This window comes from Lycium barbarum, chromosome 2 (genome assembly GCF_019175385.1).
Source record: "Lycium barbarum isolate Lr01 chromosome 2, ASM1917538v2, whole genome shotgun sequence".
Lineage (NCBI taxonomy): Eukaryota > Viridiplantae > Streptophyta > Magnoliopsida > Solanales > Solanaceae > Lycium > Lycium barbarum.
Genome location: NC_083338.1, coordinates 7,069,729 through 7,140,841, shown reverse-complemented (window position 1 = coordinate 7,140,841; position 71,113 = coordinate 7,069,729). Strand labels below are relative to the sequence as shown.

The 71,113-nt window shown below is 33.7% G+C and overlaps 7 protein-coding genes, 1 long non-coding RNA gene and 1 other non-coding gene across 11 annotated transcripts; 6 read left to right on the top strand and 3 right to left on the bottom strand.

Moving 5' to 3' along the window:
- Positions 1-1,404: 1,404 nt before the first annotated feature.
- LOC132626020 (cysteine protease ATG4-like) lies at positions 1,405-7,817 on the top strand. 2 transcript variants are annotated; one of them, XM_060340721.1, is made up of 8 exons: positions 1,405-2,454; positions 2,559-2,644; positions 3,092-3,226; positions 3,352-3,731; positions 5,786-5,924; positions 7,022-7,077; positions 7,163-7,233; positions 7,316-7,817. In XM_060340721.1, the coding sequence occupies exons 1-8, from the start codon at positions 1,980-1,982 to the stop codon at positions 7,534-7,536; spliced, it is 1,563 nt and encodes a 520-aa protein (XP_060196704.1). In that variant the 5' UTR covers positions 1,405-1,979; the 3' UTR covers positions 7,537-7,817. The 2 variants fall into 2 exon arrangements, with proteins under 2 accessions (XP_060196704.1, XP_060196705.1); XM_060340722.1 differs by having other exon boundaries at positions 1,406-2,454; positions 3,092-3,142.
- A 1,121-nt stretch (positions 7,818-8,938) lies between these two features.
- Positions 8,939-9,971, bottom strand: LOC132629276 (inactive protein RESTRICTED TEV MOVEMENT 1-like). 2 transcript variants are annotated; one of them, XM_060344980.1, is made up of 2 exons: positions 9,683-9,971; positions 8,939-9,382 (listed from the first exon to the last, which is right to left on the bottom strand). In XM_060344980.1, exons 1-2 carry the CDS (start codon positions 9,887-9,889, stop codon positions 9,017-9,019), a joined length of 573 nt encoding a protein of 190 aa, XP_060200963.1. In that variant the 5' UTR covers positions 9,890-9,971; the 3' UTR covers positions 8,939-9,016. The 2 variants fall into 2 exon arrangements, with proteins under 2 accessions (XP_060200963.1, XP_060200964.1); XM_060344981.1 differs by having other exon boundaries at positions 8,939-9,373.
- A 16,484-nt stretch (positions 9,972-26,455) lies between these two features.
- LOC132629275 (inactive protein RESTRICTED TEV MOVEMENT 1-like) lies at positions 26,456-28,572 on the bottom strand. Its single transcript, XM_060344979.1, has 2 exons — positions 28,295-28,572; positions 26,456-27,404 (listed from the first exon to the last, which is right to left on the bottom strand). Exons 1-2 carry the CDS (start codon positions 28,496-28,498, stop codon positions 27,057-27,059), a joined length of 552 nt encoding a protein of 183 aa, XP_060200962.1. The 5' UTR covers positions 28,499-28,572; the 3' UTR covers positions 26,456-27,056.
- Positions 28,573-35,685: 7,113 nt separating this feature from the next.
- Positions 35,686-36,639, top strand: LOC132628299 (uncharacterized). The gene is made up of 2 exons (XM_060344097.1): positions 35,686-36,219; positions 36,349-36,639. Exons 1-2 carry the CDS (start codon positions 35,686-35,688, stop codon positions 36,637-36,639), a joined length of 825 nt encoding a protein of 274 aa, XP_060200080.1.
- An 8,251-nt stretch (positions 36,640-44,890) lies between these two features.
- On the top strand, positions 44,891-46,071 carry LOC132628298 (inactive protein RESTRICTED TEV MOVEMENT 1-like). Its single transcript, XM_060344096.1, has 2 exons — positions 44,891-45,046; positions 45,790-46,071. Exons 1-2 carry the CDS (start codon positions 44,891-44,893, stop codon positions 46,069-46,071), a joined length of 438 nt encoding a protein of 145 aa, XP_060200079.1.
- A 1,934-nt stretch (positions 46,072-48,005) lies between these two features.
- On the bottom strand, positions 48,006-51,766 carry LOC132626019 (uncharacterized). Its single transcript, XR_009577060.1, has 4 exons — positions 51,605-51,766; positions 49,784-49,895; positions 49,474-49,691; positions 48,006-48,275 (listed from the first exon to the last, which is right to left on the bottom strand). It is a non-coding gene; the product is annotated as an uncharacterized LOC132626019 (long non-coding RNA).
- An 11,325-nt stretch (positions 51,767-63,091) lies between these two features.
- On the top strand, positions 63,092-64,471 carry LOC132629274 (uncharacterized). Its single transcript, XM_060344978.1, has 2 exons — positions 63,092-63,844; positions 63,928-64,471. The coding sequence occupies exons 1-2, from the start codon at positions 63,248-63,250 to the stop codon at positions 64,060-64,062; spliced, it is 732 nt and encodes a 243-aa protein (XP_060200961.1). The 5' UTR covers positions 63,092-63,247; the 3' UTR covers positions 64,063-64,471.
- Positions 64,472-65,622: 1,151 nt separating this feature from the next.
- On the top strand, positions 65,623-69,789 carry LOC132626018 (probable ribonuclease P/MRP protein subunit POP5). The gene is made up of 4 exons (XM_060340720.1): positions 65,623-65,776; positions 68,656-68,845; positions 68,950-69,087; positions 69,405-69,789. Exons 2-4 carry the CDS (start codon positions 68,668-68,670, stop codon positions 69,551-69,553), a joined length of 465 nt encoding a protein of 154 aa, XP_060196703.1. The 5' UTR covers positions 65,623-65,776; positions 68,656-68,667; the 3' UTR covers positions 69,554-69,789.
- A 754-nt stretch (positions 69,790-70,543) lies between these two features.
- On the top strand, positions 70,544-70,616 carry TRNAA-AGC (transfer RNA alanine (anticodon AGC)). Its single transcript has one exon. It is a non-coding gene; the product is annotated as a tRNA-Ala (tRNA).
- The last annotated feature ends 497 nt before the right edge of the window (positions 70,617-71,113 follow it).

Sequence of the window (71,113 nt, the reverse complement as noted above, 5' to 3'; positions counted from 1 at the left end):
CACACCTTCCTATCTAAGGTCATGTACTAGGTAAGTTAACGCTGTGTTGTGTCCTGTCTAACCTCCTTCTCCAATTTTCCTTCGACCTTTCTTATCTGCTTTTATACTTAATCTCTCACATCCCCTTACTACGCACCCACACAACTCCTTTTCACATGTCCAGACTATCACACGCTGCTTTCCTCATCTTGTCCGCCATGGTACCACTTCCCCGTATAACTTCCTCTTTACATATGTCCTAACATGTCCACACATCCATCTAAATATCATCACCTCTGATACATTTATCTTCTGTAACTCTCGTGTTGAGATCAGTAGATTTAAAAAATCACCAAATTTAAATATTTCTCTTTCCCAATTCACGATATTGTAAATAAAATATACTCCATGTTTTATATAAATCATTTATAGTAATCTTATACTTATAATAAAATCAAATATTATCAATTTGATATTTTAATGATAAGAATTCTTCGATTACTTAATGATTATTCATCTTGAGAATGATTTTTTGTTTTTTTGGCTCCTTAATAGTTCTTGTACCTCTCCTTCTTCCTTTCATCCCTTTTTAATTTTCTTTTGTATGTATATTGGTTAGTAGTATTATCAGGAAAAAAATATTATATTAATAGTTAGCTCATTTTCCTATTTTATTATTAGTAAGTCAATAAATATATTATTTTATATTTCTTATTTTTTCTACTTTTTGAATAAAATGATATTAAAAGTTTATCGAGAAAATAATAAAACAATTCTTTTATATTTGAGGGTGAGTTCAAAACAATTCTTCAAATATATTGTTGAGTAATTTTTATTTTTAAATTTGTCAAAGTTAGCATATTGGTTTTCATGTGATGTTTTAACAAATTATATCCGTTAGATTTGAGGCGAATTGTGATTAAAAATAATTGACTGGAAACATTAGAAAAGTTTCATGATATTTTAAAAATTGCAACATAAAGAACTAATCTAGACACAGAAATAAACTAAACTAGCTAAAGTTGCATTTCAGAAAAGTTGCATCAAATCATAAAAATAGATCTAAAATAGCTAAAACTGTAAAAACTACACCGCTAAATATGAGTTTTCACTAAAAAAGTTCACAGTTCTCGTCAAAACTAACCGATATTATTTGCTAATTATTCGATAGAGACAAAAATTACTCACTTTTGTCAAACTTAAAATCATAGCAAGGCTAAGGTCTGCGTACACTGTACCCTCCTCAGACCCCACTTGTGTGATTACACTGGATATGTTGTTGTTGTCAAACTTAAAGGATTAAACTACTCAAGAGTAATGTTTAACGGACTAATTTAAACATTCCCAAACTTAGGGTACCATTTTTTTGTTATTTTCTCTAAAGATTATCATACAATATAAAACTCTCTCTTTTCCTCACTTCTTTTCTTTCCTCATCTAAGACAATTTCGTAAACGCCACTTTCTCCTATGTTTTGACCTCACCACACGCCAAATTTCCCTTCAATTTGTCAATCATTAGCCCAAAATCCCATTAATTTACAATCTTTACCTCAATTCTCACAACCCCAGATCAAAAAAATCTGACAAAAATAGCCAAAAATTGCCACTTTTATCTAGTTGTACCTTGTAAAGCCCCCCATAATCACATAAAGTCACAATCTTTACTTCAATTCTCACAACCCCAGATCAAAATCTTGATAAAATTAGCCAAATTTTGCCACTTATACATAGTTGTACCATGTAAAAGTCCCCAAAATCTCATAAATTAACAATCTTTACTTCAATTCTCACAACCCCAGATCAAAATCTTGATTAAATTGAGCCAAAAATTGCTAGTTCTATATGGTTGTACCATATAAAAACCTCAAAATCCCATAAAGTTACAATCTTTACTTCAATTCTCACAACCCCAGATAATTTTTTTTGACAAAAAGAGCCAAAAAATTGCTCATTTTGTACCATGTGTCCTGATTTAAACTATCATCTTTGACATCTTTGATGCCTAAAAAAAATCAGTTTAGTATAAGCTCATCTGATTCAGATTCCCCAAGAAAAAATCTTGGTTTTTCTGTTTCTTCAGAGCTAGAACCAAGCAGTAGTAGTAGTTGTAATAAGGTTAATAATAAATCTTCTGTTTGGTCTGGTTTTTTTGTTTCACCTTTTTCAATATTTGATAGTGAGCCAAAAGGGTGTTTAAAAAAAGGTGAATCTTGTTGTTCAAAGAAGTATAATGGTATTGGTATTGGTTGGACTAATGCTGTAAAAAGAATGATGAATAGTGGTTCAATGAGGAGGATTTTTGGGATGGATAAAACTGGGATACCTAATGGTTCTAAAAGTGATATTTTGCTTTTAGGTGTTTGTTATAAAGTTGTTCAAGATGATGATCCAACTATAGAACCAACTCAAAGTGAAGGTTTTTCTGCTTTTGTTGATGATTTTTCGTCGAGGATTCTTGTTACATATCGTAAAGGTGCTTAAAGTTTTTCGTTAACTTGAGTGGTTTGTTGTGATTAGAATTTTGATTTGGTTTGTGAAAGATGTGAATTTGGTTATTTTGATTGAATGTGATTACAGGATTTGCTCCTATTGGAGATACTAAGTATACTAGTGATGTTAATTGGGGTTGCATGCTTAGAAGCAGTCAGATGCTTGTTGCTCAGGTTTGTCACAGTAGAAAAAACCCTTTTCTTTCTTGCTATAAGTTAGCTAAAGGGTGTGTTTGGTATGAAGGAAAATGTTTTCCTCGAAGATAAATGGATTTGTTACTTATCTTCTTGTGTTGGGTATAATCTGGACAGATACTAGGGGAAGTGTGAGGGGGTGGGGGATGGGGGGGGGGGTAGGGTTGGTGGAGATGAGGTGCGTGGTGGTGGGGGTGAAGATCAGGTGTATTGGAGGGTGGGGAGGACACAATCAATGTGGAATGCCACTTATAGAAGTCATTTTCCTCATTTTTAAGCAACTTGTTTTCCTCGATCCTTATACCGAACACACCCAAAATATTTGTGAATTTCTAATGCTTACTGTGTCTGCTATAGTGATGTTGATGATTCCTGTAATTTTTTTTTTTTTTTGACAATGGTAACGTATGATTCCCGTATTTATAGGCGCTACTTCTTCATCGGTTTGGAAGATCTTGGAGAAAATCAGTGGACAAGGTACTCGAAAGTCAAAACACTGCCGTACTTTCAGTTGTTAACATGCTCAATTTCCCATTTAGAACCAGGATAATGCACAATCAGGTTCTCATCTCATATCTCTTATCCAGAAAAAGAAAAACAAAAAAAAGCAAAAAAAGGATCAGGTTGTAATCTCATACATAGATTGTTTTAGCATGAAAACTTATCATGTTCTATCTCATTGACAGCCTCTTGAACAAAAGTATGTGGACATATTGCACCTTTTTGGTGATTCCGAGGAGTCAGCTTACTCTATCCATAACCTCCTACAAGCTGGCGAGACTTATGGTCTTTCACCTGGATCATGGGTGGGCCCGTATGCGATGTGTCGCACCTGGGAAACATTAGCACGTAGCAAAAGAGAAGAAACCGGAAATGCAGACACGTCTCCGGCCATGTCTATCTATGTTGTATCAGGGGATGAAGATGGAGAAAGAGGTGGAGCACCAGTGCTCTGCATTGAGGACATTGTCAAGCATTGTTCCGGCTTGTCAAAAGGCGAAGTTGACTGGACACCTGTTCTTTTCTTAGTTCCACTGGTTCTTGGACTTGACAAAATCAATTCAAGGTTTACTATTTTTTTTTTTTTGTCTACACTGAGAGTGTTATTATGATGCAAAACTCTTGGCTATTTATGTTATACTCCCTCTGTCCATTTTATGTGAAGTGACCACGGATAAAAATGAAAGGAAGACTTTTGAAACTTGTGGTCTAAAATAAGTCATAGATATTTGTGTGGCTAGAAATCGTCTCGTTAAGGGTAACATGGGAAGTTTAAAGTTAGATTGTTACTAAATATAGAAATGTGTCATTATTTTGAGGATTGACTAAAAAGGAAAGGACAGAGGGAGTATATCTTTCTGAATTATGGTCATAAATAAATCAAGAACTTGCAATTAAAACAAAATTGTGATTGAATTATTTGGTTGTGTCATAAAACATGTGGTGCTATCTTGGGGATCTATAGCAACTTTAATGCTATAATTACTATTTTGTTGCCTGTTTCTCTGTATTATGATGAAATTATATTAAGGTAAATTAGAATTGCTGATATTCTGACAATTAATTTCAATAACATTCTGTTCCTTATCTTGCATTGTGATTCAAACAATTCTACATGGACTTATGAATATGATTTAAATATGCTACTACACTGAATTGACTATAGTTGTTGAACAGTGAGATGTCAAATGTTGGACTCCACAATGATGTTCTTTTGTACGATGTAATGTGGAACTAGGCTACGTTACCATGCTTTTAGTTTTTTCTACTCGTAGAATAAAATTAGATCTGGTACCCCATAATGCTAGTAAAGATCTTTTAAGAATATTGGATATAATTTAGTATATAAAGTATTTCACTATTTTACCAAAATGATCTTCCTTACCATTTAGGATTTAGATCTCTCATGAGTTCTCTCACATGTTTGACAATTGACAAACTACTCCCTAGCATCGGACGGCTTTTTAGCATTTCTTGCTCAATACTTCTCTTGAGACTTGAATTTGGGGAATCATGCATCTTCTTTAAGAGGAGCCGTGATAGGTTACATTGATTAATAGCACCATGACAAGTAAGCACTAATTTAACGAACAAAAACGAAAACAATAACATTAAAAATAACTTAATGGAGATCATGCTTTGTAATCTCAGATACAAGACTAATAAATGTACCATAGACTCTTCTGAAGACTATCTAGTCAAATGGCTTGATCTAACCATTATTTTAATGCAACAATAACAGATAGAAGACGAGCACAATATAAACAAGAGTTTCTATATACGTTGATCACCAGTGTAATAATAATATAATAATAATACTAACTGTGCTGAATCCTCTTCACTGTATAGAGCAGAATGTATACGAGTGACTCATATAGTAGAGTCCAACTAATTTGAGATTGACTCCTAGAATGATTCATTGATGTTGGATTAGTTAGTCATGATTTAAATTTCCACTTATATCTGATCTTTCTTATATTTATCATATCTTAAGAATATTGCTGGCTAGTGGCTACTACTCTCATTTAATTGAATCTATATGAATAGCAATAGAACATTAGACCTATATGCTTATTACCTTTAACTAAGTGATGAAAATCCAAGCCAGATTAGTCAACATTTATCTCTTTCGATGCAACAACAAGATCTTATTTCCCAGGAATTAGCAGCGGAAGTATATATACTTGTGACCGCTAAAATTGACTTGGCGATCAAGGTGTTCACACTGGTTTTTCTGATACTAACCACGATCTTGCATGGTAATTCTCAATTTAGGTAAGTATAAGTTAGCAGCTAGTTTTATTTGTAGAATTTTTTTTACATCTGGTGGTTTGGGAAGTGTTAGTATATTTCCTTATTGAAAATGGAATAGAGAATTGTCTTGATATCTGTATGTCCACAAAATACATTATGTTGTTATATGGTGCTTCCGTTATATGACTCATCTGGCCATATCTAATAATTAAAATTGAGGATTGCATTGATGTTTGATGGATGATTTACTATTTCTACTGAAAAGCCAGAGCCTTTACTTGATAATTACACTGTTTTTGGTCATCAAAAAAAAAAAGACCAGTGCCTTATGTTTACTGAACTTTCCTCTACTTTCGTTTATGTCAGGTATCTTCCTTTACTGGCAGCTACATTTGGTTTTCCTCAAAGCCTCGGAATCCTCGGTGGCAGACCTGGGGCGTCGACCTACATAGTTGGCGTGCAAGATGATAAAGCCTTTTATCTTGATCCACATGAAGTTCAGCCAGTAATTATCTTTCTTTTTGGTTGCATATCGGAATTTCTGTTATTTTGTCGTTAGTTGAAAATCTAGGATAAAACGGTGAGCCTTAAAATAGAATTTTCTAGGTTTAGTTGTTAAATATGGAGATCAGCTTCTTTCGATGCTGGCTGATTTCAGCAGCCTATTAATTAGTCATCAAGAATGCCAACGATTTTGTGGCCTTAAAGCGTTTTCTCGAGTCCCGCTTAGAAACAATATCCTTCTCACAAAGGGAGTATTGTTCGCTGCGTTTCTAATTTTCCTACATACATAGTCAAATGTTCGAAAATTCATTTCTAATTAGCAATGCAATTAAGAAGTTCGATATTCTTGTTCCAATTATTACTTTGATTGGATGCGAGGCAACATGACGCCATTTGGTGATTATTGATCGGCTGACCAAGTCAGCTCACTTCCTGCTGACTTACTCTACTGGCAAGCCAGCCCAGATATATATTGATGATATAGTCTTCCCTCGTCAAACGGAACAAAAAAGTGGAATGAACTCCCAGTTATACACTCCCATCGTTCTACGAAGCCTTGTTGATTCTGAACGTTTGCGAAGGAACCGGACTTTTGACGGGTCAGCCCTTTTTATGGGCCGCTTTACCCTGAAAGGAAAATGACCTTTGCTCCTCTGGGGGCTAGAAGCTCCCGTGGTTCGTGTAGCTGTCAGCTTAAATGGTTGTTGTTTATTCTCACCCGTTAGCTGCTTTTAGTGAATAATATTTCTTGCTTGGAGCTCTTCTAATTCTTTTCAGGGTTTTGATCCATCAGTGAGCAGTCTTTTCAGATCTAATTTCCGACAACCACCAAAAAGGAAAATTAAAAAAATATTGTTCCCTTTATGATCTTTCCCATTAACTTTTGCTTTGCTGCGAGTGGGACGGGTAGGGAGTCACCGCTATAATAAATGAGTATTTTTTTTAATTGGTTGTTCAGTTTTCTTACTACTTTTACTTGTTAACTTTCTTTATGGTGCTTGTGATCTCATTTTTCCTGTGATTTTAACATTCGAAGTGTTACGGGTTTATCTATTGGGATGTAGAATCTACTGTTCTCATTATCTGTCTGATGTGCAGGTTGTTGATATTAAGACAGATAAGCTAGATGTTGATACCACATCTTATCACTGCAAGTAAGCGAATACTCATTCTAGTTTCTCATCTGGTTTTTCCATTTTCAATTTTAATCACGCTATGGCCTTTTGACTTTGATTGCAGTACCGTAAGGCATTTTCCGCTGGATTCAATAGACCCCTCCTTGGCAATCGGATTTTATTGTAAAGATAAAAGTACGTCTAATTGTTCTAGAGACTGTTTGCGCTTACGAGTAGCTTCTTGACCCCTAACTTCTGTATACATACTTACCTGTAGGTGATTTTGATGATTTCTGTATACGGGCATCTGAGTTAGTGGATCAATCAAACGGTGCTCCATTGTTTACCATAACTGAAACTCGTAGCTCCGCCACCGCAAATGAGTATAATGACAGGTTGACTAGTAATGCTGGGGTTCCGGAACTGGACTCCTTCGATGCTGTAGGCCCCGATGAGTCAGATGGTAATAGACCTGAAGATGAGTGGCAACTCCTCTGATGTGAGAACACTTTCAGGATCAAAAAGTTGTGTAAATGATTTCTTAGGTTGGTTTACTTGATCGCGTTGGTGGCCTTAAATGTGTTGCTCAACGTGTTTGGTGCACGATTTCGGATAAATTACTGCTGTAAGATAGTCATACTTGTGTAGGATTCATCTTTTGCCTTACAATTTGATGTTGTCTATAAATTATCCGAAAGTGGGATGGTGTATGGTCCTGCTGCTTAATTGATTCTTTTCTTCCGTTACAAATGCAGTAGATTGAATAGTTGTTCCCCTAACCTTCCACTTTGTGTTGCTTCTTTTTTTCCCTCTGGTCTTTTTGGGTGTTATTCTTATTTCTGTGTCTTGAATAGCCCCGATTCTGCCTGGCCGGTCGGGGAGAGATTCACATAGAGAGTACTGCTATCTGGGAATCTCTTTCTATGTTATCTAGCGGGACTTGGTGGGGTAGTAAATATTCCTCTATACTTAACCAAAGATTTCAGGTTTGAGCGCTGGGATATGGAGTTGTCTTTGGTCGGGAGCATTTTGCCTCTTAAAGTGGGACTTCCCGATGCAAATCCGGATTAGTCGGGTCCCAAAGCGGGTGGTGGGAAACAAAAAAAGGACTAAGGGGCTTGCTTAGTTTGGATTACAACACTTGATGTAGTTGAAAATTTAGTAGTTCATCAATTTACACGTAAGTTGGAGGTAGTAGACACATAAGCAAGTCATTCTATAAACAGGCTTTTGTTTTATATGTTTACCTTTTATTCTTGGTTTCTTAGTTTGAGAGATCTTTTAATTCCATTTTCCAGCATCATTAAAATTGAGCCAACATCATTTTTGCGGCTCGAATAGAATTTTGATTACGGGTGAGGAGATTCTAATTATGCCCTTACATAGAGCTTGTTTGAATGGACTTAAAAAAAGCAGCTTATAAGCTGAAAATAACTTATAAGCTGGAAACAACTTATAAGTTAAAAAAATAAAATTGGGGTAGTCTAACTTATTTTTTTTTTACTTATAAGCTGTTTTAGATAAGCTAAGCCAAACGGGTTCAATTAATTTTTTGGGCTTATTTTAAGCACAAAATGACTTTAAACTGGCTAGTCAAACACTCAAAAAAGCTGAAAACAGCTTATAGACAACTTATAAGCCAATCCAAACGGGCTCATAACCTTTCTCAAATTGCAAATACTAATTTGTTAAAAATTAATCAAGAATTGAAATATATGCAAGATCAGGTTTGAGATAGAATAGAAATTTGTGAGTAAGAGCATATTTCAGAGTTGATTCAATAATAACCATTTTTATTTTTTTGAGAAAATTGTATGAGTTTTTTTTTTTTTTTTTGTAAATTCACTATAAAGATTCTAAATTAACTCCTACATTTTTGGCTTTGCGCGAAAAGTCAATATTTTTCCTCGTGAATCTTCATTGATGTTTATAATATTTATATTAAAAGTACACATGTAACTTTGGGTATAAAATTAAACTAGTAGGTATTTTTACAATTTGTACACTCACCATCAATTACATCAATTGTATCAGAATCAATGTCTTTCTTTGGAGGTGTAATAATTGGCATTGGTTTGATGTAAACTCCAAAGCTTTCAAGTTGACCACCACGAGTTGTGCCATGAAATCCGTTGAGCCAACCATGATCCAGTACATTTATATTGAATTCTGTGTCTTCTGTTGCCATATAAGTAGATTTCATTTTTGGAAATGGTCCATATGATTTTTTGTTGGTCACAAATGTAATTGATTTCAAAATTATATCAGCTCCAATTCCGAGACTATGACGACCATTTACTCCAATCAGATATTCATAGGGATAATCCAGCTTGATCTGCAAGTTCTTCAAAAAAAAGTTGTTAGATAAGAATGTTCTGTTACTTTTGTGACTTACTAATACAACGGATAAAAATTGGGTGATTTTACCGACTCAAAAGATAGTTTTGTCACTATACTAATACAACATGTAAAGTTTAGTGACCATTTGGGGCCAGTATCAAAATCGAGACTTTTTTTCTCTAACTAATGACAGAGGTAATATTAAACCAAAAGTCTAACGGAAAACAAAATTTCTTTTGGAGCAAACAATATAAAAGAGTTTTGGTTTAAGAATACATAAAATAAACAGAATAATGAAACTTACAATTTCCAGATGTTCTATAAGATCACCATGTCTCCCTGATAGAGAAAATTTTCCATCCTTGACATATAAAAATTGGAGATTGCTAACTGCTGTTCTTCCATACGAAATAAAAATCATTGCAACATCACCAAGATCAACATCATCCCATGTTGTTCCTTTCAATTTAGTACTTGTCACAGTTTCAATTTTGAACCCCATATCTTGCATTTTAGTACAAGATTAATTTACTGAAGAGAGAAAAAAATTGTAGAGTAAAAAAACAAATAAAGACAAGACAATATATTTTTCCATCATCTTTAGGGTACTACTACGATTTTATATTCATGTGGTGGCACTCATTTATGCCTTTCTTGAATGTGAAATTGAGATTTGGAATTTACTTCAATGAAGTGAATTAGTTCTTTTCCTTTTTATGAAGTATGTTTAATGTTGTTTATTGAGGAAATATTCTTTTGTAATTTCGTTTTGTTTGATTTCAAATTCTTAGGTCCTAGAATAACGTGGATATTAAAATTTTACTTGATATTCTTTTCTTGTTGTTGAGATACTTAATAATTTTTACCTCATTGTGCGATTATTATTTTGTTTTTAGTTCAGAATAAACTTTAAAAAGCTTCGTTCAACATAATTATTTGCAGAAAAAGTTGGTATAGTGAAAGACCAGTTTTCGTCATCTTAGTTAAAAAGATTTAACGGGATTTTTTTTTTGTTTTCCACGCCGCATTCGATACCTATTTTGAGCTCCTAACTAATTCGAATTTTACACATATTAAAGGAGGAAGCGTAAGGGAAAAATAGCCCTTGGGCTAATAAAAAAAACCCGACTTTGATAGGGTAATCTTTGTTTTTAAGGACATGAAGGTTGCTCAGTTGTAAAACACCTCCATCCACGACCGGTAGGTCCACTGTTCCAGTCACACGGAAGGGAAAGCGCGAAAATACTAAAAATCCTCCAAAACAGGATGTTAAAAAAAATAAAAATAAAATCTTTATTTTTGAGGAATTTAAGCCCCACAAATCACAATATTGTTGCATGAGTTCTATAGCAGAATTTCTCCGGGATTTTACAAGCCAACAACATTAAATTTTAGCAATAAACTCGAATCTCCCACAAGAACACGACGTAAATATTTTGAGAGGAGAAGTAATCAGTGTTTGGCAAATCTGATTAGTTGTCTATGTTTAGGAGGCAAAAGACAAGTATTATAATACTACTTTTTAAAAGTCATATTTTAATTTAATTAATATTTAAACTTCTTTTTTCTTCTCTTTCGATCACGAAGCTACACTAATAGAGAAACTGTTTTTTTATCAGAATTTTTCCATTCACATGGCTCGAACCTGAGGCCTATATTATAAATATGCTATGCGGTCTTTTTTTTTTCTTCTTCTTCCTGGTTTAAGTGATTTTGCTATTATTTTTTCCTTTTTCCAGTCCTTTTTTTTTTTTTTTTTTTGACAATCTTTTTTCCAGTTTAGTTTTTCCTTTTCTATTGCCGAGGGAAAAGTCCTTTAAAATTTGAGTAGACCATTCCAAATTTGAAAAGGTTCCATAGTGATCTGTTTTTTCCGTTGCTCTATTTCCTTTCTTATAATCCTAAAATTCAGGATATAATTGTTCTACAAAAAGAACAATCCTTGAAATTTGGAAGAATTCAAATGAATTTTTATATTATTAAGTCATTTGAAAGAGAATTACAAGTAACAGTTATATGTTAAATAGACTGATAGTGAAAAAATTCTTTACAATGTCATTATATATAAATTAAATTTTGTCTATCTAAAATTTTTGCACCATGAGATCACCTTTACCTGTTGTAACATATCATATTTTCAAGATTATAAATCCCATATTTTAAGGAGACTACCTTTGAAATGACCTCAATGTATCAACTTCAACTCTATTTATTCTTCGGAAAATGGCCTAAAATGCCCTTGAACTATAGAATTTAGTACAAAAATACTCTCCGTTTATCTTTGGTCTCTAAAAATGCCCCTTCCGTCAACTATTAGGCCTAAATTGCCCTTTTTTTAATGGCAGGGGCGTTTTGGCCCAATAGATGGACGGAGGGCAATATTGTACCAAATCCCATAGTTCAGGGGCATTTTAGGCCCTTTTTTGAATTTTTTATTTATTTATTACGTGACACATTTTAATTGGTTAGTTTTAAAATTAACTTAAACTAATTATATCCCAACACAAATTTCGGATCCACCTAACCTGCCCCGACTTAAAATGGCGACCGTTGCAACATTTTAGGTTAATACATTGTTTTGGGTCATCAAAAGAAAAGACCAGTGCCGTATGTTTACTGATGATATAATCTACGGGCAAGCTAGCCCATATATATATATATATATATATATATATATTTTGATGATATAGTCTTCCCCGTCAAATGGAACAAAAAAGTGGAATGAACTTCCAATTATACACTCCCTTCGTTCTATGAAACCTTGTTGATTCTGAACGTTTGGGAAAGAACCGGACTTTTGACAGGCCAGCCCTTTTATTGCGCCGCTTTACCCTGAAAGGAAAATAAGCTTTGCTCCTCTGATGCGCTAGGCGCTCTCGTGGTTCGTGTAGCTGTCAGCTTAAATGATAGTTGTTTATTCTCACCCGGTAGATGCTTTTAGCGAATAATATCTCTTGCGTGGAGCTCTTCTAATTCCTTTCAGGGTTTTGATCCATCAGTGATCAGTCTTTTCCCTTCTAATTTCCGACAACAACCAAAAAGGAAAATAAAAAAAAAATATTGTTCCCTTTATGATCTTTCCCATTAACTTTTGCTTTGCTGTGAGTGGGACGGGTAGGGAGTCACCTCTATAATAAATGAGTATATTTTTTAATTGGTTGTTCAGTATTCTTACTACTTTTGCTTGTTAACTTTCTTTATGGTGCTTGTGATCTCATTTGTCCTGTGATTTTAACATTCGAAGTGTTACAGGTTTATCTATTGGGATGTAGAATCTACTGTTCTCGTTATCTGTATGATGTGCTGGTTTTTGATATTAACCCCTGTTTGGATGGTGGTTTCCCGTGGTTATTAATGTATGGTTTTTATGAAATCATGTTTGTTTCCATTGTTCTTAAAATTATGTGGTATGATATTGTAAACCCGTGGTTCATTCCATGGATATATAACCATGAAAAGTCCCAATATTTGAAACCACGAATTTGGTGGTTTTTCCGTGGTTATGCATTTCATTTCTCCATTATACCCCACCCGAGTGGTCTAAGGCGCCAGATTTAGGCTCTGGTCCGAAAGGGCGTGGGTTCAAATCCCACAGCTGTCATTTTTCTCTTTTTATGTTTTTATTGAGTCGAGGGTCTCTCGGAAACAGCCATCCTACCTTGGTAGGAGTAAGGTCTGCGTACACTCTACCCTCCCCAGACCCCACGTTGTGGGATTTCACTGGGTTGTTGTTGTTGTTGTTGTTGTATTATACCCCACCCTCCACCATCCACTCCACCCCAACCCTACCCTACCACTCACCCCCACCCACCCCTGCCCTACCCTACACTCACCCCACCCCCACCCTCGCCACTTACCCCACCCCAAACCTGCCCTACCACCCACGCCACCCTCACCCCCACCCCCACCACCCCAACCACCAACCACTACCCCTCACCACCGCCTAGCCCCACCACCCCAACCACCAACCACTACCCCTCACCACCGTCCAGCCCCACCCCACAACAACTCACCCCTATCCTCATCACACACCACTGATGTGCCGTGAAACTACGGGATATTCGATGCTAATCTCTTAAGCTTTTGTAACTCTTCAAGCACTTTTGGTGTTACTTTTCCTGTGTTTATGTCATTTTGTAGGAAAAGATAGTTGGAAAGCATAACGGAGTAAAATGAAGCAAAATAGGACAAGAACACACTGCACAACATGCGAATCGCATGTCATGCCTGCGGTTCCACAATCACACCGCAAAATGTGACAGACTGCTGAGGAAGAGGGATGAAGAGTTGCGCAACCTGCGAGTTCAACATGTGGTCCGCATGTTCAACATGCGGCACAACATGATCACCGCAAAGAGTGACAATCACTGAAGAAGAGAAATGAAAAGTTGCGCAACCTGCGAGTTCAACATGCGTTCCGCATGTTCAACATGCGGTACAACAATGCTCACGCAACTTGTGCCAGAAATCTAGGAAGCTTGAAAGCAAAAGCACAAGGTGCGGCGACTGAGCACGGCATGCGTCTCGCATGTTGAACATGCGGTACACTATGCGAGACGCATGTTGCATCTGCAGGGGTACTTTTGTCTAATTTTGTGCACGTTTTTGGGAGATATAAATAGCTAATTAGGGTTCTGACAAGGATATTCTCTGCACTTGATATTGTCTTTTTGGGGGGAAAGCATTTATGTTTGGTTGTTGAAGCTTTAAAGAAGAATCTTGGACTTTATTTTGAGCTTTTTCCCAACAAACTTTGTAAGCATTATGACTACATTATGTATCTTTGTTTCTTACTTAATGCAAATGTCTAGCTAATCTCATTAGCTAAGGTTGTGGGACTAAATGTGTTAGTAATGTGATTGGGTTTCATATTCGCACCTCATTTGTATGTTGATGATGCATTCTATCTACTCTTCGTACCTTAATATCTCTTGATGGTTGCAAACATCATTTGTGCCTAATCACTTTCGCCTTGCTTGAGAAAGGGGGTGGAAGTTAGGAAAAAGGGTTAGATAGCAAGGATTTGGGTCAATATACCCACCTAATAGCTTGAGCTAGAGATAGGATGGCTAACTTGTAGCGTATTGGATGTATACATGGTTCACATTCTAAGACTTGAGAAAGCTTAGTAATGATCTTTATTAATTTGGTCGAAGGACTTTTAATAAACTTAAGCAATCCAGTGTTAATCGCATCTCACATTTGAAGAGGTTAAATTGATACCTACCCGCATTACTTTCCATTGGAACCACAACCTTAGTCACTCTCTCTAATAGTTTACATCTCATTACAATATCATTTAATTGTCAGTAACCAATCATTAAACCCAATATCATCATATCCCCTCGTCCTCGAAATTTAGACTAAAAGTCGAGCGTTACACTTGATACGTCTATTTCTTCACTGTATTCTCTGTGGGATTCGACCCCAACCTTGTTGGGTTCTATATTTGACAACGACCGCTTACTCCTGATAAAAAGGGTGTAATTTGGGCGTATCAACCACCCACCCCTCCACCACCCCCACCCATTAACTCTCACAACCACTCACCCCCACCCTACCACCCACTGCCCCCACTCTCATCCCACAACCACCCACCTCACACCACCCACCCCTCCACCACCCCCACTCACTACCTACTTATTTTTTAAAGTTCCGATTTTATTCTTTGAGTTTTATTAATATATATATATATATATATATATATATATATATATATATATATATATAAAAATTAATTTCTAATTAAGAGTGAATGATATTTTAGTAAACTTACAAGTTATTATACAGTACCATACAATCAAACCAAATAATACAAATGTTATTAAACCACAATAAACGATACAGTTTATCCAAACATTGTGTTCATTAATACAGTACAATACAATATAGCACTATAATGTACCATACCATACTGTACATTAATGAACCACGGGCAGCAACCATCCAAACATAGGGTAAGACAGATAAGCTAGATGTTGATACCACATCTTATCACTGCAAGTAAGCGAATACTCGTTCTAGTTTCTCATCTGGTTTTTCCATTTTAAGTTTTAATCAAGTTATGGCCCTTTGACTTTGATTGCAGTACTGTAAGGCATTTTCCGCTGGATTCAATAAACCCCTACTTGGCAATAAGATTTTATTGTAAAGATAAAAGTACGTCAAATTGTTCTGGAGACCGCTTCCGGAGACAGAAATTAAAAGAGGTCCGGAGAAGCATGCCAACTCATGGGTCAAACGTCATTCAATGTGCAGCCGTCGCAAGAAACCCCAAGTCTTCCTCCGATCTTAAATGTGCATTATTGCCCTTCATTACCATTCATTGTCATAGCATCAAATCCCTTTATTACCTTTGGCATTAATATGGGTAATGAATAGGGCATGATTTGGGGATCATGCACCTCATAGCTCTAGTATAAATAGATGTGCTCATTTCATTGTAAAGATCATCTTAAACATTATACAATAATACAGAGTATTCATATTATTCTTAGCCTTTACTCTTTCTTGCTTAATTCGTGATGTTTATAGTGATTCACCGCCCGAAGACTCTAGCTCAAAGCGTCTCCAAGGCCCAGGCTACACAACTAGCTATGCTTTACTTTCATTTGTCTTGTTAATTATTAATTGCTATTTCATAATTTTGGTTACATTCATACACGTGTCCTAGACTACGTACACAAATTCAACTGTAATGATTTTTCGTGTAAACAGTTTGGTGCCCACCATGAGGCCAGGAGAATTTTGATTGTGACTTACTTTCTTATATTAATTCTCTTATATTTTAGATATGACAAACGCTGCTGATAACTAAACTCATCTCACTATCGGGAACAACGATGAAACAACTGTCCCAGAAAATGGTCTGAATCAACGGGTTACAGAGGAAATAACACCTACTGACGAAACCCCCTAAGAAGCAATGCAGATCGCGAGGGAGCAACATCGGTCAATGATGGAGGAGATGAAATTCATGTGGCAAACTATGTAAGCACTTTCTAGCAATCCAAACTCCAGAGTCAGATGTCCCGGGGGACTTCTCCGGCACCAACTGTAGGAAATAATACACCTAGTGGAGACCGAATAGAGGGAAGGACCGTTGGGAATAAAGACGCATCCGGGCGCGAATCCGTCTGTGATAATCCTTTCCGGACACAAGTCTTCCAATTTATGAAAGACATAACTGATAAGATGAACAAAAACGCTAAGGAAGCGGAAAAGAATGTGAAGTAGTTGCAAGCCCGTATGGATCAAATATCGGGGGCTCCGCCAGTCGTGGAGGGCCCAGATGCAAAGAGGTACTAGTAGCGGGCAGATAAGCCCCAAGTCGCGCTGAGTTGATCCCAAAGAGGTTCAAGATGCCGAACATCCTTAAGTATGACGGGATGACAGTTCCGCAGGATCACATAACGGCCTACACCATGGCTGTCAAGGGAAATGACCTGAAACCGAATGAGATAGAATCAGTCTTGATTAAGAAATTCGGCGAGACATTGGCTAAAGGGCTTTAACTTGGTATAATCTTTTACCCAAACACTCTATTGATTCATTTGCTATGCTCGCAGATATGTTTATAAAAGCACATGCTCGAGCCCGAAAGGTGTGAATGCGAAAGGCAGACATTTTTCACATATCACAAGGGGAGACCGAGCTGCTCCGTGACTTCATCACCAAGTTCCAGAAAGAGTGGATGTTGTTACCAGCGGTTCCGATCGAATGGGCAGCCGAAGCTTTCACTAAGGATCTCAACCCTCTGAGTTCGGATGCTTCACAAAAACTCAAGGAAAACCTGCTAAAGATCGAGGTAACGATGTGGGAAGATGTTCATAATCGGTATACGTAGAAGATTCTCATAAAAGATGAGCAGGTAAATATACTGACATCTTCTATGGCCAGGAATCAAGATCACCTGAACTTTGATCGGAGGCATTCCAGACACCGATTTGACCTTTACCCGTCAGGACCACGGACTGATAGGAGGCTGGAGCATTTCTGGAGCGAGTAATCAGAAACTAACTTAGATGAAGAACAGTAATGTCTATGAACAGCTCGTCAAAGCAGCAGAAACCGCAACAATAAGTACCGGAAGCATCTAAAGATGGCTCCGGAGCAGTGACTAAAAAAAAAAAAAGAGGCGACTGCGCCCAAAGGCATTATGTCCGTATAAGATACCGGAGATAGCCCGAGAAGGATCCGGAATAAAGAAAAGGAATGGGGGCTGCCAGATCAGTCCCCTAAATAGTTAAAGGAATTAAGAACAGGCTAGGCCCAATAGATGTCAGCACGATCGCAATTCTCTTGCAAGGTATTTTTGTTCATTGTGTAAACTATAGTATATGCAAAGTTATAAACACTTGTGTGCCTTCAAGGCATGGAATGAAGCAAATCTTGCACCCTTCTAAACATTATCATTTACGTCCGAATGAAATGAAATCATTCTTAAATTTGCTCACGCTTAAAAGTGAATAAGGATTACGAATCCGAACAATTGTGCCTAAATGAACAAGAGACGTCCTCTTTATAAGCACAGAAACATAAGGGCCCTCTCTTATAAAGTCGTCAAGTTAAATGGCAAAAATCTGGATGCTTTGTCTCCTGGTTGTAAAGTTAACCGGACATGTTATTCCGGACTTTACTAGAACCAGAAGATTTAAACCCCTGGTCATAACATCTCGACCTTCATGGCTGCGAGGTTATAAAAGTTTTGGGTATAACTAAAACTCCTATAGTCAAAACTCTAAGACTAAACAGTTTCGGGTATAACTAAAAACCCATGAATCAAGGCTCAAAGAAAAGTTTTGGGTAAAACTAAAAACCCAAGAGTTAAAACTTGAAGTTTAAAAGTTCCGGATGAACATTAAAAATCCGAGATCAAGCTTTCTATAGTGGTAGTACTTTTCCAGCACCAACCGGTCATTGACGAAAGAAAAACTAGTGGCGGAGTAGACATCCAAATCCCTAAGTCCTGCACTCTTTTTCCCTTCGCTCGATTTTTATCCCAATTGGGTTTTTCCCGCAAGGTTTTTAATGAGGCATACAGGAGGGTGATTGCATCAATTGCAGGAAAGGAGGAGAAAATCTTTCATTTCCCGGTCACATCTTAGTGAGTAACCAGAAAGTGAGACGACTATCTATATAGGGCAAAATCCGTAGACGCCAAGTAGACGAATCAAAGGATGACACGTGACAATGGTGATAAATCAGATTAGAGTGATCGAGTGGCTCCGGGAATGCATAATGATGCTCCGGAGGAGTAACTTGGCAGCCGCTTCTGGATACAAATTAGAAGAGGTTCGGAGAAGCATGCCAACTCCCAGGTCAAACGTCATTCAGTGTGCAGTCGTTGCAAGAAACCCAAAGGCTTCCTCTGATCTTAAATGTGCATTATTTCCCTTCATTACCATTCATTGTCATAGCATTAAATCCCTTTATTACATTTGGCATTAATATGGCTAATGAAGAGGGCATGATTTGTGGATCATGCACCCCATAGCTCTAGTATAAATAGATGTGCTTATCTCATTTTAAAGATCAACTGAAACATTATACAACAATACAGAGTATTCATATTATTCTTAGCATTTGCTCTTTCTTACTTAATTCGTGGCGTTTATAGTGATTCACCGCCCGGAGACTCTAGCTCAAAGGCTCTCCAAGGCCCAGACTACACAACCAGCTATGCTTTACTTTCATTTGTCTTGTTAATTATACTTGCTATTTCATAATTTTGGTCACATTAATCCACGTGTCCTTGACAACAACAACAACAACAACATACCCAGTGAAATCCCACAATGTGAGGTCTGGGGAGGGTAAAGTGTACGCAGACCATACCCCTATCTCAGAAGACAAGGAGGCTGTTTCCTAAAGACCCCCGGCTCAAGAGAAATCACAACGAGAAAGGTTAGATAAGCACAAGCAGTTCAAAGTAGAATGCAAATGAAACTAAAGAAAGCGAATAAGTCAGAATAAAGTAGTCTGAAAAAAAAGGGAACAGTAGATACCACAGATAAATAAGATAATCGAAGTACAAGAAACCACATATAGTAGCAAGAAACAAAGGGCAATAGACTATAGATCGAAACAACGACTACTTACTAGCCTTCTACCCTAATCTGAGTCCTCCACGTACACAAATCAACTGTAATGATTTTTCATGTAAACACCCTAACATCTGTATACTTTTCTATAGGTGATTTTGATGATTTCTGTATACGGGCATCTGAGTTAGTGGATCAATCAAACGGCGCTCCATTGTTTACCATAAATGAAATTCGTAGCTCCGCCACCTCAAATGAGTATAATGATAGGTTGACTAGTAATGCTGGGGTTCTGGAACTGGACTCCTTCGATGCTATAGGCCTCGGTGAGTCGGATAGTAGTAGACCTGATGATGAGTGGCAACTCCTTTGATGTGAGAACACTTTCAGGATCAAAAAGTTTGTGTAAATAGTTTCTTAGGTTGGTCTTCTTGATCGCGTCCATGGCCTTAATGTGTTGCGACTCGTTTGGTGCACGATTTCAGATAAATTACTGTTGTAAGATAGACATACTTGTTTAGGATTCATCTTTTGCCTTACAATTTGATGTTGCCTATAAATTATCCAAAAGTGGAATGGTATATGGTCATGCTGCTTGATTGATTCTTTTTTTCCATCACAAATGCAACAGATTGAATTGTTGTTCCTCTATCTTCCACTTTGTGTTGTTGTTTTTTTTTTTTCCTGTGGTCTTTTGGAGTGTTATTTTTATTTCTCTGTCTTGAATAGCCCCGATTTGGTGTGGCCGGTTGGAGAGAGGTTCACATAGAGACTATTGCTATCCGGGAATCTCTTTCTATGTTATCTAGCGGGAATTGCTATCACCAAAGGTTGTGGTAGGGTAGTAAATATTCATCGGTTTCAGATTTGAGCACTGGGATATGGAGTCATCTTTGGTCGGGAGCGTTTTGCCTCTTAAAGTAGGACTTCCCGATGCAAATCCAGATTAGTCAGGTCCCAAAACGGGTGGTCGGAAACAAAAAACAAGACGAAAGGGCTTGCTTAGTTTGGATTACTGCACTTGGTTCAGTTGAAAATTTAGTAGTTCATCAATTTACATGTAAGTTGGAGGTAGTAGACACATAAGCAAGTCATTCTGCCATTAGACTTTCTGTTTTATATGTTTACCTTTTTTCCTTGTTTCTTAAATTGAGAAATCGTTTGATTCCATTTCCAACATCATTGAAATTGAGCCAACATCATTTTTTAGTCTCGAATGGAAATTTTATTGCGGGTGAAGAGATTCTAGTTATGTCCTTACATAACCTTTCTCAAATTGCAAATACTAATTTGTAAAAAAATAATCAAGAACGGAAATATATGCAAGATCAGGGTTGAGATAGCTTTGGCCAGAGCTAGAATAGGAATTTGTGAGTAAGAGCAAATTTCACAGTTGATTCAGTAATAACCATTATTATTTTTTTGAGAAAATTTTATGAGTTTATTCTTCTTCTTTTTTTTAATTTTTTTTTTATTTTAAGACACTATAAAGGTTCCAAATTAACTCCTACATTTTTGGCTTGGCGCAAAAAAGTTAGTAATATTTTTCTTCGTGAATCTTCACTGATCTTTATAATATTTACTAGACGGCCTATGCCCTCGCTGCGCACGGGCCCAACACTTTAGATTATAGTGCATCTATGTGTATGTAGTTGTCTTTGAATAGTGATTATATATACATAGAGTATATATTATATTCAAGACACCATTAATATAACATTGTAGTTTGTGTTCCGTATCTAAAATTTTATTATATTAATGTTTGCTACGAATACAAAATCGGCAAATTTATTAATATTTTTTAAAAAAGAAGACTTGTTTAAAAGGAAACTATTTTCCTCTCTTTGAGATAAAACAATAACAATATTTAAGCATCAGTTGATACTTTCAATTTTAATTCGATTAATTTAAAGGTGCAAAATACGTATTATTTTTTGTCAAATTTTGATTTGGATAATTTTAATTCAAATTATTAAATAATTTTACATGTTTAAAACGAAACAAAGTAGAAATTGATTTTCTATTTAAATGAAGAAATACTATTTTTTAATTTTTTGGTAAATATTCTCGGTTTAGCTCATTTTACTTGTCATGTTGTCTTTTGCATGGTTTTTTAAGAAAACGTTGATTAGAATTATAATTTGACTAATTTACCTTATTCATTATTTGATCTCCATTTGATATATTTTTTTTTACGACATTAATCTCTTTTCACATTTATTAGAGTAAGAATAAAAATAAAAAAGTAATTAAATTCTATCTTATTTTAAAATATAAATATTTTAAGTATATTTATTTTATCAAACATAACAAATAAATGACATGGCAGAATAGCAAATACAACAGTTTAATATCTAGATTAGATCTCAGGCTAATATGAAAAAAGAAAGATTGGTTTGACTACTTAACCTTTTGAAGAAAAGCAATTTCATTTGCTCCCACTAATGGATTGATACGCACGTGGCAATGAATCCATCATTATTGACTTAATGAAATACTTTGGAAATTACATGAATATTGTTTGATTTTTTAATATGGAGTGCACTTTTTTTTTTTTTGACATTATTAATTTGCACTATTTTTATGCATATATATATATATATACTATGTTCAAAACACGATTAATATAACATTGTAGTTTGTACTCCGTATCTAAAACTTTATTATATTAATGTCTACTACGAATACAAAGTCTGCACTTTTTTTTTTGACATTATTTTTCTTTTAATATGGGTTCACTTTTTTTTTTTATATTGTTTGATTTTGTTAATATGGGGTCCACTTTTTTTTACCGTGAGTTTTTTTTTTTCATTTTTCTTCAATGTGGAGATGGTGGGTTCCACTTTTTTTTTTTTTTTTTAAATATTGCTTGATGTTGTTTAGTATGAGGTCCACCCTTTATGGGGTGCACTTTTTTTTTTTGGACATTATTAATTTGCACTATTTTTATGCATATAATATATATACATATACTATGTTCAAAACACGATTAATATAACATTGTAGTTTGTGCTCCGTATCTAAAACTTTATTATATTAGTGTTTGCTACGAATACAAAATCAGCACTTTTTTTTAACATTATATTTTTTTTTTTTTTTAATATGGGGTTCACTTTTTTTTTTAATATTGCTTGATTTTGTTAATATGGGGTCCACTTTTTTTTTCCATGAGTTTGGAGATGGTGAGTTTCACTTGTTTTTCTTCCTTTTTTTTTATTTTTTTTATTGCTCGGTGTTATTTAGTATGGGGCCACTCCTTTTTGTTTTAAGGGACAATGGACGACGAAGCATGGGTCTAAACCCATGCTTTATATAGTTTTTTATTTTTATTTTTTTTATTTTTTATATTGCTTGGTGTTGTTTAGTATGGGGCCCACCCTTTTGAACATTATTAGTTTGCACTATTTATATATATATATATATATATATATATATATATATATATACACTATGTTCAAAACACAATTAATATAACATTGTAGTCTGTGCTCCGTATCTAAAACTTTATTATATTAGTGTTTGCTATGAATACAAAGTCTGCATTTTTTTTTTTTTTGACATTGTTTGTTTTTTTAATATGAGACTCACTTTTTATTTTTATTTTTATATTGCTTGATTTTGTCAATATGGGATACTATGTTCAAAACACGATTAATATAACTTTGTAGTTTGTACTCCGTATTTAAAACTTTACTATATTAGTGTTTGCTACGAATACGCACGTGGTAATGAATCCATCATTATTGTCTTAATGAGATACTTTGAAAATTACATGAATATTGTTTGATTTTTTAATATGGGGTGCACTTTTTTTTTTGACATTATTAATTTGCACTATATATATATATATATATATATATATATATATATATATATATATATATATATATATATATATACATACTATGTTCAAAACACGATTAATATAACATTGTAGTTTGTACTCCGTATCTAAAACTTTATTATATTAGTGTTTACTACGAATACAAAGTCTGCACTTTTTTTTTGACATTATTTTTTTTAATATGTAGTTCACTTTTTTTTTTTTTTGATATTGCTTGATTTTGTTAATATGGGGTCCACTTTTTTTTTACCGTGAGTTTAGAGATGGTGGGTTCCACTTTTTTTTTTTTTATATATTGCTTGGTGTTGTTTAATATGGGGCCCACCCTTTTGGACATTATTAGTTTGCACTATTTTTATGCATATATATATATATATATATATATATATATATATACTATGTTCAAAACACGATTAATATAACATTGTAGTGTGTGCTCCGTATCTAAAACTTTATTATATTAGTGTTTGCTACGAATACAAAGTCTGCACTTTTTTTTTTTTGACATTGTTTGTTTTTTTAATATGGGATTCACATTTTTTTTTTTTTTTATATATTGCTTGATTTTGTCAATATGGGATATATGTTCAAAACACGATTACTATAACATTGTAGTTTGTGCTCCGTATTTAAAACTTTATTATATTAGTGTTTGCTACGAATACGCACGTGGCAACGAATCCATCATTATTAACTTAATGAGATACTTTGGAAATTACATGAATATTGTTTGATTTTTTTAATATGGGGTGCACGTTTTTTTTGACATTATTGATTTGCACTATATATATATACTATGTTCAAAACACGATTAATATAACATTGTAGTTTGTATTCCGTATCTAAAACTTTATTATATTAGTGTTTACTACAAATACAAAGTCTGCATTTTTTTTGACATTATTTTTTTTTAATATGGGGTTAACTTTTTTTTTTTTGATATTGCTTGATTTTGTTAATATGGGGTCCACTTTTTTTTACCGTGAGTTTGGAGATGGTGGGTTCCACTTTTTTTTTTTTTTTTTTTTTAATATTGCTTGATGTTGTTTAGTATGAGGTTCACCCTTTATGGGGTGCACTTTTTTTGTTTTTTGGACATTATTAATTTGTACTATTTTTATGCATATAATATATATACATATACTATGTTCAAAACACGATTAATATAACATTGTAGTTTTTGCTCTGTATCTAAAACTTTATTATATTAGTGTTTGCTATGAATACAAAGTCAGCACTTTTGTTTTTAACATTATATTTTTTTTAATATGGGGTTCACTTTTTTTTTGTTTTTGTTTTTTACATTGCTTGATTTTGATAATATGGGGTCCCCTTTTTTTTCCCATGAGTTTGGAGATAGTGAGTTCCACTTTTTTTTTTTATTTGCTCAGTGTTATTTAGTATGGGGCCCACCCTTTTTTTTAAGGGATAACGGACGACGAAGCATGGGTCTAAACCCATGCTTTATATAGTTTTTTTTTTTTTTTTTTTTTTATATTGCTTGGTGTTGTTTAGTATGAGGCCCACTCTTTTGGACATTATTAGTTTGCACTATTTTTAAGCATATATATATATATATATATACTATGTTCAAAACACGATTAATATAACATTGTAGTTTGTGCTCCGTATCGAAAACTTTATTATATTAGTGTTTGCTACAAATACAAAGTCTGCAATTTTTTTTTTTACATTGTTTATTTTTTTAATATGGGATTCACTTTTTTTTTTATATTGCTTGATTTTGTCAATATGGGATACTATGTTCAAAACACGATTAATATAACATTGTAGTTTGTGCTCCATATTTAAAACTTTATTATATTAGTGTTTGCTACGAATACGCGCGTGGCAATGAATCCATCATTATTGACTTAATGAGATACTTTGGAAATTACATGAATATTGTTTGCTTTTTTAATATGGGGTGCACTTTTTTTTTTTGACATTATTAATTTTCACTATTTTTATGCATATATATATATATATATATATATACTATGTTCAAAACATGATTAATATAACATTGTAGTTTATACTCCGTATCTAAAACTTTATTATATTAGTGTTTACTACGAATACAAAGACTGCACTTTTTTTTTTACATTTTTTTTTTAATATGGGGTTCACTTTTTTTTTTTTGATATTGCTTGATTTTGTTAATATAAGGTCCACTTTTTTTTTTTTCTATATTGCTTGGTGTTGTTTAGTATGGGGCCCACCCTTTTGGACATTATTATTTTGCACTATTTTTATGCATATAATATATATATATGTATATATATAGTTTGTGTTTCATATCTAAAACTTTATTATATTAGTGTTTAGTACAAATACAAAGTCTGCGTTTTTTTTTTGACATTTTTTTTTTATATGGGGTTCACTTTTTTTTTTATATTGTTTGATTTTGTTAATATGGGGTCCACTTTTTTTTACCGTGAGTTTAGAGATGGTGGGTTCCACATTTTTTTTTTATATTGCTTGATGTTGTTTAGTATGGGGTCCTCCCTTTATGGGGTGCACTTTTTTTTTTTTGGACATTATTAGTTTGTACTATTTTTATGCGTATAATATATATGCATATACTATGTTCAAAACACGATTAATATAATATTGTAGTTTGTGCTCCGTATCTAAAACTTTATTATATTAGTGTTTGCTACGAATACAAAGTCTGCACTTTTTTTTTAACATTATATTTTTTTTAATATGGAGTTCACTTTTTTTTAATTTTTTTTTTTTATATTGCTTGATATTGATAATATGAGGTCCACTTTTTTTCCCATGAGTTTGGAGATAGTGAGTTCCACTTTTTTTTCTTCCTTTTTTTTTATTGCTCGGTGTTATTTAGTATGGGGCCCACCCCTTTTTTTTCTTTTTTTATAAGGGACAACGGACGACGAAGCATGGGTCTAAACCGATGCTTTGTATAGTTTCTTCTTTTTTTATTTTTATTTTTTATATTGCTTGGTGTTGTTTAGTATAGGGCCCACCCTTTTGGACATTATTAGTTTGCACTATTTTTATGCATATAATATATATATATATATATATATATATATATATATATATATATATATATATACTATGTTCAAAACACGATTAATATAACATTGTAGTTTGTGCTCCGTATCTTAAAAACTTTATTATATTAGTGTTTGCTACGAATACAAAGTCTGCACTTTTTTTTTTTTTTTGACATTGTTTGTTTTTTTAATATGGGATTCACTTTTTTTTTTAATATTGCTTGATTTTGTCAATATGGGATACTATGTTCAAAACACGATTAATATAACATTGTAGTTTGTGCTCCGTATTTAAAACTTTATTATATTAGTGTTTGATACGAATACAAAGTATGTACTTTTTTTTTATCATTGTTTTTTTTAATATGGGATTCACTTTTTTTTTTATATTGCTTGATTTTGTTAATATGGGGTCCACTTTTTTTTTTTCCTTGAGTTTGGAGATGATGGGTTCCACTTTTTTTACTTTTTTTTTTAATATTGGTTGGTGTTTTTTTTTTTTTTTTAATATTGGTTGGTGTTTAATATGAGGACCACACTTTTTTTTTTAATGCTTAACGGACCACGAAGCATGGGTTGAGACCCATGCTTCTATATAATAGTAATATTAAAAGTACACATATAACTTTGGGTATAAAATTAAACTAATAGGTATTTTTACAATATGTACACAGAACCATCAATTACATCCATGTTATCACACTCAACTTTTTTTTTTTTGGAGGTGTTATTATTGGTATAGGCTTGGTGTATCCTCCAAAACTTTCAAAGTCTCCACAAGTTGTGCCATGAAATCCATTGAGCCAACCATGATCCAGTATCTTTTTTTGGAGGTGTAATTATTGGTATAGGCTTGATATATACTCCAAAGCTTTCAAGTTGACCTTCACAAGTTGTGCCATGAAATCCATTGAGCCAACCATGATCCAATATATTTATGTTGAACTCTGTATCTTCACTTCCCATACAAAGAGGTTTATTTTTTGGAAATGGTCCATAGGAATTTTTGTTGGTCACAAATGTAATTGATTTCAAAACTCTATCAGTTCCAAATGATATTCCATGACGACCATTTACTCCAATCAGATATTCAGAGGGATAATCTAGCTTGATCTGCAAATTCTTCAAGATTTTTGTTAGATAAAATTAATGTTGGGTAAGTTCTGTGGCTTTATTGATATAACGGTTAAGTATAGCGATTTCAATCACACAAAAAATAGTTTTGTGACTTTGCTCATAAAAAAGATAAAGTTCAGTGACACCCATATGTGAAATTAAACCAAGAATGTTGATGTGATCCTTAAAAGAACTAGACATGGTATTGTATCGAGAGTAAAATCATGTATCTCTTGCAGAGAAAATAGCTATTACGTATTATGTTTCAATTTCAAAAAAGTTGTTATCGGTTATATGAATCCTCGCTCCCCATGAGCCGCTACATTACCATTAGAAGTAAAACCATGTATCTCTTATAGAAATCTCCTATTTTTCCCCGAGAAACTAAAAAGGTACCAAAATGAATTTTATTCAAAGTCTCAGACATAGGGTATGCCTTTTTAGAAATTTTCATAACTCAAATCATTATATAACAACAATACATGTTTTTTGTAGAGTCAATTTAAATTTATAGGTGGTGACTTGTGATTGTGGTTACCTGAAATTTTAAAACATGTTTAAATTCATGAGGTATTATCATCAATAATACAATGGTCCAAAACTACTCGTGGATTTGAGCTTCGTTAAATGTCAAGTGCATAAAGAGAGTCTCTCTTTTTTTCTCCTAACGACAGACAGGTAATATTAAACCAAAAGTTTAATGAAGAACAAAATTTCTATCGGAGCAAACAAATAAATTAGTTATTATCTAGTTTACAATTACATAGGAAAGCTTAATTAGTTTATGTAAAAGTGATTAGTACAGCAGGTAATCAAATAAGTCATTGTATACAAAATATTTTTGCTTTAACAATACATAAAACAAAACATAAAAATATGAAACTTACAATTTCCAGATGTTCTATATTTTCACCATGTCTCTGTGATAGAGAAAAATTTCCATCCTTGACATATGAAAATTGGAGATGGCTTACTGTTTTCCGATAGGAAATAAAAATCATTGCAATATCACCTACATCAACATCTTCCCATGTTGTTCCTTTCAATTTAGTACTTGTCACAGTTTCAATTTTGAACCTTATATCTTGCATTTTAGTACAAGATTAATTTACTGAAGAGAGAAAAATAAATTATTGGGAAAAAGACAAAGACAGACAATTAAGTTTGTGATAATATTTAGGTCTACAGGACCTTATTATATACTACTTTAATTTGTTGCATTCTTTTATGCCTTTCTTGAACATGAATTTGAGATTTGGAATTTACTTCAATGAGGTGAATTAATTCTTTTCATTTTTATTAAGAAATGTTTAATGTTGTTCATTGAGGAGATATTTTTTTGTAATTTCTTTTTGTTTGACTTTAAAAAAATTAGGTCCGAGAATAACGTGCAATTATTATTTCACTTGATATTCTTTTCTTGTTGTTGAGATACATAATAATTGCCCCGATTTTTATTTTTTTTTGTTTCTAATTTAGAATATTCCATTATTATTTGAAGAAAACTTGTTTTAGTTAAAGATGAGTTTTGATCATCTTATTTAGAAAGACTTAACCGGTATCGTTTTTGTGTTTTCTACACGATGTTCGGTACCTACTTTTGAGCCCTGACTAATTCAAATTTTGCGCATATTAAAGGAGGAACTGTTAGGAAAAATAGACTTCGGGGGAATAAGAAAAACCCAGCTTTGATAGAGTAATTTTTAATCCTTAAGGAATTTAAGCCCCACTATGTTGTTGCATGATTTTTACAGTAAAATTTGTCAAGAATTTTACAAATCAACGAAATTCCAGTTTCAACAATAAATTCGAATTTCCCACAAGAAAACAGTGTGAATATTTTGAGAGGAAGAAGAGAGTTAATCCGTGTTTGGCAAATCTGATTAACTGTATATGTTTGGGAGGCAAAAGACAAGTATTACCGTATATACCTTTAGGTATCTGTTAGGATAGCTTTACTTAACAGACACAATTCCTCCTAATAGACACTTTAAAAGTCATATTTAATTTAATTAATATATGCAATCTTTCTTCTTCTTCTCAGTTTAAGTGTATTATTATTTTTTCCTTTTCACTGTTTAGTTTTTCCTTTTCTATTGCCGAGGGAAAAGTCCTTTAAAATTTGAAAAGTTTCCATAGTGATCTGTATTTTATTTTATTTTATTTTTGAAAAAAAACCGTTGCTCTATTTCCTTTCATATAATCCTAAAATTCAGCACATAATTGTTCAACAAAAATAACATCCTTGAAATTGGGAAGAATTCAAATGAATTTTAATTTTATTAGGTCACCCAAAAGATAACTACAAATGACAGTTATATGTTTAATATTAAATAGAATGATAGTGAAAAAATTCTTTACAATATCAGTGTATATAAATTAAATTTTGCATGTGTAAGGAATTTTTACACCATGAGAGCGGAAACATCCTATGTGAAGGGGTGTCATCCAACACTGCTTCATCAATTTTTTTTTTAGGCTTAATACATATGCAGCCCCCTAAACTTATTCTTTTTTTCCATTTTGGCACCTCAACTAACTGTTGTTCCTATTGAACCCCTGAACTAGTCCTCAAGTGTGTCTATCAAACACAATCTGACTTACATAGTATTATATTTTCAATGTAGCAACATGCTAATATATATTCTAATTTAATTATGCCATTTTTTAGCTAAGATTAGCAGCAATTGAGAAAGAAAAAAAAGTAAGCTCTTAATTAAGCTGGCAGTGAAAGAGCAGAACCAACAGAAACCGACACATCCATGACCTAAAGAATAGCTTAGCACACGTCTAAAATATTACTTTACCTTCATTACCACAATTTTTTTTGCTTCTAATAAAAATCATATTTAGAGGGTTTGATAGACACACTTGAGGACGAGTTCAGGGGTTCAATAGGAACAATAGTTAGTTGAGGTGTCAAAATGGAAAAAAGGGACAAGTTTAGAGGGCTGCATATGCATTAAGCTTTTTTTTATAAATATATGTGTGTATAATCTGAAAAAAATAGAATTTCAACTACATAAACAATAAATGATACTTCATGAATATAGTAGCTTTGTGGCTAGCTGGTTAGTTTCCTCGCTAATGCAGGAATCCACCCAAGTTCGAGACTAGTTAGTGTATTTTCCATGTTTTTTGCATTTCTCCAAAAGGGCCTCACCCTAAAAAGTAAATGTTGTGAGTGGAGCTTCGAACTTCCTGACTTCTTGTCCAGGATAATATAGACCAGCCTAATTAGGACTCATTTCTTCAATTTTTTAATTAATATAATGTTGGTATATCAATTTATTTGCCACTGCCTTTACATGTTGTAACGTATCTTATTTTCAAGATTATAAATTTCATATTCTAAGGAGATTTACCTTTGAATAACCTAAGTGTATCAACTTAAACTCTATATTTATTCTTTCCCTTCCACAAACACATATTTTTCTTGCCAATAAACATAAGAAATAATCATCATGATTAAGGTTTGCCCATTTATTGGCTTGAATGGGGAAATATGGGATGATGGGGAAGACAAAGTAGCCAATATTTTTGTGTCTCATGGAAGAAGAGTGAATTTCATCCAATTTCTATACATCAAGAATGGATCTTTTGTCTTGTCAAAGAAACATGGAGTTGATGGGGGTAAAAGATTTGAAACTGTGAGTTTTAAGTTTATAAGTACTATACTTTCTGTTCTCAGATTTTTTAAATTTTTCTTGTCTCAAATATTTGTTGAACATGCATGTTTCAGAGATTTTACTTTCTTTTTTTTTTTTTTTTTTGGGTTTTCTCACTCTGTGTCCTCCTGTACGATACATGTTTTAGAGCCCGACTAGTCAGGATTTGCACCAGAAAGTTCCACTTTAGGTGGCAAGGCTCGAACTCAAGACCTTCCAATTAAGGATACTAGAAAACATTTTTCATGAAAAATATTTTTATACGCAAAATGAATTTAGGCATAGAACACCAAGGCTTTTTGATAAAATGTTGGATAAAATATATGTTAAATGACACTTATTTCTTTTTTAAATTTTAAAATGATTCTTGTAGTAAAAGCTTATTATTAAGGGACTTTTTTTTTTTTGCAGATTAACCTTGATTATTGTCACACCTCGAACCATGGCCTAGGCGTAATACGGCACTCGGTGCCTAACTGCATGTGACCGAGCAAACTCATAGGCTGGCTGAATCAACATGTGATATCAAACATGCTAAAATAAGGAAATAAGACTAAGCACATGCCGATCTACTAAAAAGTCTGGCTGAAATATATAATAATTGCGGAAATACTGTTTAAGTCTAAAACATCTTAAATAAATGCCATCAAGGCTAACACATCAACGTCTGCTAATGTTTGACTAACTAGACTATGTTTATGAATCTTCTAACGAATACTGATGGCAGTTCTATAACTATTCAAGACACTAGGGCTAAGCTGTATTCTGAGTCAAATTACTAATAAGCATGCAAGATGAGGCGTCGGGAGAATCATATATATATATATATATATATAAACATTCTCTAATGTTGATAGTTAGCTTCACATACATGTATATGCTCCAAAATTTGTAAGAAAGGTATGAACTTTGAGAAGAATCCCAAAAGCCTAAGTCTTGAACCCTTTAGATGGGTTTTCTTGAAAATCCTAGGTTAAGAACAATGAATTCTTGGTAATGGAGAATACATTGGGAATAGGTTAGGGTTGCTTACCTTAGTGTTCTTGGTAATGGAGAAGAAAAGCAAGTCGTCCTAGGGCTTGGAGAATGAAAAGTGGGGAAATAAAACTATCCAAAGGTATTTATAATTTCTGGCTGACGGGGGTGAAGTACGGGCACCAGGGACGTCCCCTAATTTGAAGTACGGGCCGTACTTGCAGCCCGTACTTGGATGAAAAATTACAGTGAGTAACTAATTTTCCTGGCGATGTACGGGACAGAAGTATGTCCCGTACTTGGATGTACGTCCCGTATATCCAGCCCGCACTTGGGTGCCATTTTCCAGTGCTCTCTGATTTCTTCCCCTCATCGTACGCCTTCAATGTACGTCCCGCACTTCAAAGTACAGACCGTACTTTTTGACGTAAGTCCATACTTCGTCCGTTCTGAGGGGGGATATTCAATTCTAACACTTTTGTCTTGGTTTCTAAGTCCCCGAATCATGAACATAAGCTGGTTAGGGGTACGAGGTGTTACAATTATCCCTCAGAGTTTCTAACTTGGATAAGTGGTTATTGTGTGGATTTTCTTCTTAGTGTTATTCAACCTGCAAATTATGTGACATCAATCACATTTGGCACAAATAAAGCTACTTATGGACCTTTTGGAAACCATGAAATATCTGATATTGAGTTTGATTTTAAGTTTGGAATAGATGGAGCTTTTGGTGGATTTCATGGCACTACTCATATTCATTACTTTGAAAGCATTGGTGTTTATATCAAGCCAATTACTTGTTCTACAATAATAGAGAACAAGAGTGAAGAAACGAGTAATGTTCTGTGAATTCATGAAATTTAATGAATTGAGTAGTATCTTATTGATAAAGTCGTTAGACTGATATCTTATCGGGACCTTTTTCCTTTATTCGCTACAAGACTGGTCCAAAATTCTAGTTCGTTGCACTCACCCTTCATTTCTGTTCATCATTCACGACCCCTGAATGGAAGATAAAATACTTTGCTAAGCAAGCTGCTTGTCAGTCATGTTGGTTAATTGTGTCAACAGAGGCAAGGAGTACCACTGGATAATTATATTTTCACTAAGTCTTTTTGTTTTCGTTGTCTACGATATCTTTCCGGGTGATTGAATTTTCATCAAGTCTCTCAGTTTTCCTTCTCGGACTTTCCTTAGACCCTAATGAAATTCGGATTTAGTGAAGATTGAATAATAGTTTACAAATAAAATCGTTGACTAATTTCTTATCGGATGATTGAATTTTCATCAAGTCTCTCTGTTTTCTTATTCGGACTTCCCTTGACATAAATGAAATTCGAATTTAGTGAGAATTGAATAGTAGCTTACTGATAAAGTTATTGACTGATATCTTTTCGGGTGATGAAGGTTCTCATTAAGTCTTTTCTTTTATGGACTTTCCTTGACCTAAATGAAATTCGGATTTAGTGAGAATCTGATATTAGCTTACTGATAAAGTCGACCCATATCTTATCGGGTGATTGGATTTTCACCAAGTCTTTTATATTTTCTTACTCGGACTCCAACTTTGAAGAGCAATAATTTTAAATATTCAAATTATACTCTTTCAAAATCCGAATTTGGTCGAGGTTGATTTTGTATACATACTTATCTGTAGGTGATTTTGATGATTTCTTTATACGGCATCTGAATTAGTGGATCAATCAAACGGTGCTCCATTGCTTACCATAAATGAAACTCGTAGCTCCGCCACCTCAAATGAGTATAATGACAGGTTGATTAGTAATGCTGGGGTTCTGGAACTGGACTTCTTCGATGTTGTAGGCCTCGGTGAGTCGGATGGTAGTAGACCTGATGATGAGTGGAAACTCCTTTGATGTGAGAACACTTTCAGGATCAAAAAGTTTGTGTAAATAATTTCTTAGGTTGGTTTGCTTGATCGCGTTGGTGGCCTTAAATGTGTTTCTCAACGTGTTTGGTGCACGATTTCGGATAAATTACTGCTGTAAGATAGTCATACTTGTGTAGGATTCGTCTTTTGCCTTACAATTTGATGTTGTCTATAAAATATCCAAAAGTGGGATGGTGTATGGTCATGCTACTTAATTGATTCTTTTCTTCTGCTACAAATGCAGAAGACTGAATAGTTGTTCCCCTAACCTTCCACTTTGTGTTGCTTCTTTTTCCCCTCTGGTCTTTTTGGGTGTTATTCTTATTTCTCTCTGTGTTGAATAGATTCGACCTGGCCGGTCGGGGAGAGATTCACATAGAGACTACTACTATTTGGGAATCTCTTTCTATGTTATCTAGCGGGACTTGCTACAACCAAAGGTTGTGATGGGGTGGTAAATATTCCTCTATACTTAACCAAAGGTTTCAGGTTTGAGCGCTGGGATATGGAGTTGTCTCTGGTCGGGAGCGTTTTGCCTCTTAAAGTGGAACTTTCTGATGCAAATCCGGATTAGTCGGGTCCCAAAACGGCCGGTGGGAAACAAAAAAGGACTAACGGGCTTGCTTACTTTGGATTACTACACTTGATTTAGTTGAAACTTTAGTAGATCATCAATTTGTTGGGTTTTTGATATTGGTGAATGGGAAATGATGGAATGAAAAGTGAAGGGAATATAAAAGGTCCCTTTTGCTTTGGGAAATGTAAAAGGTTCCTTGTGCTTTGGTTAAAGCATCTGTCCCACATAGGAAAAAGAGAGAAAAAGAAAGGTGTACATATTACATTACACCTTCTCTAGTTGCTAAAAGGGTTGAGGGGGAAAGGACCCCACGCGCCGTCGTCGTCGCTCGCTCGGCTCGGCTTTGGATTTGGATTTGGTCAAATGATCTGATTGATTGATAATCTTTTTGGACCAAAATTCTTTTAAATTTTAAATTTAATTATTTATTAATTAATTAATTATTTCCAGATTCTGACCCGTATTAAAAAACGTACATGCAAACCTTTTCCCAACCAGTGCGTTAATGGCTATAAATTTCAGTTAATATTCAGATTATTACTTACGAATTTTCTGAAATCCTCTATTCTTCTACTCTTCTTAAAAGTTTTCTTTTCTGTTTGATATACTGCCATTGAGTGGTTCGCCGCTACCAGAATTTGGAGTACTACTATTTTGGTAAGATAATCGTTCTATCCTGGGAGGGGATATTCCATCGAGTACTGTGAGGGGAATAATTTCCTTAAGGACACACTTTGAACTAAGTGGGCTCGATTATGTTCTGAATATATTTTTCTAACACTGTTTCTGTTCATTTGTCCAGTTTCTATAATTTACTGGTTTTAAGTTTTTACAGATTGTGTAATCTGCTTTTACTAAGTGTTTTATAGATTCAGAAACTTTATTCAGACTTATACAGATTATTTTAAACAACAATCTTAAGGAAATTAGTATATAATATTATAATCTGTATTCTGTTTAAGGAGATTAAAACTTCTGTAGTTTTCTACTCCATATGAATATTAGTATTCTGACTTGAAGATATAAAAACTTCGTTGGAATACCAAAGTTCATAAGTATACTGCGATTTGAAGAAATAAAATCTTCATCGTTTAAGTTTGTGATTTAATTGCTATTCTAGTTTTATTAACTAAAACAGTTTGTTGATTTGACAGTGACAAAGAAAGAATGGCAATTGAGACTGAAACTCCCTCTGCGACTGGAACTCCCTCTGCTACTGGAACTCCTTCTGTGAACATTGCACCAGCGGTCACGCCTACAACCCGTGCCGCTGTGCCACCGGCTGAGAAACCTGCGAAGTTCACCGGTGCCAACTTTAAAGGATGGCAGCAGAGAATGTTCTTTTGGCTTACCACCCTTGGTATGCAAAAGTTCACCAGTGAGAACCCTCCCGTGCCTGCCGCCGACATGCCTGACAACCAGAAATTCATGGTTACTAGGGCTTGGAAACAGGCTGATTTTTTGTGCAAAGGCTACATTTTGAGTGCCTTAGAAGATGATTTGTACAACGTCTACAGTGCAGTAGAGACCTCCAAAGAATTATGGAGTGCACTGGAAAAGAAGTACAAAACTGAAGATGCTTGCTTGAAGAAGTTTGTGGTTGCCAAATTCCTAGACTACAAAATGGTGGATGGAAAAACTGTTGGAACCCAAGTTCAAGAGCTTCAACTTATCTTCCATGACCTTATTGTTGAAGGTATGGTAGTGAATGAAGCATTCCAAGTGGCTGCAATGATTGAGAAATTGCCACCCTCATGGAAAGATTTCAAGAATTATCTTAAGCACAAGAGAAAGGAAATGAAATTGGAGGATCTTGTGATTCGTCTCAAGATCGAGGAAGATAACAAAACCGTTGATAAGAGGTACCGTAAGAGTTCACCGATTGAAGGGGCAAACGTCGTTGAAGATGCTGCTCCGAAAAAGAACAATAAAAGGAAGAGGCATTCTGGAAAGGAGAAGTATCCTAACAAGAAAAAATTCAAGGGCAACTGTTATAATTGTGGTAAAGCAGGCCATAAAGCTCCCGACTGTCGTGCCCCCAAGAAGGACAAAGAGAAAAACAAGGGTCAGGCAAACATGGTGGAAGATGTTGATGACCTATGTGCAATGCTGTCTGAGTGAAACCTGGTTGGTAACCCAAAGTAGTGGTGGCTTGATTCTGGCGCCACTCGACATGTGTGTGCCGTTAAGGAAACATTTACAACTTACACTCCCGCTGGACCCGACGAGGAGCTATACATGGGAAATACTGCAACAGCCAAAGTTGAAGGATATGGAAAGATTCTGTTGAAGATGACATCCGGCAAAGTGCTGACTCTCAACAACGTCATGCATGTTCCATCAATTAGGAAGAACCTAGTTTCAGCCGCACTACTCGTGAAAAATGGGTTTAAGTGCGTGCTGGTTAGTGATAAATTTGTACTTAGTAAGAATGATATGTTTGTAGGAAAGGGCTACCTCACCGAGGGCCTTTTCAAACTTAATGTAATGGTTGTTGCCAGTATTAATGGAAAATCTGCTTCTTCTTACTTATTGGAGTCAAATAATTTATGGCATGTTCGTTTAGGACATGTCAATTACAAAACCTTGCGGAAAATGATTAATCTTGAAATATTGCCTAAATTTGAGTGTAATATATCTAAATGTCAAATATGTGTTGAATCAAAGTTTGTTAAGCATTCGTATAAGTCCGTTCAAAAGAATTCAAATCCTTTAGACTTAATACACACTGACATTTGTGATATGAAGTCAATACCATCTCGCGGTGGGAAAAAGTATTTCATAAATTTTATTGACGATTGCACTCGATATTGTTATGTTTACTTGCTAAACAGTAAGGATGAAGCAATAGAAGCATTTAAGCAATATAAGAATGAAGTCGAAAATCAACTGAATAAAAAGATAAAAAAGATTAGAAGTGATAGGGGTGGAGAATACGAATCTCCTTTTGCTGAGATATGTTTAGAATATGGAATTATTCATCAAACCACTGCCCCCTACACACCACAATCTAATGGAGTTGCGGAAAGGAAAAATCGGACATTGAAAGAAATGATGAATGCTTTACTAATAAGTTCCGGTTTACCGCTGAGCTTGTGGGGGGAAGCTATCCTTACAGCTAACCGAATACTCAACAGAGTGCCCCACAGCAAAACACAATCCATTCCATATGAACTATGGAAAGGAAGAAAACCCAACTTGAAATATTTCAAAGTGTGGGGGTGTTTAGCAAAAGTACAAGTTCCTTTACCTAAAAGGGTAAAAATCGGACCAAAAACTGTGGATTGTGTTTTTATTGGATATGCTACAAACAGCAAAGCTTGTCAGTTTTTGGTTCACAAATCCGACAATCCCGAAATTCATGTTAATACGGTAATTGAATCAGATAATGCTGAATTCTTTGAAAATATTTATCCGTATAAAATTGAATGTGAGTCGTCAAGTGAAAGATCTAAACGACCGCGGGAAGAACCAAAGGAAAATACACCAAGTGAAAAGGATCCAAGGCGTACCAAACGTCAAAGGACATCTACTTCCTTTGGACCAGATTTTGTGACATTCTTGCTTGAAAATGAGTCTCAAACATTTAAAGCAGCGATGTCTTCTTCTGATTCAGCATTTTGGAAAGAGGCAGTCAATAGTGAGATTCAATCAATCTTAGATAACCACACATGGGAAGTGGTTGATCTTCCTCCTGGAAACAAGCCTTTAGGTTCTAAATGGATTTTTAAAAGGAAAATGAAAGCTGATGGCACTATTGACAAATATAAGGCAAGACTTGTAGTCAAAGGTTATAGACAAAAAGATGGCCTTGATTATTTTGACACATACTCACCTGTAACAAGAATAACGTCCATTCGGGTGTTAGTGGCTCTGGCAGCCGTGTATGGTCTTGAAATTCACCAAATGGATGTTAAAACAGTTTTCTTAAATGGTGATTTGGAGGAAGAAATTTACATGGAACAACCCGAGGGTTTTGTGGTTCCTGGTAAAGAAAAGAAAGTGTGCAAACTTGTAAAGTCGCTTTATGGACTTAAACAAACACCCAAACAATGGCATGCTAAATTTGACCAAACCATGTTGGCAAATGGCTTTAAAATCAATGAGTGTGATAAATGTGTTTACATTAAAAACACTCCAGGTCACGAAGTCATTGTTTGTTTGTATGTTGATGGCATGCTGATAATGAGCAAAGAAATGGCAGATATAAATGCTACAAAGCGCATGCTGGCTAGCAAATTTGATATGAAAGACTTAGGAGTTGCTGATGTAATCTTAGGAGTCAGAATTCATAGAACTCCACAAGGTATAGCATTATCACAGTCTCACTACATAGAGAAAGTACTTGACAAGTTCAAGTACTTGGATTTCAAGATTTCCAGAACTCCAATTGATGTGAGTTACGCACTTCAAAAGAATGAAGGTGAAAGTAAATCACAAGGGGACTATGCGAGAGTGTTGGGAAGTCTGATGTATATCATGAATTGTACACGACCAGATATAGCATGTGCCATTAGCAAACTGCGTCGGTTTACAAGTAATCCCAATTACACACATTGGATGGCAATGAAACGAGTTTTGGGGTATCTGAAACATACTCAAGACTATGTTTTGCATTATAATAAATATCCCGAAGTGATTGAGGGATATAGTGATGCAAATTGGATCACTGGATCGTCTGAAGTTAAATCCACGAGTGGGTATGTTTTCACAATTGGGAGTGGAGCAGTGTCTTGGAAATCATCCAAACAGACTTGCATCGCCCGTTCCACTATGGAATCTGAATTCATAGCTTTAGACAAGGCCGGTGAAGAAGCTGAATGGCTCCGGAATTTCTTAGAAGATATTCCATTCTGGCCCAAACCTTTGGCTCCTATATGTATACATTGTGACAGTCAAGCAGCAATAGGAAGGGCAGGGAGCGTAATGTATAACGGAAAATCTCGTCACATACGACGAAGACACAATACCGTTAGACAACTCCTCTCTAGTGGCGTTATCATGATTGACTATGTAAAGTCAAGAGATAACGTAGCGGATCCGCTTACAAAAGGCTTATCTAGAGAGGGAGTTAGTAGATCATCAATGGGAATGGGGTTAAGGCTGAGGACAAGTCATCATGGCGGTAACTCTACCTAGCAGACTGGAGATCCCAAGAACTAGGTTCAAAGAGATCAAACAAAGTTATGACTGACGATTCAACATTGTCAAACAACTCAACCCATTCTCGGATGAAGACAATGTTCAGAAATAAGGATAAAACTTTATGGCTTGTTAATGAGTTAATAAAGCATTAAGATTTTTAATGATTATCTAAATCTGGCAGTGTATGATATTGGTGAATGGGAAATGATGGGATGAAAAGTGAAGGGAATATAAAAGGTCCCTTTTGCTTTGGGAAATGTAAAAGGTTCCTTGTGCTTTGGTTAAAGCATCTGTCCCACATAGGAAAAAGAGAGAAAAAGAAAGGTGTACATATTACATTACACCTTCTCTAGTTGCTAAAAGGGTTGAGGGGGAAAGGACCCCACGCGCCGTCGTCGTCGCTCGCTCGGCTCGGCTTTGGATTTGGATTTGGTCAAATGATCTGATTGATTGATAATCTTTTTGGACCAAAATTCTTTTAAATTTTAAATTTAATTATTTATTAATTAATTAATTATTTCCAGATTCTGACCCGTATTAAAAAACGTACATGCAAACCTTTTCCCAACCAGTGCGTTAATGGCTATAAATTTCAGTTAATATTCAGATTATTACTTACGAATTTTCTGAAATCCTCTATTCTTCTACTCTTCTTAAAAGTTTTCTTTTCTGTTTGATATACTGCCATTGAGTGGTTCGCCGCTACCAGAATTTGGAGTACTACTATTTTGGTAAGATAATCGTTCTATCTTGGGAGGGGATATTCCATCGAGTACTGTGAGGGGAATAATTTCCTTAAGGACACACTTTGAACTAAGTGGGCTCGATTATGTTCTGAATATATTTTTCTAACACTGTTTCTGTTCATTTGTCCAGTTTCTATAATTTACTGGTTTTAAGTTTTTACAGATTGTGTAATCTGCTTTTACTAAGTGTTTTATAGATTCAGAAACTTTATTCAGACTTATACAGATTATTTTAAACAACACAATTTACATGTAAGTTAGAGGTAGTAGACACATAAGCAAATCATTCTGCCATTAGACTTTTTGTTTTATATGTTTAACTTTTTATCCTTGGTTTCTTAATTTGAGAAATCGTTTGATTCCATTTTCCAACATCATTGAAATTGAGCCATCATCATTTTTTAGTCTCGAATGGAATTTTTATTACGGGTGAAGAGATTCTAGTTATGTCCTTATATAACCTTTCTCAAATTACAACTACTAATTTGTTAAAAAATAATCAAGAACTTAAATATATGCACGATCAGGTTTGAGATAGCTTTTGTCAGAGCTAGAATAGGAATTTGAGAGTAAGAGCAAATTTACAGTTGTTTCAGTAATAATCATTATTATTTTTTTGAGAAAATTATAACGAGTTTGTTCTTTTTCTTGATTCACTATAAACCAAATTAGCTCCTCAATATGAAGCATAACTTGCTTTATTGTTCTCCCATTCAAATTCCTAAGTTCTTGGCTTGGCGCGAAAAAGTTAGTAGTATTTTTCTTCATGAATCTTCACTGATCTTTATAATATTTATATTAAAAGCACACATGTAACTTTGGATATAAAATCAAACTAGTAGGTAATTTTACAATTTGTATGCTCAACATCAATTTTATCATAATCAATATCTTTTTTTGGAGGTGTAATTATTGGTATAGGCTTGATGTATACTCCAAAGCTTTCAAGTTGACCTCCACAAGTTGTGCCATGAAATCCATTGAGCCAACCATGCTCCAATACATTTATGTTGAACTCTGTATCTTGTCCTATATAGAGCCTGTTTGGATGGGCTTATGCCTGTAAGCTGTTTACAGCTTATAAGCTAAAAAAAATAAGTTGGGGTAGTCTAACTTATTTTTTTTTGGCTTATAAGCTGCTTTAGATAAGCTAAGTCAAATGGGCCCAATTATTTTTTTGAGCTTATTTTAAGCACAAAATGACTTTAAGCTGGCCAGCCAAACACTCAAAAAAGCTGAAAACAGCTTATAAGCAACTTATAAGCCAATCCAAACGGGCTCATAAGCAGGTTTATGTTTTGGAAATGGTCCATAGGAATTTTTGTTGGTCACAAATGTAATTGATTTCAAAAATCTATCAGCTCCATTTACTATTCCATGACGACCATTTACTCCAATCAGATATTCAGAGAGGGATAATCCAGCTTGATCTGCAAATTCTTCAAAACTTTTGTTAGATAAATTTAATGTTGGGTTAGTTCTGTGTCTTTATTGATATAACGGTTGAGTATAGCGATTTCAATGACACAAAAAATAGTTTTGTGACTTTGCTCATAAAAAAGGTAAGGTTCAGCGACACCCATATTTGAAATTAAACCAAGAATGTTGCTATGATCCTTAAAAGAACTAGACATGTTATTGTATCAAGAGTAAAATTATGTATCTCTTGCGGAGACAATAGCAATTACGTACTATGTTTCAATTTCAAACAAGTTGTTATCGGTTATATAAATTCTCGCTCACCATGAGCCGCTACATTACCATCAGAAGTAGAATCATGTATCTCTTATAGAAATCTCCTAATTTTTCCAGAAAACTAAAAAGATATCAAAATGAATTTTATTCAGAGTCTCAGACGTAGGGTATGCATTTTTAGAAGTTTTCATAACTCAATCATGAAATCATTATATAACAACAATACAGGTTTTTGTAGAGTCAATTTAAATTTATACGTGGTGATTTATGACTGTGGTTACCTGAAATTTTAAAACATGTTCAAATTCATAAGGCATTATCCACAATAATACAATGGTCCAAAATTGCTCTTCGATTTGAGCTTTGTTAATGTCAAGGGCAAAAAGAGATTCTTTTTTCTAATCGAGGTAATATTAAACCAAAAGTTTAACCAAGAACAAAATTTCTATTGGAGCAAACAAATAAATTAGTGATTATCCGGTTTACATATCCAGTTTACAATTACATAGAATAGCTTAATTAGTTTATGTAAAAGTGATTAGTACAACAGGTAATCAAAATAAGTCATTTTATACAAAATAGTTTTGCTTTAACAATACATAAACAAAACATGAAAAAAATGAAACTTACAATTTCCAGATGTTCTATATTTTCACCATGTCTCTCTGATAGAGAAAATTTTCCATCCTTGACATATAAAAATTGGAGATGGCTTACTGTTTTCCCATAGGAAATAAAAATCATTGCAACATCACCAATATCAGCATCATCCCATGTTGTTCCTTTCAATTTAGTACTTGTTACAGTTTCAATTTTGAACTTTATATCTTGCATTTTAGTACAAGATTAATTTACTGAAGAGAGAAAAATAAATTATTGAGAAAAAGACAAAGACAGACAATTAAGTTTGTGATAATATTTAGGTCTACCAAGACCTTATAATATACTGCTTTAATTTAATTTGTTGCATTCTTTTATGCCTTTCTTGAACATGAATTTGAGATTTGGAATTTATTTCAATGAGGTGAATTAGTTCTTTTCCTTTTTATGAAGAAACGTTTAATGTTGTTTATTGAGGAGACATTCTTTTGTAATTTCTTTTTGTTTGATTTAAAAAATTTAGGTCCTAGAATAATGTGCAATTATTATTTCACCTTGATATTCTTTTCTTGTTGTTGAGATACATAATAATTGCCCCGAATTACTTTTATTATTTCTTCTAATTTAGAATATTACATTATTTTGTTTGAAGAAAACTTGGTATAATTAAAGATCAGTTTTGATCATCTTATTTAAAAAGATTTAACGGTATCTTTTTCCTGTATTCTACACGGTGTTTGGTACCTACTTTTAAGCGTGAGTAATTCGAATTTTGTGCATATTAAAGGAGGAACTGTTAGGAAAAATAGACTTTGGGGGAATAAGAAAAACTCAACTTTGATAAAGTAATCTTTGTTCTCAAAGAAACTTTAGCCTGCACTATTTTTTTTTATTTTTTTCTTTGAAAAAGACATTCTGATCAATTATTTAAGTTGAGTACATCACGAATCAAACATGGGGAATCTAGTATCCACTCCATAGCATCAGATATAGAACTCGAAGTTCGAGCTAACAGATGGGCGCACTGGTTCGCCGATCCTTTGACATAAAACAAAGAAATATAAGTAAAGTCACACATGAGTGCTTTACATTCATGAATAAATTGCTGCAAGATTTCTCCATTGCACTATTTTGCTACATGGTTTTTGTAGAAAAAATTTCTCGGGAATTTACAAGCCAACGAAATTCAATTTTCAGCAATAAACTCGAATTTCTCACAAGAACACAGTGTGAATATTTTAAGAGGAAGAAGAGAATTTGTGTTTGGAAATCTGATTAACTGTATATGTTTAGGAGGCAAAAGACAAGTATCATATACCTTTATGTATCTGTTAGGATAGCTTAACTAAACAGACCCAATTCCTCCTAATACACACTTTAAAAGTCATATTTAATTTAATTAAAATATGCAATCTATTTTCTTCTTCTCTTTTTAAGTGTTTTTATTATTATTTTGTTCCCTTTTTCCAGTTTATTTTTTCCTTTTCTATTGCCGAGGGAAAAGTCCTTTAAAATTTGAACAGTGACATTTAAAATTTGAAAAGTTTCCATAGTGATCTGTTTTTTTTTAAAATAAAATAAAACCCGTTGCTCTATTTCCTTTCAGATAATCCTAAAATATAACACATAATTGATCTACAAAAAGAACATCCTTGAAATTTGGAAGAATCCAAATGAATTTTAATTTTATTAGGTCACCTAAAAATAACTACAAATAACAGTTACTCCCTCCGTCCCAATTCAAGTTTCCTACTTCCTTTTTTGATTTGTCCCAAAAATAGTGTCTCTTTCTATATTTAATAAGTTTTTATATTCTACATGACAAGTTTAAGACCACAAAATTTAAAAGTCTCTTTTTATTTTTTAAACTTTGTGCCAAGTCAAACTAAAACAGACGGAAGGAATATATGTTTAATGTTAAATAGACTGATAGTGAAAATACTCTTTACAATATCAGTGTATATAGATTAAATTTTGTCTACATAAGGTCACCTTTACATGTTGTAACATATCTTATTTTCCAAGATTATAAATCTCATATATTAAGGAGACTTACCTTTGAATGACTTGAGTGTATCAACTTAAACTCTATATTTGTTCTTTCCCTTCCACAAACTCATATTTTCCTTACCAATAAACATAAGAAATAATCATCATGATTAAGATTTTCCCTTTTATTGGCTTGAATGGGGAAATATGGGGATGATGGGGAAGACAAAGTAGCCAAGATTTTTGTATCTCATGGAAGAAGAGTGAATTTCATCCAATTTCTATACATCAACAATGGATCCTTTGTCTTGTCAAAGAAACATGGTGGTGATGGGGGTAAAAGATTTGACACTGTGAGTTTTATGTTTATATAAGTACTATATACTCTGTTCTCAGATTTTGTTAATTTTCTTGTGTCAAATATTTGTTGAACATGTTTCAGAATTTTTTTACTCTTTTTTTTTTTCTCATTCTATGTCCGCCTGTCCGGTACCTGTTTTGGGGCTCGACTAATCAAGAATCGCACCAGAAAGTTTCACTTTGAGTGGCAGGGCTCAAACTCAAAACCTCTGGTTAAAGATGAAAGAATACTTACTATTCAATCGCAACCGTTATTAGTGTATTAAATTTTTTTACAATAATCTTAACTTTTAATCTTAATTTTCTTGCTTATAAGCGGAAGTCATTTTTCTACATAATCTTAATTTTTAACTTCGTACGTATAACTTTGCTCCCACTAACACGTAGAACATTATTTTTAATCCTTACTACTCAAAAGTTTCATTAAAATACTCCTCCGTTTGCTAATATCATTATTAATCTTTAATATATATTTTTCAAAAAATAGTTACTCTAATGATATCACCGAGAGTCTTTCATAGGTGTCGGTTCAATTCTCACTATCCCCTTTCCATCTCCAACTCCAATATGAAAAATATTTTTTTACGGAAGATGACTTTAGTCATAAAGCACCAAGGCTTTTTGATAAAACGTTTTTGAAGAATATATATGTTAAATGACATTTACTTCTTTTTTAAATTTTAAAATGATTCTTGTAGTAAAAGCTTATTATTGAGGAACCCTTTTTTTTTCGCAGATTAAACTTGATTATCCCTCAGAGTTTCTAACTTGGATACGTGGTTATTATGTGGATTTTCTTCCTAGAGTTATTCAACCTGCTAATTATGTGACATCAATCACATTTGGTACAAATAAAGCTACTTATGGACCTTTTGGAAGCCATGAAATATCTGATATTGAGTTTGATTTTCAGTTTGGAACAGATGGAGCTTTTGGTGGATTTCATGGCACTACTCATATTCATTACCTTGAAAGCATTGGTGTTTATATCAAGCCAATTACTTGTTCTACAATATAATAGTAGAGACCAAGAGTGAAGAAAAGAGTAATGATATGTGAATTTATGAAATTTAATGAATTGAGTAGTATCTTATTGATAAAGTCGTTAGACTGATATCTTATCGGCACCTTTTTCCTTTATTCGCTACAAGACTGGTCCAAAATTCTAGTTCATAGCACTCACGCTTCATTTTTGTTCATCATTCATGACCCCTGAATGACCCCTGAATGGAAGATAAAAGACTTTACTAAGCAAGCTACATGTCGGTCCCGTTGGTTAATTGTGTCAACAAAGGCAAGGAGTACCACTGGATAATTAGATTTTTACTAAATCTTTTTGGTTTCGTTGTCTACGATATCTTTCCGGGTGATTGAATTTTCATCAAGTCTCTCAATTTTCTTTCTCAGATGATTGAATTTTCATCAAGTCTCTCAGTTTTCTTTTTCGAACTTTCCTTAGACCCTAATGAAATTTGGATTTAGTGAAGATTGAATAGTAGCTTACTAATAAAACTGTTCGACTAATTTCTTATCGGGTGATTGGATTTTCATCAAGTCTCTCTCTTTTCTTTTCCGGACTTCCCTTGACCTAAAGGAAATTTGAATTTAGTGAGAATTGAATAGTAGCTTACTGATAAAGTTGTTAACTGATATCTTTTCGGGTGATTAGGTTCTCATCAAGTCTTTTCTTTTACGGACTTCCCTTGACCTAAATGAAATTTGGATTTAGTGACAATTGGATACTAGCTTACTAATAAAGTCGACCAATATCTTATTGGGTGATTGTTTCACCAAGTCTTTTCTATTTTCTTACTTGGACTTTCCTCGACCCAATTCGGATTTTGAAAGAGTATATAAGTCTTTGACAAATATAAGTCTATGTTACTGCTAAATATTTATTTAGTGAAAGCTCTGGTTCCCTTCAAGTGAGATTTTCTTGTGCTAAGCTTCTTAAAGTTGTAGATTTAATCCAAAGGAGCAAGGTCGATGTTTCTTAATTTTGTACGTATTTTCCCAATCAAGCGTCCAAGTGCAACCCTATGACACAAAGCTTAAACTGTCTTATTTTGTGATAAGGAAAGGGTTAAATTTGCCTCTGAACTATTCGAAATAGAATAGTTTTGTCCTCCGTTTTGTTTTTTTAGTTTTGTCCTCCGTTTTGTTTTTTTACCGTCCTTCGGTAACCAAATAACACACTTTTGCCCCTCTCCACTAATGGACCTCTAGGTCGAGTAAAATCTTTTTTAAAAGGAGGGAAATGATCGATTTTGCCCCTGAACTATTCGAGATACTACTCTGTCATCCATTTAGATATTTGTATGGATATATATATAAAATAAAAGCTGAAAATATCATACTTATTGCTTAAGAATCAATTTTTTGAATGCCTGAAGAAAATTCTGCTAATTTCCCCAAATCTGAATGCAGTATATATATAAAATAAAAGCTAAAATATCATACTTATTTCTTAAGAATCAATCTGAATGCACAAACTGAAAAAACAAAAAAAAAAACGCCACCCCCCCCCCCCCCCCCCCCCCCCCCCCCCAAACCCAAATTATGCCTTATGTTTGAATTGACATGCAATAACAGCTTAAACTGTTTCTTTTGTTGTTTGCCTGGCTGAAACATAGAACCATCACCATGAAAAGAAAAATTAAAGAAAGGAAAGACGGAAAACCCAATTTTGCCTTTACTTTTTGGATGTAATCAATACTTTCTTTACATCAATAATACTTACCACTTAGATGTCGTTTAGTAGGAGGGATAAGTTATTCCATATAGATGGGACTGGATGGATACCAAAGGAGTTATCCCACCAACCAAACATGAGATAATTTTAATTTCATCCCATCCTATCCCTCCTACCAAACGACCTTGAGAAAACAGGCGCTATCTCTAGGATGGCAAATATGTATTTCCTACTGCTTTTTGAAAAGAAAAATTTAGAAATTGGAGGAACACTTTTGATGACATTTTCATGTAGTTCCATAAACTAAATGTCACATCAACTTTAAAGGGTGAAAAAGAAAAGGAAATACAACATCTTTGCCATGAACCAATGCACAGCAAAAAGGATCTTTGCTATGAACGTCTTCATGTGGATCTCCTAATAGTAACTTTGCTATCTTCTTCCGCCTTCTCTTTGATTTTTTTTTTTTTTTTTTACAACCTTCTCTATGATCTTCACAACATTTGTTCTATATATCATCTCAATATTCACTGCAATGTGAAGGCAAAAAAGAATTCGTTAAAGACGATCACAGCATCACTCTCCACCTGTGATATGCAGGAATATCTTGACGATTGACATAGTATATAGGTTAAATACACACTACAATTCTCATTTTTTTCCTTTATGGACAATTGCAGGAAATGCCCTAATCAAGAATGAAAGAAAATCTATTAGTAACTAACTTTACATCGTTGTGTGAATGTCGAGCACTTGAAGACAGTACACAACTGGTTAGAATCAAGTTCAACCATAATCACTCCGAGACAAGCTTCATGAGTTCAGAATGAGGATTGAAACCAGTACACATATTAAAAGACCAATGGGTTATCCTTTTATATCTAAATTATTGTTCTCCATTCATTTGTTTGAATAATTATTGTTTGTACTTATAGTTATATTTGCTTGCATTACATTTCTATTTTTTGTTTATTTCTTCATTGGCGCTTTCTTCGCTAAAGTTCACATTTTAATTGCACTATGGGCTTAAAGCTGTAATAGATTCTTGTTGGTATCTGCGTTTGAATAATGTATAAAATGACAGAAACAGAAAGAGAGAAAAGAATCCGAGCCCACAGAATTCACTGTGTGCCCTTAAGGAACTTAATCTCCTCCAAGTATCCGAGGTATGGGATTATTTCCTCCCACGATAGGATAGAACGGAATACCTGCTATTGGAGTAGCAGTACGCCAATAACTTCATCGAACTTAAAGACAGTTACTAACCACACAAAGACTCGATTTTGTTTGGAAGAAAATATGCAGATGCAGAGTGCAGAAATTTGATGTTTCAGTGTTTAAGATCTGGGGCAGGGTATTTGAATTTATAGACAATGAAAAGGTGAGATGGAGAGGTCCAATCCAAAAGGTGTCTTTTCTCATTTCCAGTTCACACCTTAAAACTCCAACAGTTTTGTCGTTTTTGTGTGCTTTTCGCTCAGGCTAATACTGAATAATGCAAATACGGTAAAAGGTTTTCAACCTCTTGTTTGTTAACATCTAAACCAGAAAATTTAAGAAATAATAAATCAATAAAGCACTTCTTGGTCGGAAGAATTTGTTTCCCGGTTGGCACTGTATAACAAGCTTTTAACTAGCTTCTTGATTGCAAAATAAATCTAATCATCCATAGAATCAGGAATAAACTTGAGATAAAAAGGACTAGAAATTTAATGCAAGAATACTCACTTTACGGGCCACGATACTTGCATTCGATTTTTGATGGGAAATTTACATAGGATTCAATGGGTGCAAGAGTGAGCGGCGCCATAAGTACCTCCACCTATGTGAAAGGACACTTGTTCTTGCTGCATCTTTAAGGGATAAACAACAAAGTATTTGAATGAGCGCGTCATCATCCAACTTATTGATAGATTCACCTTCTGAACGGATATTTCTTTCACAAACTGAAACAGCAGTAAATGAATCTTTTAGGGGTAAAGAACAAAGCTTCTAAAAGAGCATGTTATCATCCAACTTATTGAGAGATTAGTAGTACCTTCTAAATTGATCTCTTTCCCAAAAATTGAAATAGTAGTTGACATTGCCGTTCCCTTTGTCATCTTTGGAGATTCCGAGAAGCAACACAACAGGCTTCACTTCGGTGAAACCTAATGCATTTTATCATCATTTCGAGTTAAAGATACAAAATGAGCAGAGCTATTCAAGTTCTCATCAAAATTCAAAAGGGGAAAGCTACTATTCCGAAGAGTAATACTGGGATTTAAATCTTCTAAAACCAAGTGAATCACTTCTTCATAATTACACATAATCATTATCATTTTTAAACATTTTCAGTTCTCTAACTCAAATTTTAATTCGAAATTCAGCTCAAGCACACAACACAATTTGCAATGCCATATACTTCATCAAGTAACAGCAAAAGAATTGATTCTTTTTCGAAATTGTTTCTTCAAATCTAAGATGCATTCAGCATTTTATTCTTTAAAACAAATGGAAATTCTCAAAACACAGAACAAATTTTCTTCACATGAATCCTAATATCAGTTCCCCCAAAACCAAAAAAAAAACGGAACTAAACCAAAAACCAAAAAAAAATGCAAACTTTATGCGTAGAAACAAGCAATCAGTATCCATATGTGTGTGCTAGTTCTTTCTTTTCTTCTTCCTTGCACTCTGAGGGCTCGTTTGGCCATAAAAATTGTGATACTTGAAAAAAGTAGATTTTTTTTCAAAGTAAAAAAATGGTATTTGGAATTTGGAGTTGTTTGGCCATTAATACAAATTGCAGTTGTTTCTTGAATTTTTGTGAGTGATTTGCAGTGAAAACAACTTTTTGGTGTTTTTCAAATTCTGGAATTCAGCTTCAAGTTGAATTCCGTAATTTTATGGCCAAACATACAAACAACAACAACATACCCAGTGTAGTCCCAAAAATGAGGTCTGGGGAGAGTAAGATGTATGCAGACCTTACCTCTACCTTTATGAACAAACATGATTTCCGGAATTCAACTCCGGGTAAAAAAAAAAAAAAAAAATTAATGGCCAAACGGCTACTCATACAAATCAGTTCCCGAAACATGAATCTTCACAGGGCAATCTAAAATGAAATTATCTAAATCAATGAATTGCTTTGTTTACGAAATCAGTTGTTCTTATTCTTATCTAAATTCGTTTTCTTTTTTTTTTAAAGGAATCGAAATTCTCAAAACACATAAAAATTCTTTTATCACCAAAAATTCTTGTATCAATACTCCAAAACCAAATCCAAACACACAATTAAAAATAAAAATAAAAAATACATACTTTATTCGTAGAAACAAGCAATTAGTATACATAAAATGAAATTATCAAGAATTGCAAATCAATGAAGCACACATAAAAAAATAAAAAAATAAAAAAAGTAAAAAGGAACAAGAAGCAATTTTTTTTTCACAAGAAACCTAATATCAATACTCCCAAAACCAAATTAAAAAAAAAAAAAAAAAAAAAACCCAAAACAGAACTAAACAAATAAAAAAAAGTGATTAGCTAAAAAAAAAAATATGAAAACTCTATTCATAGAAAGAAGCAATTAGTATGCATAAAATGAAATTATCAAGAACAGCAAATCAATGAAGCACACATAAATTATTTAAAAAAAAAAAAAAGGTAAAAAGGTACAAGAAGCAATTTATTTATTTTCACAAGAAACCTAACATCAATACTCCACACCCAAATCTAAAAAAAAATAAAATGAAAACTTTATTTATAGAAGAAAAAAACAAGCAATTAGTATGAATAAAATGAAATTATCAAGATTTGCAAATCAACACATAAAAAATAAAAAATAAAAAAAGAGTAAAAAAATGAACCTGACCTGAAAACTGGGTGGTGGGGGTGTGGGGTGGGGGTGCTGAAGCAAAACTGGAGTTTACTTCTCTCTCTCTCTCTCTCTGTCCTTTTGCTTCTTCTTCTACTTTTGAGTTTTCTTCTTGAAGGATTTATCAGTGACAAGTGTTCATATTTGTACTACTCCTATATTCACTTTGTGAGAAAAGGACATAAATGGTTAGTTAGCTATGGCGTGCTTAAGACGGTTTTTGATCCTTTAAGTTTGTCATAAATTAATAAAAATGATACCTTAATTATGAGAGTTGGTTAAAAATAGTTCCTTAATTATGCACTTACCAGTTTTGGTCCTTTAAGTTCGCCAAAAGATAATATTTTTAGTCTCCAACAAAATATTCATCGAACTCTATTTATTAGATTTGACGAGAAGCATGTAAAAAAAAATAAAAAATTAGCGACAACTCATATTTAGAGGTACACATTATTAAAGAAAAGGCTAAATACCTCGGGACAAAACCGACAGACGTCAGTCAGTTATAGGGAAAACCCGAGGAAAAATCTACAGTCTCGATAATGTCAGAAAAAAATATCTCGGAACACAAAGACCGATGGACTCTGTCGATTAATTTCTGAAGTCTGGTGTATTTTCCGATGGACTCCCTCAGTTTTTTTTTTTTTGAATGACATGGAAACCCGCAGCCGCTACCCTTCAGGTGCGCACAGGGTAAACCCAGCTCCTGTACAATGCCTCGCAAACCATACAGGAGAGATAACCGACACTAGGCAAGCCTGGTGCGACGAGCTTGACCCAAAAGGCAAATCCCTTGCTGTCGTAGGCAGGGGTTTCGAACCTGAGACCTTCATTGGACTCCCTCGGTTTTAATCAATAGAGTCTGTCAGTCTTTATGTTCCAAGACACTATTTTCTGACATTATCAAGTCTGTTATTTTTTCCTATAACTGACTAACGTCCGTCGGTTTTGTCCCGAGGTATTTGGTCTTTTCTTTAGTAATGTGTACCTCTAAATGTGAGTCCTCGCTAATTTTTTTCTTTTTTTTCATAGTTCTCGTCAAATCTACCAAACAGAGTTGGATAAATATTTTGTCGAAAACTAAAAGTGTTAACTTTTGGCGAACTTAAAGGACCAAAACTGTTAAGTGCATACTTAAAGGACTATTTGTAACCAACCCTCATAGTTAAGGGATAATTTTTGTTAACTTGTGGCAAACTTAAAGGACCAAAACTGTTAAGTGCGTAGTTAAGGGACTATTTTGAAACTACTCTTATAGTTAAGGGACCATTTATGTCCTTTTCTCTTCACTTTGTTATCATTTTCACAAAAAAGAAAAAAAGGTAAAAAGTCAAAAATACCATTATACTTTCATCTATTGGTTACTTTGTCCTCTGTTACAAGTTGGGTTATTTCTGTCTTTACCGTTATGAAAATTAAACAAAAATACACCTCATTTGACGAAAATTCCCAAATCGACCCAAATAACCCGATTTCAATTGAAATTATTCAATTTTACTTTTTTAACCCGACTATACTAAACACCCTTATATTATGACTCAATTACGGATAGACTCTCTGTTCTATGAAATCAAACACTTACAGATCTTGTACTATAAAAATCTTATGCTTACACCCCTACAATATGTATCTGTATATTAAAATTTTAATTATTAAAAGACAAATTAAAACTATAAATAAGACGTTTTCTCAGGGTTACTTTTATGGTGCAAATATACCCCTGCCATTACAGAAATGGTGCAAAAATATACCCTTTTTGCTGCCAGATATTTTTTTAAAATCATATAACTTATCTTTTAATGAAGAAAATGTCACGTGGCTATAAAAAAAACATGTCCACCCATTTTTTGGTATACTTGTTTTTTAAAGCCACGAGACAATTTTTTTTGTCTAGTGGGTTGTCTCGTTCGTTTACAAAAATATCTCCTTGGCTTTAAAAAAAATAAGTCTATCCATTTTTTAAAATGAACTAGACCTGACCCACCAAGAAAAAAATCGTAACATGGCTTTAAAAAATAAGTCTACCAAAAAAATAGGTTGACTTATTTTTTTAAAAGCCACGTGTCATTTTTTTTAATTAAAAAACAAGCTAAATGATTTTTAAAAAAAAAATGTTAGCGAAAAGGGTTATTTGCACCATTTGTATAACGACAGGGGTATTTATGCACCACTTTTTTAACGAGGAATATATCTACTCTAAATCACAAAGTTGAGGGTTATATTTGCGCCTTAAAAAAATGCTACTCCCTCCCTTCCAATTTAAGTATCTTACTTTTCTTTTTGGTCTGTCCAACAAAGGTATGCCTCTTTCTATATTTAGTAAGTTAACAATTTAAACATCCCACACGGCAAGTATAAAATCACAAGATTCAAAGGACATTTTAGTACATTACACACATCTTTAATTTAGGACCATAAAATTTAAAAATCTCTTTTTAATTATTAAACTTTGTGTTCAGTCAAACTAAGTCACTTAAGTCGGGACGGAGGTAGCAATAATTAGGAAAATGGAATATTTATCGTCCACAACTCATAAATAGAAAAATGAACACAAATTATTTAATGTATTTTCCACTTTGCCCGATTTTTCGGTGTCAGTTTTTAGGTCCCACGATATGCTTCTCTAGACAAAAGTGAGAGGGTATTGCTTCTCTAGACAAAGTGGAAAAAATCTATAGAAAAGAAAAAATAAGAATATTGAAGAAAAAGAGCTGGAAGACAAAGACACAAGGTTACTTTATAATGCAGCTCCATCCATGAGAGGAGATTGACTTCGGTCAAAACAAATGAAAATTCTAAGAAGCCTATTTTTTCCAAAAGTGTGGAGCGATGAATATGAAATTACCATACTTAGAGGTGTGATTAAGTTCAAAGAAGAAATATGTCATGATCCCGCACAAATTATGGTAGATTTTCGTCAATTAATCCTTTAAACATTTGTTCTTCAAGCTACGTTGGTCCAATTAAGTGAGAAAGTATGACGATGAACAAAAAATATGAAAGAACGTTGAGAGGGAAAATGGTTCTATGAAAGAACGTTGAGAGGGAAAATGGTTCTAGAACCCTACACGAAGGGTAACCATGAGTGGTTCAAGGATATGACCATTAAAACATTCACTTTAGGCCCCCAAGTTAAAGGCCAAAAAAAAATTGCTATTATTATATAACCAGTTATTAGTATGTGTTTATAGTTTGGTAAAAACCTATCCACACTGGATGTTTACATCCGATTTAGTTAAACTAACCATACTATACAAACTAAGGTCTATTAGAGTCCTATATTGGCGAGTTCGGTCAGGAGGGACAAAAGAAGATATCGCTCCCCGTACACTCTATCCTCCCCAGTCCTCACTTTGTGAGATTACACTGAATATGTTGTTGTTGTTGGATGTAAAGTTAATAACGTAAAGTTAAATTTTAGGGTTGCCATCGGTTCAACTTTCTTTTGTTTCCTCCGTTCTTTTTCTTCTTCAAGCATTCTAGCTTATAAGCTCTGCGTCATTCTTTCTTTAATTTCTTAATGTCATAGGAATTTCCAAATGAATATTTGACCTCAATATTTTCATTACTTTCTAATTCCAATTTAAACATGCTTGAGACATGATTTCCACCTCGGAGATTAATCTAACTCTTCACTCAAAAGTGAAGAAATTTATGCAAAGTGTAAAATAACTTATAATAAAAATGACAAAAGAAAATTTTTATATAATATAAAGCTAGGCATATACAAGGTAATGTGGCACATCTCTTTGGCCAAGGATCATATTTATCTTTTTTCTCTTTCTTTTTTTTCTCATTTATCTCAATTATTTTATTTTAAAAAGTCATCTCAGGAAAAGTCATGATTTAATCTCTTTCAAGAACCTTTTCTTTCCTTATGAACAAGTCCTATTGGTGTAACATGGAAAAATTGAGATACCATTCAGAGAAGCCATAATTGAAAGTTAACTCTTCTAGCTGGGCTTTGTAATACTTTGTTGGAGTAGCTTTCTTTTATGCTATGTGTAGTCTATAATTAGTAGATTCTTTGTAATCTTGTATTTTCTCTTGTCCTAATCTCATTAGGACTTTTGTAACACTGTGTAATTTTCCTTGTCCTAATCTCACTATGGCTACGAGGACATACCATATAGCAATAGAAAAGGATCTTACCCAAGATATGGATCAAATTGCAATGTCATTTTGGTATTTTCTATTTGTTAATTTATAGAATTACAAGTTTCTTCTTTAACTATTCTAGCATTTTTTTTGTCAACAATTTTTCCCCTTTTTCTTTTTTCCCCTTTCATGCAACAGTTTTTTTCGTTTTCTCTTGAGACCGGACCGACATACAAACATAGTAGGCTATTGAGATGGTAATGCTTTAACTATCACTGTTTGAAATTCTTTTGAGAGAAATTATTTGTATGTATAGAGTGGTTCTTTTTTCCTTTTCAACTCATAATTATATCATTCTCTAAGGGCCTGTTTGGAAAGTCACCCAGGTAATTGGAATTGGATGTAATTGGGTGTAATTACACAGTTTGACATGTTTGTTTGACCAGGTAATTACACAGTTAAGTGAAAATTGGATGTAATTGACAGTCTGTAATTACACTCTCCAATTCTCAAGGGGGGGCTGAGAATTGGGTGTAATTACACCCTGTAATTACAAAGTTACTTTTTAGTTTATTTTATTTTATTTATTTTCTTTTTTAATTTATTTTAAATTTATATTATTTAATTTATTTTTTTATTTATTTTTATTTCATTGCTTTTCTAATTTTTTTTTATTTCTATTAATTAATTTATTTTTTATTTTTACTTTTTAATTATTTTTATTTTTGTAAAATATATTTTTCTTTTTATATTATTTATATTTCATTTCCTTCCTTCTCATTCCCAACCTTTACTTCTTGTGGTTAGGGGTGGACATAAATACCGAAAAACCGAAAAACCGAACCGAACCGAATGAATTCGGGTTTTCGGTGTTTCAGTTCGGTTCCGATTTTTTTAAATAGCAAATTCGGTGTTCAGTTCGGTGTTCGGTTTCGGATTTTCGATTTAACCGAAAATTTAATATAATATTTTTTATACCAATATATAATATATATCAATATCATTACTTCCATAAATCACAACAGATATCGTCTCAGTCCACTGCTGGTTGCTGGCTGCAGTTGCGGGCTGCTGCTGCTGCGCGGCTGGTGGCTCCCGAAGGTTTCCACAACTTAGTCCTAATGAATTGGGTATATGCAGGCTTTCAACCTAATCAAAAGCTTTTCTAGAAAAAAGGCTTAGTAAGCTAAGTGCATAAAGCTATATTACCTTAATAACGAAAAGCAAGAAAACTTAAGGACGTTGCACTCTATGTCAAACCTTATGAGATCTTGAAAGCATTCAAATTTTAAAGAATCATCTTTAGTATTTATTGTTGTCCTGTCAAAGAATAGTGCATGGAACCTCCTAATACAATGGTTGAGGGAATGAGTTATTGTTACCTTATATTAATTGGTCATTGACAATTCTCATCTCATTAGCTAGTTTTTGCGATTGAGTTAAGTCCAGTTTTCTTTACATTTAGCTAATAATGTAAAACAGTCAAATTTTTGTAAGCAGTCTTCACCGTTTATGCTTTTCCTCTTGTTAGAACACATCCAGAATAGCAGTTCGCAGTGTAATATAGAAACAGTTGCCACTCTTCCAGACTGAGTGATAGTTTTCTTTCTGTTTCTTAGTTTGCGGTTTGCTTTACACACAACAAAGGTCTTTGAATTATCTCTTGTTAAGTTTGCAACGCGCTTTCATTTAAGTTAGCACTAGCCTTTAACACAGGGGCATACGATACAAACACATTAGGACTTGAGAACATCTGGTTGCTGCTGGCCGCTGGCTGGTGGTGTTGCTACCGGCTGGTGCTGGCTGCTGGCTACTGCTGTTGATCATGAATTATTTAGTAACGGGTGACTATTACTTAACCAATGCCAAAAAACCGAATTAGAAAACCGAAACCGAACCAAACTTCAAAACACCGTACCGAACCGAACTAATTCGGTGCGGTGTTCGGTTTCCACTTTAAAAAAACCGAAACCGAAATACCGAACCGAATGACCGAACGCCCACCCCTACTTGTGGTTTCATGTAATTGCTCGTATTTTTTATTTTTTTTATTTTATTCATTTAGCATAACCGTATTATTATTCTAATTTTTGAAACTACATCTCTTAATATTAGAAAGAATGAGTCATTAACAAACTTGGCATATAATGAGTGACGTTATTAAAGTAGAATTTCATTGTGAATGTGGTTATAGACTTATATTTTCCCTTTCTTTTGAATTATAGGAGTATTTACTTATGTTACGTTGGATTTTACTTATGTTACGTTGGAACTTCCTTATGTAACGTTGGAATTTGACATAAGAGAATTATATTAAAAAATTAATTCTTTTGGATTTTGAATTTTGGTTATATTTTCGACTTTAATTTGTTTACTTTAGTACTATTGACTTTGTTATTTCATATTGCTTGTTGTTTGTTTTTCACTTATAATTGATAGAATTTTTGTTAAACATTTCAATAATATTGTGGCATTATATTTATAAATATATTTTTTTCAAACATCAAATCCCATGATGTTCTCACAAAAAAAGTATGCTTTTAATTTTTATAATCAATTAAAATAAAAATATTATTAATTTGAAATTATATATCAACTATTTTTTACAATATTAGTTACAAATATATGACTATTAATTAACATATTTTCAAGAAACAATATGTTATTAAATAGCTAATTTAATATCATTTATAAAGGCACATATTTTTTAAATATTAATTTTAAATTTTTTATAGTTAAGTTTTGTTTTTAAATTAAACTAACTGTGTAATTACACTGTAATTACATTATGATAAACAAACAGGTCATTATAATTACAATACTGTGTAATTACTAGGCTGTGTAATTACTAGGGTAGTAATTACACCAATTTCAATTACCATGTGGCTTTCCAAACAGACCCTAAAGGTTTTATTTGCTTAATTAACTATTCTTCTGTTTCTTTTTTCATTGGTGAGGTTCATTTTTCGTGTGTCTAGAGTGTTTTCCAAAGTAGAAGCACGGTAAGGAAGTCAACGTATACACGTGTGCTGCTTAAGGAAGTATCTATATATCCTTCCGCTATCATGTGGATCGACTTAACAAATCTATTGATGGAATATGAGAATGTGAAATTAGTTTGTAATTTTCAAACTACATTTCAATTTATAAGAAAGTTGTTTATTGATATGTAAAATTAATGCAGTCCTCAAGTTTTTCACATTTTCATAGATTACTGTAATCCGCAAGGAAGATTTAAAAATTTGTATGAAATTACAAAAGCAAGATCATTCGTAAAAATACTCATCAAGAATGAATAATTCCTGATAAATATTGGAGTGCATTGATTTTTATTTTTTTAATATTGGAGTACATTGATTTACTTTATCGACATGCGATTTTTATAATCCAAATGTAAAAGATAGAAGCGGAAGATAACCAAGATTATTTATGAATGTTTAATGTAGCACATAAATCATGATTAGGATATGAAATTTTTTAATCATTCCATTAAATTAGCAAAAAGAGAAAGACGAGTTTGACTTGATTGTTTAAAAGAAGGATAATAGTTACTGATTTTACGGAGGAATTGAACAAGCAAAGGTAAGAACATGAAAAAGAGAGTGGGAAAAAGGGAGAACCGAAAAAAAAATGATGGGATGAATACAAAGAAGAGTAGGATTACATGAGCAAAAATTATTAGGATGGAAAACAATAAAGGAAAAACATATGAAAAAGAAGGGTAGAAAGTCATGAAAAATAACAAAAAATGAGAAAGGAGATTTTTAAAATGTAAGGTAACGAGAATATGTGATCATTTTTTTTCTCAATTAAATTTGTAAAAGTGTGAAACAAAATTTTTAACTTAAAATATTTACTAGAAATACCTAAAGAAAAAATTAAGACCGAATGGCGCAGTTTTGCCACACTAGTGGCATATGATTCTTGTGACATACGAGATGGGAGGGTCAAAATTAAGGAGGGTCATTTTGTTTGATATTGAATTTGTTGAGTTGATAATTTCTTATTTGGTATCAACCTTGAAAAGTCTTTTGATTCCTACTAGTATCTGTTGTTTCTTGTACTTCGATTATCTTATTTATCTTTGGTAAATACTGCCTTCTTTTCAGACTGCTTTATCATGACTTTTTTTCGCTTTCGTTAGTTTCATTGTCATACTGCTTTGATCAACTTGTTTTTATGTCATGTTTCTTTTGAGCCAAGAGTCTTTCAGAAATATCCTCCTTACCTTCTGAAGTAGGGGTAAGGTCTGCGTACACTTTACCCTCCCCAGACCCCACATTATGAGGTTTAACTGGGTATGTTGTTGTTGTTGGTATCAACCTTGAAAATATGGTTAGAACACCAATTGTATTAGTTGAAGAACTGAGAAAAAGATCAAATTGATCGATGATTGATCTTTTCAATTAAAAAAATTTAACAATAGTTGTTTAGCCATATTTTGATTTTCTTACGCGGTCTAATTCACTAGTATTAATACAATGGCAAGTTTCTTTTTGTTAATCTTAAAATGAGTTAGAGCAGAAGGAAAATAGAATTCAAAGATATTCCTCCGATTACTTTGCCAATACCGTCCCTCCATAGATTCTCTCCGATTAATTCGTCGAAGCCAACAGGTTCCGGCCCGCCAATACCGTCCCTCCACCACCGATATGTACCGTTACAGATTCCTTTATTCGAAGAAAACCCTAAGATACACGAGGAAAACCACAAAAAAATCGAAGAAAATCCTAAGAAAGAAGAATAAAATTCGAATGGGTGAATTGTCTAAAAGCAAATGAGCTCATTTGTTCTTCTTGTTAAATACTAGTTATAGAAGGCCCGTGCTAAGTCCGGGCCCAAACTCAAAATATAAAATAATTGTTTATGCTAGTTAAATGCACTGCGATTTGAGCTTATTTTTCAACGAAAATTAAGGAAAATGAACTAAATCAATAAATGAACCTCAAGAATTAGTTTAGTTCTTCATATATAGTTTATGCTAACAAATATTAATTTTCAGTTAAAATTGCAATTTATAGTAATTTTATGTAATTTTTAATAATTAACTTTTAATATAAAATATTAAGTTGATCTAATTCAATTTAGCTTCACAGGTTGGTCAAATTGACTTTTGGGAAACGAAAAGTGTCACATAAATTAAAAGGCAGAGAGAGAAATTATATTAATAAGATTTGATAAATGTTCCAGTTGAAACGAAAATGTGGCTCCAAAGTTGCCTAAATTTTATCAAAATGTATGATGACAAAGAATGTAAACGATAATCTAATATTTCCTCCGGTCCATATTATATGATGTTTTTAGCTCGGGCACACCCTTAAGAAATTACTTACCCTTAAAGAGTAAGAAGTGTATTTACTAAATTACCCATAATTAAAAAAATAGAAACGATCTAATATGTATTATTGGTTATGTAAAAATTCATTTATCAAAAAGTAAGGCTAAATTTGAAAAAAAATGGAACTGTTAAAACCTTTTTGATCATATAAAAATTATTTATCTTAAAATAAAGACAACCAATGCAAAAAGTGGGAATAGAAAGAAAAAGGCAACACGTGTAGAAGCTATAAGGGTATTTTGTAAAAGCATATCCTTTTGGTTAACTAAGTCCACAACCAGATAGTTCAAATGGAACCAATGACGACAAAATTTTTTCATATATAAAAATTATTTATCTTAGATTAAATGTATCAATTAAATTGGGCCATGTAGCCCGTGGAGTGGACTTAAAATAAAGACAACCAATGCAAAAAGTGGGAATAGAAAGAAAAAGGCAACACGTGTAGAAGCTATAAGGGTATTTTGTAAAAGCATATCCTTTTGGTACTAAGTCCACAACCAGATAGTTCAAATGGAACCAATGACGACAAAATGTTTTCATTGCCAGTTATTATATATAGTAATATATTGACTTACAATTTTTTTTTTATGCATAACTCTTAGTTATTAAAATAAATTTTGTTTTATTTCACGTGCCGAAGAAAACTTGATTAAGGCCCACTTAGTCATGGATAATTTCCACTTTTTTCCTGAAAGATTGTTTGTACAATTGTTAGTACAATTTTTCAGAATTCTAAAAATTTCAAAAAGTTGTTTTCACAAATTTTACTTCAAATCACTCATAAACTCCAATTTGTATGAATGTTCAAACACAAATTGAGATGTTTAAACACAACTTCAATTTTCAAATATTATATCAGTTTTCAACCTGAGGACAAATACTGTACTATACTTTTTTTTTAGGTCCAAACGCAGAGAAAAGACCCAAAATCATACACTATCCTTGGCTTTAGATCCAAAATCATACATTATCTTTTACCTGGAGCACTAATAGTCATCTTTCTTTAATAAAGTGGTGCATTTTTAGTCACAAACCTAAACGCCCTTACTTTCTCAACGGTGAGCCTCCTCACGTGCATATCACACGAATTTCTTTCCCTCCAAACAATAGCTACGCTTTTATTTCCCTCCAAACAATAGTGATTTTCCTTCTGTCTTGATCGATTCTTGGGCAAAAATCATACCCAATCTATTGCATCTGTAGTAGAATCAATATCAGGAAGTAATAATGCTCTTAGGGGTCGTTTGGTGCATGGTATAAGCTGGGATATTCAGCACTAATTTTTTGTACCATGTTTAGTAGAAGTTATAAATTTATCCTGGGATACCTTGTACCAAACAAAGTATAAAATGCATCTCATGATATAAGCTGGGATATCCAGCATATCCCATTTATCCTGGGACTATTTTATACCATCTCCTTGATGGTATAAAATAGTCCCAAGATATGGGATAAATTAGTCCATAATTTTGGCCATGCACCAAACGACCACTTAAGTTGTCACAGTGAAAGACAATCACCTCCTATTTATGGTGAGAATTTCCTATTATTTTTTAGATTGAAGAATTTTTTTGGTCAGGTTTGACTGTTGCTAAAAGCACCTTTCAATTAGTTTTGAGAAACAACATCTTGATTTTATTATATATTTTTTTATTGTTGCTGAAAACACCTTTCAATTAGTTTATTTTGTTTGCTTTTTATATTGGTGGCTGAACCCTTAATCATAGACAACTTTCACAAAAAAAATTCAGTATTTACTGAAGTTATAATATTATATTAGAATACTTTGGATTTCCCAATTATTTTCTAAAAATCTATTGATTGTTTGGACATCTTATGTCTAGCTTTTCACATTTATCTTGTTAGTTCACATTCAAGAAGATGGCAGAGATTTGTGGTTATGCAAATGATTCGATAACTTTTTGGCATAGGCGTGGAGGATCCGTTAATAGATGGAAGTTGGTCTCAACAGATTTCGAAGCCCACACAGTCAGTGGCGGATTTAGGATTTTCATTCAGGGTGTTCGGAAAAAACTACTGAATCACTTGAGCTAGTCTTTTGTATTTGTTCGGGTGTTCAAAAGTTAATATATGTACATAAACACAGAAAATTTACTCTAAATATACACGGTAATTTTTTGCCCAGAGATAATCCAGTATTAGCTCTAGAATATACCTTTGGGACAAAGCATGAAAATGGAATGCAAGCTAATAGGGAAAAAGCGCAAAAATGGAATTTGGGTGATGTTTGTCCGAGGATAAAGGATCTATTACACAAACATCAAGTTGCAGCTGCTGAATATATTCCTAGGAAATCTAATCACTGGAGCTATGAAATTTTAGGAGCTACAGTTATGGACAACTGGGCAGTTGACTTGGAGAAAAGAACTTGTAGTTGTAGAAAATGGAGTCTCACTGGAATCCCTTGCAAGCATGCTATTGCGGCAATTTGGGCTAAGAAGGATAATATTATTGACTATGTTCATGATTGTTATAAGGTAGAAATATACAGAAAAATTTATGAGAATTCAATTCTACCAATGAATGGGCCACAAATGTGGCCTAAGTCGAGTAAAGTTCCTCCTTTACCTCCAAGGATTATAAGAAAAAAGAAGAGAGGAAGAAAACAGACATTGCGAAGAAAGGAACAGGATGAAGTTGGAGCACGTCGAACAAAGATGAAACGAAAACAAAAATCACTGGATTGTAGTAAATGTCACAAGCCTGGCCACAACATAAGGACTTGCAAATACATTGTGCCACCAGAAACTACCTCTTCAGTTCGTCAGAAGCTACATGTAATGTTGACTTTTCTATTAAAATTGTTTTTTTACTTAATAAGCTTAAACTAACATAAATTATATGTATAATTATTTTTCAGGTTAGAAGAAGATGTGATGAAGAGGGACAAGAAGCAATGGAACATGAGCAAATGCGACAACAAGAAGTAGAAATTGGACCAGATTTTATTTGGGAAAATTCTCAATATACTCAACAAAATGGACCTACATTTTGAAGCTATAACGTTTTTTTGGGTGGATAAAATGGTTCGTTCTTTGTATACACTTGCGGGTGCATTTATGCTATTTTTCTAGTTGACGTTTGGTGCTCTTTTTTTGACTTTCAAGTGAGCTTATGATGTCTTTCTGGTGCTGTGATTTATTATGTTCTTTGCTGATATTTTAAACTTATGCAGGAATTTTGATGTTGTTATTGCTGCTGGAAGTTTTTGCTGTCCTAGTTGATTTTTGAAGCTGGTGCTGGAATTTTGCTGCTGTCTTAGCTGTAAAAAGGCTGTTTTTTGCTGATTTTTTTGGCTGGTGCTGAAAACTGTCATTAGTTGTTTTTACTGGTTTTTTGAGCTGATAAACTGCTACTGTAATGAAAAAAATGTTGCTGGAATTGTTTTGTCATTGGAATTAAAAACTGAAATCTTATTTGTTCGAAGTATTAATTTTCTGATGTCGATGCATTAAGAAGTGTATATGATCAGTTGCAATGGAATGTAGTTTTATGCCAACAACTTTATTTCATTACATAAAAAAAGTAAAAGATACATTCAACTATGTCTTTATGGTTTAAGATGTTCATCAAGCAAAATGCCACAATTAGTACAAGCAACATAACATTATTAACCAAATGAAACTCTATCAAGACTTTCTGGTCTTCATCTTTTCCTCTTTCACTTCTTAATCTGAGCTTTCATTGGTGTTAATTTTTCCTAGTTTCATTTCAAATTTTCAATCTCAGCTTCAATCCAACAAACTGTAGAAAAACTCAATCTTTGTCTCTATCTTTTGCTCTTCCTCTAATTCATCCTTGATTATACATCTTTACAAGCAGCATGATCTTGATATCTACAAGAGGTAAAACACAAAATAAGTGCAAAATAAACCTTTTAAACAAGCAAGGTACTAAACTCATATGTAAAGGAACAATCAGAACATTTCTCAAATTGAAGAGATTTTCCATTAGTTATCCAAAATAATTATCAAATGTTCAAGGTAGTTTTTGTAGCTAGGAATAGTTCCAAACATGTGGACTCGATTACATAAACTTGATAACATTGTTTGCGAGATTTAGCTGCATTTTAAAGTTGTGCCTTTAAAAAAGAGTGATGCTAGTAAAGACAAAAGGAAAAATGTCTCCATGATGTCAGGAAAAGGGAAAAAAATAGAGATGGTGGATCATTGTGATAGTTCTTGTATCACGTTGACAGACAAGGCAAAAGGTCTCCATGACCAAACCTGATTTCACTAGGTCTCACGAATATGTGAATTAGTTTATAGAGAAATATGTTTGCTGGGAAAGAAAATCGTGTTATAAGCACGTGAGGAGGCTCACCGTTAAGAAAGTAAAGGTGTTTAGGCCTACGACTAAAAGTGCACCACTTTATTAAAAATAGATGACTATTAGTGTTTTAAGTGAAAGATAGTGTATGATTTTGAGTCTAAAGACAAAGATAGTGTATGATTTTGAGCTTTTTCTCTCCAAATGCGTGCAATAACTTTTGATCTTTTCCCCCCACAAAAAAAAAAAAAAAGTTAAAATTTTGTGTCAATCCTTTTTCTGTAAATATAAATATTTTGGTTTCCCTTTTTTTTTTTCCCTCTTTCTTTTCCAAAAACCAAAACCCTCCGTTTGCTGCCCCTCCGCCGTACTGCCACCGTCAACCGCCGTGCCGCTGCTGCCCGTGCCGTTGCCCGTGTGTAATCCACCACCAAATTTCAGTAAGTTGCTCAATTTCCACCAAAAATTTGTTTTTTTTTTTACATACTTAATTTCTGCTAAAGTAAAAGTACAGGTGAAACTTATTTAATTTTTAAATGAGCTTCAATACATATTTTAATTTTATTTTTATAATTGAGTAATCTTAGCAAAATGGGGTGTTTAAAGATATTGATGTTGTTTATGTATTATCTGAGCTTCCATTCGTGGCTAGGGTTTTCTTATTTTTCAACTTCAAATGCCGCAATTTTATCTTGTTATGATTATTTTTGTGATAGTAATATTATTGAAAGTTTTTAGTACTTTTCTAGATTATTATAGTTATTAACTTTTTCCGCTAGATCGATTTGTCTATATAAATCAAGAAGAGTGTAGACGAATAACCCGAACAAACAACAACAACAACAACATACCCAGTGTATTTCCACATGGTGGGGGTCTGGGGAGGGGAGAGTGTACGCAGACTTTACCCCTACCATGGGAGGTAGGAAGGCTGTTTCCGATAGACTCCCGGCTCAAGAAAAGGTGCCAAGACACGAATAACCCGAACCTAAGTCTAAAATAGGTCACACTGTCTGAATGTTATTTGGACGATATTACATAGCTACGTCTCTATGTTCAAAGCAGTGTGGCACTTGAAACCTCCAAATTCTGTATCAGCTGCTGCTCCTTTGCACATAAAATCATTAGAACCTTAACCTCTGAAGTCTAACCACCATAACTAGCAATCCTCTTCACTTTGAGCCCGTTTGGATTGGCTTATAAGTTGCTGAAAACAGCTTATAGCTTTTTTGAGTGTTTGGCTGGCCAGCTTATAAGTCCTTTTGTGCTTAAAATAAGCCCAAAAAAATAAGTTAGGGTAGGTAGCCCAACTTATTTTTTTTGGCGTATAAGCTGTTTTCGGCTTATAAGCTGCTTTTTTTAAGCTAAGCCAAATGGGCCCTTTGTCACACACTGCCCGTTAAACACCACATAGGTCGTGACTTCAAGACCAGCTACTGCAGAGCCACCCCCTATTGTCTCTCACCCCAAAAGCTTTGTTCTTTTGACATTTTTTTAGGGTTGTAATCACATCCTTGACTCGAACAAGTACAAAGTTAGTTTCTTAATTCTATCCTTATCGCTCAGTTTTTGTTTTTATCTTTTTTCTTTTTGTGTGTATTGTTGTCCTCAAAATTGCCTACTTAAGTTGAAAATTAATGTTATGAATCTGCTGTTTGAGTTTTCGTTTCAAGGTTACCATTTTCAAAATGGTATTATGTTTGTCGTCAAATAGATTTATTACGTGTTTGAACTTGTGTAGTTTGGTGAATGGGACAAAGCTTTTCACTATAGTTTAGATTGTTTTTTGTTTGATGCATGAATTTGGTTGTTCCTTTCAGTTCAAAATTCGAGATTATTTGTTTATGGTATGGTGTTTTAAGTTACTCAACAAATTCTTAGTATGAGTTCTTGCTATTTGTTTGTCCTTTATGATTTATTGAATTCTTCCTTTCGTGCTATCGCACTTTTAACACCAAAAAAAGTATGATTTTGATTATGATAATCAGTATTAGTTTCTTGTTTTGGGTGATGTGAAAATTCTTTTGCGAAGTATCAATTTTGAATTTAATGTCCATTACCAGGCAACCTAGTAGGACTATAGGAGTATGTTCAAAGGGTATGAACATAGAAATCTAAAAATGTTTTCAGATAAAATAAAACAGTTGACATATTAAAACCCCGTCACTTTAAATTGTTAGATTGCAACTACAATCTCAAGCAGAGCCGTTAGAGATATGTCCAAATTATTGCTGATGCCTCCTTGATTTGTAAACCTTTGGAGTTATATAAGGGTGATTTTTTTCCCCCTCTAAAAGTAGTGATGCAACTGTTAGCAGCTAGCAAGTACAGCCTCATCTGTCATGTATCTTAACCGTAATTATACTCAATTTAAGCGTGTGATTTGTTTTTGATCTGTTCAATTTAAGCCTGTGAATTCTCTTGCTGCCTTCATAAACTAGGTGATTTGGAATTCCATATTTTTTAATCAGGTTATTTGGAATTGCATGATTTTTTTATCAGGTGATTTGGAATTGCATAATTTTTTTTTATCAGGTGATTTGGAAATGCATATATAGTTTATGGAAGCCATAGATTCTTTACCTTATCTTATAGGAGTACAAAAAAAGATTACGGTTTAGGAGAGAAAGAAATAGGAGGGCTTTTGAAGGGGTAACGATGAAGTATGTACAGTTTGAGGAGTAGTCTGTTATCCCTTATTTCCTTTTGATGCACCCATGCGATCCCACTAGGTAAGAGAAGATTACTGTGGCTTTTGTGGAAAACCATTTCTATTTGTAGGTTTTCTATGTTTTGTATACCTCTTGTATACGGCCACCTGTTTTTGCCCATACATCAATAAAATCTTACTATTACTTGATTAAAAAAAGAAAGAAAAAAAGATCTTTTACCTCATCTTATAAAATAAAATAAAATAAAAAAGAAGTCATTGATCCTGCTTTCCCTATGGATGTTTCATCCGGAAAAAAAGAAGATTATGTACATGTCAATTTCCTTATACAATTTGAGAAAGTTAGAAGGGGAGCCTTGGCGTAACTGGTAAAGTTGCTGCCATGTGACCAGGAGGTCACGGGTTCGAGCCGTGGAAACAACCTCTTACAGAAATGCAAGGTAAGGCTGCGTACAATAGACCCTTGTGGTTCGGCCCTTCCCCGGACCCCGCGCATAGCGGGAGCTTAGTGCACCGGGCTGCCCTTTAATTTGAGAAAGTTACATATTCTTAACCAAGCTATTTTGTTTGTTGATTTGTCTTGGAAGTTTCTGTTACTCCAGAACTTACTCTTGACATGTATTATGCTATTTTATTGTTGCTCATTAGGTAAAAAGGATCATGGTGGGATTTAAGAATAGATACATGGTGATGGAGGTTTCTTTGGATCCAAATAAAGACATTGCATCAGATGAGCCCATCGTAATCACTCAATTTAACTTGACCAAAGCAATCAGGGACGTCATTCTAACAAACTTTGGTGAATGTGGCCTCGCCTCTTCAGCAAATTCATTTCAAGGTGAGTTGATTAGTTTTGAGCTTGTTTTTTTAAGCATGGATTTTGCCCCGCTTTTCTCTTCGCGGAAATTTTGGTGCAGTTTCAAAAATTCATATTTTGTGCAGTGAAGTATGTGAATCCAATTACAAAACTTTGTATCATACGAGCATCGAGAGATGAGCATCAAAAAGTTTGGGCTGCAATAACCATGGTCAGAAGTGTCGGGAGTTGCCCCGTGGTGTTCAACCTACTAGACCTAAGTGGTGAGTTGTAGCGTCAGAAAAGCGCCTTAGAGGAATACAATGTTCTCTTTGAACTCGTTTTGACATTGTTCTCTGAATGGTGCATAGGCCTTATCTTCTTTTAAAGTTGCTTTGACTAATCCCAATTTGCGCCACGTAAGGCCGATTAAAGTGGGAAGCACTCCCTACCAGGAATTTATTTCATTCTCGGGGCTCGTAAACAAGATTTCTGGTTAAGGGTGGAGGGATCCTATCCATCCCACAAGACCTTTTATCGTTAATAGGTCTACGAAATTGCAACAAATATAACACGATACTTTTACATTTTCTCCTTTCAGGTAGTATCAGGGCATGTAGAGCTGCAGCTTTGAAATGTGATGAGTTCAAATTTCAGCAGTACCAGTTGTCGGCCGGAGCTCGCCTTACACCAGAGGTTCAGCAGCAAATGCAGAACTATTTAGACAAGATCAAAGTTTTGGAACATTAACATGACAAAAGTCTCATGGAAACATGCTCTCTTTTTGTTACTGTTCTTTTTGTCTTGAACCATTTAAGTTATACAATAGGATATTTCATTAACTTATGCAACACATGTTTACTCTAAAGTTATGCTCGTTAGCAGGTTCCAGTTTTGCGTTTTTCTAACCAAGTGTACATATATGCCTTCAGAACTTGATGAAATTGATGGTTCGTTAAGGTCATGTAATGCTATGTTTCATTGCCCTTTGTACTTGCCAACATTTATTTCATTGTTTCATTTACTGATAGAAATAGTAATTTGAAGAATATGTGATAGCTCAAACTACGAATTTTAGTATATACTATTTGGTTATCCCAATTATCTAGTGTAAAATCAAGTCATCTTTTAAATTGTACCCTTAGCATCTCTTTTTTAGTCCAATTAATAAGACATCTATCAGTTAGGGGAATAAATTCAGACGAAAGGTATAAGAGTAGCAAGGAATAAATTCAGACGAAAGGTATAAGATTAGCAAGCAAAGGCTTGTGGTGTTCGAACTTCGAAACATGATAAATAAAGTATTGATCACCTCATCAAGAATGAGCTTGCTATAGAGGTTTGGAACCCATTTTGATTGCCTTTTCAGTATATTCTTTCAAATGGATTTCATTCAGTCCTACAGTTTAATAGATCTCACGGAAAATTCTAAGCTATAGAAATGTTTCGACTAAATAATGTTAGCGCTTTATTCCATCCCATCTCTCTCACATAAGGTTTTTTAATAGTATGTTCATGTTCATTACACAGAGGATCATTTCCTTCTTTGAACTCCCTGTGATCGGATATCAAAAGCATAGTTTTTTCCTAGACTATAGTGGTTGCTTTTCTTTTTATGCAAGTATCTTTTTTCTACAAATAAATATGAGCGACGTTTAAATGATATAAAAAAAAAAAAAAAAAACAAGTTGATAAGTACGAACAGACATCAAGAACAACGGATGTTCACGACAGCAGTAAGGGGATGTAGCTCAGATGGTAGAGCGCTCGCTTAGCATGCGAGAGGTACGGGGATCGATACCCCGCATCTCCACTTTTAGATTTTCATATCCAACTTTTTTGGGTTTGGAATAATTTAACAAGACGTTTTTATATCCATTTTTTTTTTGTTTCTCATCCGGTGTGTACTCGTATTGGAGCCCGACTAGGTCCATTTTGGGGAAGCGCCCCCTACTAAGAATATTTTCATAGCCAGGACTCGAAGTCGAGACCTCTGGTTAAGGAAGAACCAGCTTCATACGCTGCACCACGTCCTTTAGTGGTTTATACCCATTTTTCAAAATTTCAATCTCTTTATTTTCTCTTTTAAACAATGACCTCGGTAGACTTATTTTTTTTTCAATAAAAAAATCGATGCACTATCTGATGTCGAAGTAACAATACAGTAATATATCTTAATCAAATACCAAGTTTCAAACATTTTATTTTCTTAGTTAATAAAATGATTTGTAGAGACGATATATCCGTTTTATTACATTTCAAAATACTTTTTTATATAACTTAATGATTTTTAATTCAAGTGTTTGCATT

Excerpts from the sequence above, each read along its gene's own strand:
- LOC132626020 (XM_060340721.1), top strand. The coding sequence starts at position 1,980 with ATGCCTAAAAAAAATCAGTTTAGTATAAGCTCATCTGATTCAGATTCC. Across the intron at positions 3,227-3,351 it reads CCAGGATAATGCACAATCAG|CCTCTTGAACAAAAGTATGT; the intron begins GTTCTCATCTCA and ends TCTCATTGACAG. Across the intron at positions 5,925-7,021 it reads ATCCACATGAAGTTCAGCCA|GTTGTTGATATTAAGACAGA; the intron begins GTAATTATCTTT and ends TCTGATGTGCAG.
- LOC132628299 (XM_060344097.1), top strand. The coding sequence starts at position 35,686 with ATGGCAATTGAGACTGAAACTCCCTCTGCGACTGGAACTCCCTCTGCT. Across the intron at positions 36,220-36,348 it reads ACCTTATTGTTGAAGGTATG|ATCGAGGAAGATAACAAAAC; the intron begins GTAGTGAATGAA and ends ATTCGTCTCAAG.
- LOC132628298 (XM_060344096.1), top strand. The coding sequence starts at position 44,891 with ATGGGGAAATATGGGGATGATGGGGAAGACAAAGTAGCCAAGATTTTT. Across the intron at positions 45,047-45,789 it reads GGGGTAAAAGATTTGACACT|ATTAAACTTGATTATCCCTC; the intron begins GTGAGTTTTATG and ends TTTTTTTCGCAG.
- LOC132629276 (XM_060344980.1), bottom strand. The coding sequence starts at position 9,889 with ATGCAAGATATGGGGTTCAAAATTGAAACTGTGACAAGTACTAAATTG. Across the intron at positions 9,383-9,682 it reads TTATAGAACATCTGGAAATT|AACTTGCAGATCAAGCTGGA; the intron begins GTAAGTTTCATT and ends TTTTTTTTGAAG.
- LOC132629275 (XM_060344979.1), bottom strand. The coding sequence starts at position 28,498 with ATGCAAGATATAAGGTTCAAAATTGAAACTGTGACAAGTACTAAATTG. Across the intron at positions 27,405-28,294 it reads ATATAGAACATCTGGAAATT|ATCAAGCTAGATTATCCCTC; the intron begins GTAAGTTTCATA and ends AAGAATTTGCAG.
- LOC132626018 (XM_060340720.1), top strand. The coding sequence starts at position 68,668 with ATGGTGGGATTTAAGAATAGATACATGGTGATGGAGGTTTCTTTGGAT. Across the intron at positions 68,846-68,949 it reads TTCAGCAAATTCATTTCAAG|TGAAGTATGTGAATCCAATT; the intron begins GTGAGTTGATTA and ends TATTTTGTGCAG. Across the intron at positions 69,088-69,404 it reads CAACCTACTAGACCTAAGTG|GTAGTATCAGGGCATGTAGA; the intron begins GTGAGTTGTAGC and ends TTCTCCTTTCAG.
- LOC132629274 (XM_060344978.1), top strand. The coding sequence starts at position 63,248 with ATGCAAGCTAATAGGGAAAAAGCGCAAAAATGGAATTTGGGTGATGTT. Across the intron at positions 63,845-63,927 it reads CAGTTCGTCAGAAGCTACAT|GTTAGAAGAAGATGTGATGA; the intron begins GTAATGTTGACT and ends ATTATTTTTCAG.